This window comes from Periplaneta americana, chromosome 16 (genome assembly GCF_040183065.1).
Source record: "Periplaneta americana isolate PAMFEO1 chromosome 16, P.americana_PAMFEO1_priV1, whole genome shotgun sequence".
Taxonomy (NCBI): Eukaryota; Metazoa; Arthropoda; class Insecta; order Blattodea; family Blattidae; genus Periplaneta; species Periplaneta americana.
The window spans coordinates 110,723,115-110,795,203 of record NC_091132.1 but is presented as its reverse complement, the minus strand read 5'-3'; positions in this window follow the sequence as shown (position 1 = coordinate 110,795,203).

The following is a 72,089-nucleotide window of genomic DNA, read 5'->3' as shown; positions in this document are numbered from 1 at the left end:
CACTGGGATAGTCGGAAATGAGAGAGCCGATGAATTGGCAAAGATGGCAGCCAACTCTGATGTGCCACTGTCGTACAATTTATGTCCGATATCCTATATAAAAAAAGTAGTCAAAAACATTATATGCAAGAATGGAACGAAAGATGGGTCAATAGTGATAAGGGAATTCTTACAAAAGAGCTGTATTTTCCAACGGTCTATGATCGTAACAAATGTAAAGTAATAACGCCAAATTTCGCACTGACACAGTTTTTGACTGGGCATGGGAAATTCGGGGAATACTTAAATAGATTCCATATTAAAGACGATGCAACTTGCATTTGTGGGGAGGAATCTCAAGATGTCAAACATGTATTATATGATTGTCCAGTCTTTTGCTGTGAAAGATACGAGTTTGAGTTGTTACTGAACGCTTTAAATTATACGTTTACCAAACCGTTAACCAATATACTTACCAACTCTAAATCATATAATTATTTCATGTCCTTCTTGAATAGAATATTCGTGAAACTGTAAAATGTTAAATTATTCTCGGAAAAAATCGTATTAGTTCTAATCAAGTATTATGAAACTGTAAGTCTTCAATTTCGCATACTATAATTGTACTATTGGTTTTAATTTTTTATTTTAATTGGGTATTTGATTTATAATTTTGAGCCATTTCTTGTAATACCTCCTTATTACCAATTGTTGTTACTAAATAATGTATTTAATTCGTAAATTTTAAGTCATCTCTTAGTATAGCTATTTATTGCTTCTAAAATAATATGTTTAATAGCTATATATATATATATATATATATATATATATATATATATATATATATATTTCTTCCTATGACCATTACAAGTTGCCTTTCACAAAGAGTACCTTGATACAATACATATAGAGAAATGCCTTGAGGCTTTATGAAACATATTTTGTTGTCACAGTGAAAAATAACAAATTGAAATAGATTGAAACACAAAATAATATACAAAGTAACGTCAAGAAGATGTGAATTAAAGACATGATCCATGTATATAATGCCTGAAAATAGCCATTGATCCTTTGCGTGTTTGTTTTTAAAACAATGTGTTTAATCTGTAACTACAGTCAGTGTATTGTTATTAGTATCTCTTTGTTGTTACCTATTGCCTTAAAAAGAATGTGTTTAACTTGTAATTTTAAGTCAATTTTCTACTATTCCTTTACTGTTTACATTTGTTTTTAAATCTTTTGTATTGCCACTACTAATATATATATTGCCCTTCAAGAATTTCGTTATTCGTTAGTTGCAAGTCATTACTTGTCTTATTATTTTAATTATTGTATTTGTTCCTGAATCACGTATGTAACTTGTAACCGTAAATCATTGCTTGTAATATCCTTTTATTACTCCTAACTGTTCCATTGTTCATGAATTAAGTATTAATTTGAAAGTGAAAGTCAAACTTTGTTATATTAATCTACTATTGATTATCTTTTTAGATCGTGTATTTACTCTGAAACGGTTAGACATTCTGGTATATCTTTTGCATTGATTATTCCTCAAACATCTCATTAATCTTTAACAGGATCCATTCTTTCATTAAGGTGCATTCTTCTACATAATTCATGTGAATTGTAACCGTGACCACTATTTTATATTATAACTTTACTATTGTTTAATGGTTATAAAATATGTATTTTGATGCCAACTATAACCCTAATATACCTCAGGGTGAAGTAGGGTTTATTAAATTGGGTAATAATAAAAAAATCGTAATCATGTATAGAGAATACAATTACAAATACCAGCGCCTTTGCGATTACACTCCGCTGTTCACGGCCTTGTATTTATCAGCGAGAACTTTGGCGCGTGTTGCGTTGCCTGGTCGCTGGCGCCACGTCTCGGCGCATCTCCGAATGCTTGCAGTGCTCAGGTCTCCTGCAGCAGATGCGCAGCATCGCGGGGTCCCAGCCACTGCTACTGCTGCTTGCAGTGCCCCCCCACCACCACCCCTACGAACGCTGTAGTCACCAAGATGGCGGACAATGTTCGGAAGAAGAGTCTCCCCCGGTCCAGCAACGTCTGAGGATTGAGCAGTGCTAGGAATATATCGCATTTTAAACCAAATCCCCACTCTGTGGCCTTGTCGAAGAAGAGTGTTTTGAATTTTAAAATAATAATCATTATAAAGTGTTTGAAAGTTCTTTATCGGGTAAAAACGCGGCGCACCTAAAAAAATCTCCGATGACGACGACGACGATGATGATGATGATGATGTTCTTGATGATAATGCCGAAGTGTGCGTGTGGTGGCGCGGCGGCGAGTTCCTTTTCTGGTGGAAATGTCCGACGCGGCTCCGTGGCGACCTCGTCCAGTGATCCCGAATGTGTGTGATGTTATAGAATATTTTTATATATAATTCAATATTCAGGGCGTGTGGCGTGCGTAGCTTGGCGCGAGAAGGTCCGATATAAGAGGGAAAAGTGCGTCTACATGCCCTTTCTAGGGCCAGCATGAGAACGCCTTGCGATCGTCGGCAGTCACCGAAACAAGAAGAACGGTCCTCTTCTGGCACTCAGGCTCTGGTCAGCGGCGGCGACCGGCCCTCGGCGGAGGAAGGGGCAGCGACGACCATCCGGCGGCTCCTTAGTGCTCGTCCTCGCGGCGGTGGTGGTGGCGGTGGCGGCGGCTGTAGCTCCTCGCGGCGCTTCGTAGCCGCGGTCCTAGTTTCGATTCTTCGCGTCCTCCCTTTGTTACTTTGGTCTGCTGCTGCTGCCTCGAGGGCCGCCAGAACGGTCCAAGCAGACGCTCGGCGGACAAGAGTAGCAGCACCGTCATCGTCATCATCATCATCATCGTCATCGTCATCGTCTTCATCGCGAGCGTGCTGCCGGGGTTCCGATGGAGTGACCGATACCGCGATCCTGGGCACGTCGTCATCGCCGGAAAGAGAAGGTGGTGAACCTCTCCTGCGTCTAGAGGCATCGAATGTCAGTGGACACCTGGTGCTCAGCCAGGTCGGTCCTTGCCGGAGGAGATCGGGAGCCAGAGGAAGCAGTAACAGGCCTGCAGTCCTGCAGACGCGATGCCCTTCACACGGCGTAGACGACGCCAACTCTTAGCTCCTCTTTCTGTTGACTCTCTTATCATCATAATAATAACATTAATACTCATCAGCAGCAGCAACAACATCATCATTGTTATCATCGTGCTTTTACCACGGACCGCGGTGCCATCTGCTACAGCAGCTGCAGTCGTCGGACAATGCCCGTGGCCTGCCCGACAAGGCCCGTCACTAACAGCAACACTACTGTCGGCACAAGTGAAAGTGAACCAGCACCACCTCCACCACCACCACCACCACCACCACCACAACAACAACGTATTCTGCTACTGCTGCTCGTCCTGATATTCCCCATGTCCGCGGGCGGTTCATCATCGGACTGGAACCGCAACGCTTCGGCCGTTCCTCCGCTCCAGCTGCTGAACCCCTGGTTGTCGGCGTGCGACCTCGTCGACCCCCCCAACGCGCCCGACCTGCAAGGCGTGTGCTTGGCTACGTCAACCATGGTGCTGCTCTCCGCACCCACCACTGATAATAACCACAACAGTAATAATAATATTAATAATAATGAAAATGTTAATAATAATAATGTTAATACTAATAATAATAAACATAATAACGTGACGAAACGGAACTGTAGGGTAAATGGCGATATCTCGGAAGGGCCAGGCCCTCCAGTGTGTCCGTGTGCTTGTGAGGGTAGTGATCACTACAGCAGCCCCCAACACTTCTCTGACTCAACATCAACAACTACTCCTCATCAAACTACTAATCAGTGCCTTGATTATTTGAATGAATCGCACAAAAAATCGGTGTGTGGGAGTAGCTTGCCGACGAGCGCGAGGGTCAGGGCCCTGGCCAACCTCCGGTTCGGACATTGCTGCGAGCACAAGGTGCTGACGTCCTTGAGCGCCGAGGCGCGCCAAAAGGTCTTCGCCGGCAACGACAGGCAGGCTTGTGAGATGTATCTGGGCGCGCTGCAGAAGCTGGACGCCCTGGCCGAGAGCATCACGTGCAAGTTTTCAGAGATCTTGAGGCGCTACGACTGCAGCCAGCCCTACTCCGTCAACTTCAACTGTGCACACTGCAAGGTAGGTCCCCGCCCAGGGCTCCAGCACTCAGTTTTTCACTCTTGACGTTTTGTGGAATAACCAGAAACTGAACACTGGTACCCTGCTTATAACCCTACCATCTGATTACTCAACTACTTCAACGTTGATGAAAATCGGCAATTTATTACTTAGAAGGATAATAATAAGCATAACTACTCTCTCTAGAAATTTCATTGTGGTATTCTTTATGAATTTTCTCGCTCTGGCAAATATATGTAGAAACTGAAACAGCATTCATACAAACCAGCAATTGATGTTATATTTATACTGTAGGCTATACTAAATACAACTACGTTACTAGAAATTTAGATTTAGTTTTAGATTTATTTAATAATAACATATACATCAAAACGTTACATAAAGTACCCCGAAAGAGCAAAGCTCATGTTCGGGGACAGTTCCGTTACATAGATATACATACTTTGTAGACAAAATACTCAAGAAAAAAGGTTACATAAAGATGATAATAAATTTAGTAATAATACGAGTAATAACTGAGTGAAAAAAGAGACGATGTTGAGATTGGTGGATTAATATTAAATTATTATTAGTAGTATAATTAGTACAGGTCATGTTCATATAGTAACCAAGATAAGATAGAAAAAATATACTTAGGATAGAAATAAACTTGTTTTACAATACTTGGTACATAATATAATACAGGGAAGTCTGTCATATAATTTTTTAATTCTGGATCTCACAATTTCATTCCTTAAAGTAGTCAATTCTGGATGAAATTTTATTATCGAATTATATAGACGTGGACCATAATTTGTACTGTGTAGTAAAGCAGCAGATGTGAAACATTTAGGTTCAACTAATTTAAGAATTTCATTTCGTCTTGTATTATGATCATGTGGCTGAGCTACAAATTTCATTCTATTTTTATGATAGAATTTCATTAAAGAGTATTTATAAATTTGGTCAATTCTAAAAACATTCAATTCGGAATGGATCAAATTTGTTGGATAATCCAGTCGCCTTTTCAAGCAAATTTTGATTATACGTTTTTGCAACATAATTAGAGGAAGAAGAGCAGTTTTTGTAATGCCTCCCCATCCAGTTATACCTATTGGATAACAGATTCAACTATAGCCAAATAAACCAAACGTAATACATGAGTAGGCAAGTAATGGCGAAGGTTTACAAATTTGTAAATTGTTTTACGGGCCCTGTTACATAAAAAGGTGATTTGTCTATCTCATTTCAAGTGCTGATCAACAATAATTCCCAGGTATTTCACATCTACAGATTCTTTCAGGCAAGGGCATTTACAGGTTGTAGAGAGTGGATTATTAATTTTAAATGAGAAAGTGATTTCAATTTGTTCAATCCAAAGACTGTTAAAGAAAATGGCACCAAAGTAGTTTTAGTTATATTTAGAGATAGCAAATTTACATCAAGCCAGTTTTTGATCAAATTTATATCTACATTGGCATGTTTATAAGTGTCCTCCCAAGTTAAACCACTGAAAATCACCACCGTATCATCAGCGTAAGAATAACAGGAGCCATTATGTACTTTCAAATCAATGTTTAATAAATCATTAATATATATTAAAAATAGAATAGGACCTAAAATTTAAATGGTAATGAACTTTAAATATTTACTAAAATTGAGTAGGTAACTCAATTGTATAGTTTGTTACTGAAAACACAGTAGTTATCTTTAAAAATGGCGATATTAACTTTAGAAATTCCATTAAGCTTTATTTTTCCTACTGACACCTTCTTGCAATCGTAAATGTGCAATATGTATATACTGTAAAAGCTTTCGTGAAATAGTAAGAAGTTGCAAAATCGACCGTAGAGTAATTGGAAATAAATACCTGACTTCCTATTGATATTCAGATTGAGTTTTTTCAAAGTTACTAATAAATTTGAAGAGTTTTACTACATAATCAATTTATTAATTTTAATACCGGGGCACACTTCAAAACTCGTGTGATGATTCTTTCTTCCTTTCCAATATAATTATGTTTTATTCCAGTTTTAAATCTGTATATAAACTGGAAAAATGATCCGTTAAGTAAATTTAAAATGGAAAATCACTTTATATTTATGTTACATAAATATTTATTATAAGCCTAATTTACTAAACTCGATGAATGTAACGTTTATTCTCTAAAGTTAAATTATATATTATATTGTGTCCTATCATGTTTCTGTATACATAACCCATACCTATTTGTGTATTGAAATTTGGAGGGTAGTGAATTTCGTGATATGTTTATTTTATAAAATGAAAATATAAACTGGGGCATAATCCCCTGACTGTTTATAAAATAATTTAAAGCAATATATTTACTGAAATATATAATTTATTGGCACAGAAAGATACAACATTTTATGGAGTTTAAGTTATCTCTAAATTATGTTTGGAAAAAATGTCCATGGATTGTCCACCCTGATTTTGCAAACACTGTTCCATTCTAGTAGGAATGCATTACTCGCTGTAAGATATTCTGTGGGTTATGTATGGCCATTTGAATCGTGGACAAACTGAATTTGTAAAGAATGGTGAAAATCCCACGTGGTTTTTAGAGTTTGTCAAGTACCATGGAATGGCGTCGACCTAATCTTCATGAAATTCGCATGACAGTGGCCAGGAAGCTGTGAATATCGCACTGAATGTTCTTCACGCAATTTATTACCCACGGTAGTAGTGATCTTCAAAGATGCGTTTTTTGTCTGATCCGAAACTTCCACTGTGTAGATGAGTTCATTCTAATAGACATTTCTATGCAGCAGCATGCCTAGGTCTACGCACTGTTCGATAATACATCAGTGCTATCCAGCGGTAATGTAAATAACTGCAATTCGCAAACCGTAAGATATGTATGTTCATTTCTATCAGATGTGAAACTTGAAAAAAAATCATGTTTTGAATAGGTACTCCTATCATTGAAAAGTTAATATTGGCATACCATGAGCCTTCTTACCAGAGAGTAAGAGCTGTACTTCGATGTGGGTTCGAATCCCGGTTGGACTGATTACTTGGTTGGTCTATTCGAGGTTTTCCCCAATTGTAAGAAGAATGATATCATGGCGAATCCTTAGTCTTATCTTGCTAAAGAAATTCACAGCTTGTACAGTGTTGCTAGGATACGACATATTGTTTATGCACAGCCTTTTAACCTAGACTAATGAACAGACTTTGTTCGCATTGAATATTCACGAGTCAATTCACCATATATACTGTATGCTACAACTGTTTTCACTAAAGATGAATCAATTTGTAAAAAAATAAATAGAAATAACGGTTTACTTTATATAACTTAAGGTGCAGTGGCTTCCTTCACAATTTAAATTATGAACCGAAAATATTTTTAAATAAAATGTTAGAGAAAAACTAGATTTACATAGATATTTTTGACAAATAGACGGAATTCATTTGCAGGTCACAAAATATAATTTTGCAAAAAAATATGATGACGATTATGCTGACGATGATGATGATGATGATGAATTAAAAAAATAAAAGCAATTTAGCCATTCAGAAGACAGAACAATAAGTAAGATAATCACGAAATTAGCAATTTGGTAGATAAAGCAACAAGTGATATAAATGCTCACCAAATAGGCTACACTCCGCCATATTACTGAACGTAACTCACAAATTTAACTGTGTCTTGCTGCTATTGTCTGTCGACAATAATTTTCGTGGGAAGTAAAAATCGCAATTTATTTACTTCTATGTTAATATCATAGGTACCTATCGAGAATAACAAGAAAGACAATTTCTTCTTTCCACTTCATTGTTTGTTGGTTCGTGCAGTAGGAAATTGAGCTGAGACGAGTTGCTCTTTTTCTGGGATGGTTCACCTGAAACGCCGGGTTCCAAAACAATTAGGAAATAAAAATTAAACAGATTTAGTGTGAGCTGGAGCAGTTGTTTGGGAAATTGCTGTAGCGACTGTAGGATGTAACACATTATTGGGAACGAACTGAACATAACGAAATTAACTGTTGACACATACCTGACTCCGGAGTGGCTCTACTGATTTCCTAGTACTGCAAGGTCAGTTTGAAATAGAAAATATACTAGTGGCTTGTACAGCAAATGCTGCAAAGTAAGTTCATTAGATTTTCAAATAAAAATTTTGCATATTTATTTTCAACGAAGAATACCAGACATTTTGAAAGTTATTTGCTTCAATAATAATGAAACATACTCCCTCTGAATGTTTTTTTAATACCAAATACTTTTTCTTGAACTTATCCACCTTCAGTTTTTGAGTTTCAACGCGAAAACGTAAGTAACAATGATAGGACTCAGTGGGTTTTTCATGTGGGAGTAAAGCAGTAGCTATTTCAGGTCATTGTGGATTGTAGGTGAAAGTTAAAAAAAAAGTCAAGTTTACTATGCTTTCGAACAATAGACATAGCATCTTGGTATAGCTGCTGCATGTAGAGCTTGAAATGTAGAAGATAAAATCATTTTATCCTGCTAAGAGATCTTGCTGAAATGATCAGGAGATTACAAAATTTTGTAGGCCTCTTATTTTATCAGTAAGTAATACCTTTTGGTCTTTCCTTAGGAACTGAAATTTTTGCGCTCTCTCGACCCAATACTGAAGAGAATGACGCATATAAATATTTACACCACACCGCCATTAAGTAGGCCTATATAAAAAAGACCCAACCCCACTTGATTAATAATTATAAAAATATTTGAATTTTAATAACAATATTATTATCTTACGTAAGTTTTTAGTTACATATACTATACAGCCGCCACTCAATAAATTATAGAAATGAAGATCTAATTTAAGATATTCTCTACATCTACTTATATAACCCCAAAACGTTTCACTTTCATATCACCAATATAGCATTAATATGTATAATTAATGAAAAATAGTCACATCATGGCATGAACTATAATAATATTTAATTTCTAATGGTAATAATGTCATCAAACCACCTCAAGTTTTGTAGATTTTAATATCTAATGCACAGCTGTACTCAGAAAATTACAAACCGTAGAATCAGACCTGTGAATTATTTTTAGTAAGTCTTAAAAGTTTTTAATAACCAATTGAATTTTAGCTCTAAATATGTCGGCAATCCTGCAGGTCATGGCCTTCGTGTAATAGCGTATTGATTATTGTAGTGTGTGTTTTGTTTTTTTCTGAAATGCAATTAGTTCTCAAACTGACGAAAGATGGATTTTGTAAAATAGGAAAATTATGTAGGAAAATTAACATTTCACTGAAAACTACTATTTTTCTGAAAAACTTTGGGTTTCAAGCTTGAAAATGAGGGGTCATTTATTAAAATCCGTTCAGCCGTTTACCCGTAATTTCCATTACCAGTTCAAATTATATATATATATATGTATATATATATATATATATATATATATATATATATATATATATATATATAGATTATTTAAACACAAAATGTCAAGCTTGAGTCCCAGAAAATGTAAGTGGTTTCTTGAACTGAACAATACTTCAATTGGAAACGGAATGAAATAAAATGTGGCTAATGATGTGAATTAAATATTTCATTTCTAAAATATTCGTCAATTCTTAGGCAGAGCCAAAAACACTTGAACCGGAGCCTTATCGCAACTGTGTTCGAAGTGGAGTTTCGCTTCTGTGCCGGTTACAACTGTTACTTCGGGCAGGATATTCACTACATTATCTTTTCCGTAACTGATCCAGTTATTTTTTCACTAACACTGTTAGATGTAAGCTCATACTATTGTTCCAGAAGGAGTATATAGCCTACTAAAATGTACGATAATTTCATTATTTCGATCATGGTAAAGTCTTTGTAATTGCATTTCTATACATACATCTTGATTACACAACTTTCAAATTATATGGAAGTCTAATCGCACTTTATTATTTTTATCCATGACCATAACGAAAAACATGCCTTTACTAAATACTTTTGCGTTTGTAAAGTAGGCTTTTATTCAACATTACTTTATTTCACTGGTGAGATAAAGACTTTACCTCACAGTTCATTAGTATTTTCCTAGTACCCGGGTACACACGTATACTTTTCCATTCAACTATTACTCAAGAAGTTAAGAGAGATAATTTGTAGAAACAAAAGCCGCCCTAAATAAGGGTTCGATAGATCGGCCTACTAATCAATTCATAAAGAATAATAAGTAAACAAAACAATTTTGTGACACTTGGAAAGAAAAAGAAAAAACATTAAGATAAGATAGTTACTAGATGTCACCTCTATTTCTTTATTACCATTTCTTAAATATACATAAACTCAAACTCCTTTTCTTTTCTCTATCTACTACGTCGCCATTTGTGCATTGCATCCATATCTAATATGTATTTTTTTTTTATCTTGTAATAACTTATCTTTTGAGATGCGAGGAGACTTGAACCTGCGAAGTTGGGTTTATAAGATTTTAAAACAACACGCGTTAGTCAACTGAGCTAAACAGACACGATGATAAATTACGTTTTAATATTCCTCTTAAGTTTACAGAAGTAAAATGAGAAATTATTTTAATCACATTATTCCCGTGAACACTTCTAAATAATCCCTGAAACTTCAAAAAGACGAAAATACACGTTTAAAATGAAAAAAATATATATATTAAAATTATATAATTAATTATAATTTGTTATTTATCCAACGCCTTAGATACCATTCTTCACAAAGACCCACACCTGCAGAGTAACGGTCAGCGCGTCTGGCCGCGAAACCAGGTGGCCCGGGTTCGAATCCTGGTCGAGGCAAGTTACCTGGTTGAGGTTTTTTCCGAGGTTTTCGCTCAACCCAATACGAGCAAATGCTGGGTAACTTTCGGTGCTGGACCCCGGACTCATTTCACCGGCATTATCACCTTCATTTCATTCAGACGCTAAATAACCTAGATGTTGATACAGCGTCGTAAAATAACCCAATAAAATAAAAAAAAAATAAAATAAAAAACCATTCTTCACTAATCATTGCCTCCTACATCATAATCTACATAGTACACGTATCGATTCTAAAATCCATGCCATATGTGATTATATGAGGACTTATTTTCAACATATTTTCTTTTATAAAACATAATTTTTCGTTATGGTCATGGATAAAATTACATATGGTACTTGTGAGCGTGATCTTTATCTCGCTCGGCTGACGCCTCGTGCTTAAATCTTTCCACTCGCGCAATAAAGATTCACTTACCTCACAAGTACCATAAATAACTATTATTAAAAATACCCTCATTTATCCACGAAATGTATATTATTATACAGTACTTTCCACAACTATTCTATATAAATTTTATTGTTATATCTGATTATACAGATCGAAAATCGACAGCCGAAAGTATAATCTGCAAGGGAAGGAAATTAAATGTATTTTAGAAATGAATTAGCACACAATAATATTCTCCTTCAAGCTTTTCGAGAATTTAAGATGTCTATAACGAAACAGATCCTGAACAGATATACGAAGTAATAGTAGGCCTAATATTTAAACCGTTAAAACGGGCGTTTTGAAGCACAAAACTCTATTTTTAGCATAAACAATTTACACTGGACTGTAGACCAATATACAGCATATAACGCATATAACATATTTTTATAGAGCTCTGACGGTCAAAAAACAGGTTGCTTTCACTGGTAGACAAACGGACTGAATATAAAAATGTGGATTATTAATTTGATGTACGAGTAGCATACGTTTTTATTGCTGTGCTAATTGTAGGATGAAGTATGTAGCATTTGTATGTCACTGTTCGTTTAATTTTGTGATTCTCCGCACATAAATATTACGAGACACTTTCTTACCATGGCTGAAATAAAATTACCGGTCATACTACATTCAGCCATTACTGTGCGCTCTTGAAGCTGTGTAGAAATCAGGCGGAAAAGTATGCGAATATAAGCTGAAGACAGAACTCCGTTTGATGTGTAAGAGATTCCCAGTAGATCAGGTGTTATTATTTAAAGTTTCTTGCTGTTCTTTATGAATTCACGAAACGATAGCTAATAGCTAATTCTGATGAAGTGTGGAATTTCAAACATGTTCCATTGTATTATTGTATAGAGCATATCTAGGTCAGAAAGCATGGGTAGACTTAACGGCTCGGTTAGAAAAGCCAACGTACTATGGTAGGAACGATCATGATTTTAAACAAATGTAGGAAACAGAAAAACGGATGTAGGTAAATTCTCACTTTTAAATAGAACTATAAATGATTGGAATGACCTACCTGCAGCGGTCTTTGAGGGGTGTCCTTCCTTAAGGAGATTCAAGAATAACTTAAAAAGTTGTTTATAAAGTGCAAATTAAAATTGAGGTGACATGTAACATTTAATTTTTTTAAGGTGACATGTATTTATTGAGCCTGACGAGTTACTCGCTTGAGTTTGAATTGTAAATTATTTAAAAATAGCGTGTAAGAGGGTCTTAGACTAGAAATGTTTAGTTTAAATGTAGTTCTGTTTATAAGTATGCATAAGAATGCAATTATTTGACTTATTTGAACTGTTGTATCAGTGAAGCGAGGTGAGTCAGTGAAGTTATGGTTTTACAGTGCAGTGAACAGTTCCGATCAGTCATAATTTATAGCGTCAATGAAATATTTTCTATAGTGTCAGTGAAATGTGTTATAGAGTGTCAGTGAAATGTGTCCTAAAGTGTCAGTGAAATGCGTCATAGTGCCACTACAGTGAGTGAGATGAGAGTAGTGAAAGACTATTGAAACTTATGTAGGGCCTATACATATGTAGGTTGTATTGTAAAATTAGGTTATTTTATGTTTTATTATTAATTGTAATTATTGTGTTAAATTGTATTGTGTATATAATTGAATTGTGTATTGTATTGTAATGTTATTGTGTATTGTATTGTAATTTTATTGTGTATTGTTTATATTGTGTATACCACTGCCACCGGGTGCTTTCCCACTTGCAGTGTAAATACATACATACATACATACATACATACATACATACATACATACATACATACATACATACATACATACATACATACATACATACATACATACATACATACATACATACATACATACATTATTAGGTCGACACTCAAGATCCGGAAGGATGCGATAATGTTTTTTATTCGTTATACCTGACTAGACCAATCAACTGTATCCAGCACAGTAAATTACCCTTTCGAGATCCCGACTAATATCACACATATGGGGGAATCTGTAATTATTACGAAACTTCGGAAATATTAAAATCTCAACACTTCAAATTATCCTCCACAACTGAAACTCCGTTGAAATCTAAAATATCAATTCCATACAATCCGAGTCTTTTCTGCAGATATTTCATAAAAGTTTCTCTTTTTAAGTTGAAAACAATATTTGTATTGTATTGCACTAGCAATAAAATAAGTAAATAAAATAAATAATGTCATCAAACCACCTCAAATCGTGTAGATTTTGTCCAATGCACAGCTGTACTCGGAAAATTACACATCGCAGAATGAGACCTGTGAATTATTTTAGTAAGTCTTGAAGATTTTAATAACCAATTGAATTTGAGCTCTAAATATGTCAGCAATCCTGCAGGTCATGGCCTTCGTGTAATATACTATTGTTTATTGTAGTGTGTTTGTGTTTTGTTTTATTCTGAAAAGCCATATTTCTCAAAACTGACGACAGATGGATTTTGGAAAATAGGAAAATGATGTAGTAAAATTGATGTTTCACTGAAAACTGCTATTTTTCTAAACAACTTTGGGTTCCAAGCTTCAACATGAGGGGTCATTTATTAAAATCCGTTCAGCCGTTTTCCCGTAATTTCCATTACCAGTTCAAATTATATATATAGATTTTCTATAGTATAGTGACTGCGTACCTTCCGCCAATTTATATAAATCGCTAAATAATTAAGGGAGCAGTTAAGGCTGTCTTCCATTGTGCCACACCTGATGACCCACGCGTCGGCGCAAAGCCACTGGCACAGTGAAGTCGGTCTCACGAGGAAATGAACAATTCACTGGTTTCCCATTGCTATGACGAGGATGATTGTGAATTATGAACGAACAGTGGAATGACGGCTGGGAAATGGAATTGCCTTGAGGAAGTATGTTCCAACATAGGCCTACTCTTCGAATCTCAATCGGCTCGCAGATATTTTAACCTTTTCTCATCGTCATATAAATTATTCATGCCGTGTGTTATGCTGATGGGTTAGATATAGGTATAGGAATCTTTTCAGTGTTTGCACTGCACTATCGTAGCTGTGGAGCTACTATTGGATTCGTTACCAAGGAATACAGGGAAAGAAGATCCGTTGCCAAAAGCTACATGAGCGTCAGTAGATATACAGGATGTTTCAGAATAAATATTCCTAATTTTCGGATGTGGTAGAGGGCACGTAATAAAACATTTTTTCATAATAAGTTAGTGTTCGGAAATGCTTGTATATCGAGGTACAACGATATGAAATAAATGAGTTTTTCAAAGAATCTCAACGTGAAAAGTAATTGGCCATTATCTCGAAGACGCTAATCTAGGCTTGAAAATATTTATGGCAGAGAATTAACGCTAAGGATGTTTCCCACCATAAATTCGCCGTTGTATTGTATTGTATTTATTAACATTCCATGGTATTCATATATTGCTTACAGCTAGAATATGGAACAAGTCAAAAAACTTAATACTATTATAAAGTCTTAATTTATAGTCACAGTCTAGATTAAATATATACAGACGAGATTTACAATATAGTCTACTAGTACAACACAAAGTTTTACTATCAATTTCATGTGTCATTGAATGTCATGGATTCACCTACAGAATAGAAGGCGTGAGAAATTAGGTACTTCTTCAATTTGGCCCTAAATAATTTTATGTTTTGAGTTTCATTTTTTATATCGATAGGGAGGCTATTAAAATTTTTTACTACCATATAACGCACTCCTTTTTGATAGTGCGATAGACTAGCTGATGGAGTATGAAAGTCATTTTTTGACGTGAATTTATGTTATGAACTGTTGATTAGTTACAAAGTTTTCACGATTACATACGAGGAAGATTATTAATGAAAAGATATACTGACAAGCCATGGACAATATTTTTTGTTTTTTCAAAATAGCCCTACACAATTCCCTAGATTTGGCACCTACTATTATTCTAATTATTCTTTTTTGTAATAGAAATATACTGTTACTATCTGTGGAATTTCCCCAGAATATTATTCCAAAACTCATTACCGAGTGGAAGTATGCAAAGTATATTGTTTTTAAGGTATTGATATTTACTATCTTTTGCATACTTAGATGTAATAGCAAAACATGCTGAATTTAGTTTGGGATAATTTCTTTAATATGATTTTTCCAATTTAACACATTATCGATTTTTAAGCGAAGAAATTTCGTTGTTGTTGTTTCTAATAGGGATCTATTGTTAATTATTGCGCTAGAAATTTGCGACGTTGAATTTAGACAGGATTTAAATTGAATTATATTAGTTTTGTTACAATTTAATACCAATTTATTGCCTGAGAACCAGTCACATATTTTGAAGAGAATTTCCTCTGTTGAAGGTTGGAATGTGTTCCTCATTAGCGCTGTCGCAAGCTGCTCCATATCCATATGCATGTCTGCTAATTCAGCGTTAATTGTCAATCGATACATTAAGATTGGAAATTTATAAACTGATCTGATAGATGTTATTTTATGACATACATAAAAAACAAATCAACTTCGAATGTTTCCATGGTAACGGGAACAGCTTAAACACAATAATAAAGACGGCCATGGACGATAATAAGGCTCATGAAGAATTTGTCCTTTTACCATAGACTATTACGTCGGTAGGAGGCATTTTGGACTCTACCTTATTAAGAAAAAATATTTAATTATACGTCCTCTTATCACATCTGGAAATAGAAATAGATATTATGAAATACCTCATATACATATGTATACTGTACGTAAGAAATGTTGAAATATACTACTACGAAACTTGTTTGGATACAGCTGCACTACGTTTGTTCCGATACCAATGTCAAACTTTTCATAATTTTTCTCTTGCTTCAAAAAGTAGCTCTGCAGCTCACCTCTGGAACTCTCTACCACAACATGTCATAGACTGTCGGACATTGTCTAGCTTCAAAAATAAATTAAAATTGCACTTTTTCAATTCAGATTCCTTTCAGTTATAAGCCCTTTCACTGCGATAGGCTATATATTCTTTTCCTTCCTTTCCCCTTTTTGTTCTCTTTATCAGCTGATGAATTTATTATCGTAGCCTTTTTATTCTGAATTTTATTTAATATTCGTATTTCTTTTCTTTTTTATTATTATTTTATTACATTCCATTTTGTTATATTCTACCTTACGTTTTCCATATTAACCATTTGTACTAAATGAGTTGCTTTTACTATATTCCAATGTATTTTACTTTCTTTTTTCTATTATTGTATTATTTTCATGTTGTTTAGTGTCGATTTTATTACGCTATTATTATTATTATTATTATTATTATTATTATTATTATTATTAATATTGTTATTATTGTAATATATTAGTATTCTGTTCTTTAACTTTTTGTTAAATTTTAACTGCTTGTAAACTTTGTGATCTAGTAGAGTATAAGAGAAGCCCCTATGGCCTTAACTCTGCTAGTATAAATAAATAATTATTACTATTATTATTATTATTATTATTATTATTATTATTATTTAAGTAAAAATCATGAAACAGATCGACAATACCGATATATATTGTTCAGCAGGATTACTGTTGTGTCCTGAACAACAATAAGTGTTCCATGATTTTTTAATTGGTTAATTTACGACGCTTTTTCAACTGCTATGGTTATATATATATATATATATATATATATATATAGGTCTGAATGAAATGAAAGTGATAATGCCAGCGAAATGAGTTCAGGATCCAGCGCCGAAAGTTACCCAGCATTTGCTCTTAATGGATTGAGGGAAAGCCTCGGGGAAAAAAAAAACCTCAAACAGGTAACTTGTCCAAACCAGGATTCGAACCCGGGTCAGCTCGTTTCACGGCCAGGAATCCTAATCGTTACTCTATGGTATGGTGTTATATGATCTTTAACTCATAAAATAAACTATAAAATGAAAGCTGACTTACCAAAATTGAATTATAAATTGCGATTGTTACATCTCAAGTGGAGAACTTTTAATTTTAGTTTTAATCATTTTGTTTGGATTTTGGATTTTGTATCACCTGCTAACAGTAAAGTGTGAAAGTAATTGAGAAAACAGACCCAAATTTTGCAACCTGCATTACATGTTTACAAAATATTAAGATAGGTACAAAAATCGTCTTCTAGAAAAACGCATTAGCAAACCTTCTTTTTAAGTAAACGTAATGAAGGTTGCATTTGGCAATGCTTTTTAATGTCAATACATTTCTAAAATGTGATTATTTTATTTAATCTGGCGTAAATGTGTTATTTTGTGAAACATTATAACCATTTTTCATAAGATGATAATGATTTAAAATTTGATGAACACTTTCAATATTTAAACTGGAATGTCTATCGATCAGTGTTAGTTGGGAGGCCGGAGGGAAAAAGACTTTTGGGGAGGCCGAGACGTAGATGGGAAGATAATATTAAAATGGATTGAGGGAGGTGAGATATGATGATAGAGACTGGATTGGTCTTGCTCAGGATAGGGACCAATGGCGGGCTTATGTGAGGGCGGCAATGAACCTACGGGTTCCTTAAAAGCCAGTAAGTAAGTAACTATGTATGTCTATCGATGTTATTCTTCCCGTACGTACTTCTATTGCATTACTATCATATTAATTTTATTAACACATAATTGCCAGAGTATGGTGAAGAATAATGAACATTATATTTTAAATAATTCGAGAGAAAATTTAGCAATATGCAAAGAGCAATAATTCAATTTAACAGAAATTAGATTTCTATATGAATATATGTAAAAAAAAAACAAAGAGTTTTATATTTTAATCATTCTGAAAAGCACCACTTGCATATTCAAGAACATTTTCTTGTTCATATGACAATGAGATCTATTTATGAAATAAAGTTACGGCGACAAAATAAACAAAACAAATCTCTACGCGAAATGGTTTTAAAAATTCGTTTAACGAAGTAGCAAATAGAAGCAGGTAACAGAAATTCATTATACATCTTGATTACACAACTTTTAACACTGTATCACTTCGGAATATGTATGATAAGAACTTTGTGTTAAATTTTAACGTACCTTGTTAACATGTTTCGACCTAATTTGGGTCGTTGTTGGTCTTGGCGCCTCTTGTTTCCTGTGAGGGTGCGTTCGTAGTGTAGAGTCAAAGAGTGTATGTGTTTTGAACACTCAACTCAATTTCAAAACATATACATTATTTGACTCTACACTACGAACGCACCCTCACAGGAAACTAGAGGCGCCCAGATCAACAACGACCAGTTCTGAAGATGACCCAAAATAGGTCGAAACATGTAAACGCAGTACGTTAAAATTTAACATAAAGTTCTTATCATACATATTCCGAAGAAATTCATTATTATATTCCATATCTTTAAATTACATAGCGCCTATAAAAATCGCTCAGAAAAACTGTAAATAATTTACAAATATAAAATATAAAAATACCATTTTGTGCCCTTCGCGAAGGGTGACTTCTCTTAACTGTATTTGTCCAACATAGAACTGAGTTATGTTACGTGTTTATTCAGAAAATAAATTAACAAAGAAAACTAATTTCATGCTAAAAAAAAAGAAAAGAAATCTGCGAAAAGCCAATCTTCTTGTACTTCAGTGAGTATGTACAGTCATTCTCATGGGTACCTCGCAGAACAAGGGACGCAGCAAGCTGAAATTATATGTTTCTGATTGAAATAATCTTATTTATCAGTTATTTATTCAGTGTTATACTTTACGTGATAGTTTCGAAGACCTAGATTCTGTACTTTTTTTTTTAATACGGGGTGGGCAAAATAAAACTGGCCCAAGGAAAATATATATAAAATATATGAATTTATTTATTTATTTTTATTGCTAGTAAGTTTGAAATGAATACAAATTAATAAATACAATGAAAGATAAACTAGCCCACTCCTGAATGAGTAAGACTCGTGCTCATGAGGGGATTCCAATACAGACAAAAATAAAATTAAAATTGAGAGTGAATACATATTAAATAGTGTTTAATATGTTTAAGCCCATACTATAAATCCGATACATTTTTTTTATTTTTTTTTATTAATTTGGAGAGGATTCGTGGTTGAAATATTATTGGAATAAAATTTGTTTAACAATCTGGGACCTTGACTCATGCTATGATAAAAAGCTGCATTGGGTTTACTTTTTGGTTCAGACAAACGCAGAGAATTCATATTTTTGGTTTTATATTTATGTATATACCTTTCAATGTTATTAAAATTTCTATGAAAATATTTTAATAAAATAAAATAATACAATATTGTTTAATGTTGAAAACTTTGAAATGTTTAAACAACAATTTAGTTGAGTAATCTTTCTGCTTTTTTAAACAAAATTTTAATACTTTTTTTCTGTAGTAAAATTAACGGATAAAGGTTGGATTTATAAGTTCCACCCCAACCTATGATACCATACATAAATATGGACTGAAATAATGCTAAATAAATTACATGTAAACAGTTAATTGACAAAATATTTCTTAGAATAACAAAGTAACAATGTTTTACGTAATTTATTACAAATATAATGAATATGATTATTCCATTTTAAATGATTATCAATAATTATACCTAAGTATTTAACCTCATTAACTTCATTAATAACTGAACAATTGCAATTTATATCGGAACAATCAGAATCATGCATTTTAATTTTTAGTATAGATGAAATTGGTTTATTACCTTTATTAGTTAAAGAAAATGGGATAGCTAATGTTTTATCTTTATTAATTACAAGTAAATTTAAATCGAACCATTTTTTTTATTAATTTTAAGCCGCAATTTACATTATAATAAGCATCAGTCCAAGTTTTTCCACTAAAAAGTAAAACAGTATCACCAACATACGAATATAAATCACCTTAATATATTCTTCAAAGAATATTCATTGTTGCAGACCCATAATACATGTAAATATTACAGATTTTCCGGGCCAGTTTTATTTTACCCACTCTGTACAATGTAATTTAGCACTCTGACCTCCATATTTTTTTCTTTCCTACTTGGATACATTTATCTATTTCTCGCTTTAGTTATTTCTTTTTTCCCTTTTTTCTTTCTCTTTATTTACTAAGACCTGGCTTAAAAATATTAAACTCAAAATTATGTATATTAAGTTTTTACTGTGTATAGTAATAATAATTATTTATTTATTTATTTACTTATTTATTTATTTATTGATTCATTTATTTATTTATTTATTTATTTATTTATTTATTTATTTATCTATTTATTTATTTATTTATTTATTTATTTATTTAGAATATTGACGTGAAAAACAACAGCACAAGGCCTATTACAGTTTCGCACAAGATACAAAAAACAATACAAAAGAGAACAAATTATGATGAGAATGAATGACAGAAAATGGCAGTGAAATGAAATACAATCAATATAATAGTCAACATTAATCATGCAACAAAATAAATAGCAATATCTAACAAATAATAAATGATATTAAATAAGAAGTAAGGATACGAGCATATCATGCATAAGTAAAATCAAATCAGATCTTACAAATTGGCACTTTTAATACACCTGGCTACTGGAGAAAGAGATTTAAGTAATTTAGTGAAGAAAATTATTTGACCACGAAAACCTTTCACGGGAATTCTAAGATAGGTGTTACGTATAAAAGAATCGCAATCAATGACACCATTAATAGCATTACTAAAGAAAGTGTAATCAATATCCTGACGTCTCGAATACAGACTGGTACAGTTAAAATATTTACTAGGTAGTTCATAATTTAAAGAAGAGGAGTTGGGTACGAATCTGAACGCACAAAGAGAAATGAATTTTCTTTGGATATTTTCTAGTTTAGCCGAATAAGTAGAAGTAATAGAGTTGCACGCAACAGATGCATATTCTAATTTAGACCTTACTAAAGCATAATATAATGTAAGTAGTGTATCAGGAGAGGAAAAGGAATAAGTAATAGACCTAATGAGACCAAGCATTCTTAGTGAATGGTTAAATGAATGATCAACATGGTCATGATAATAATAATAATAATAATAATAATAATAATAATAATAATAATAATAATAATAATAATGTTCATTCGTCTGAAAAATTTAATCAATGTTGACTTACCACAGAATAAGACAATATTATTATAGTGCAATAAAAGATAAAAGATCAACAAAACTAAATGACGTAAGTAATAAGTGTTGGTGCTTGTGGTACTTTTATCTTCTTCCTTTATCATTCTCCGCCATATTTTCATGTTTTCTTTTTCTTACGTTTCAAGCGTATATTAAACCAATCTCTTGCCTCGTACACAGTTCGCCCATGTTGTTAGCATTCATTTTCCATGGCATTCCAGCTAAAGATATTGTGTAATCACAAATTCTTCCGTTATATTGAAATCATTCTGCTCTCGTCCGTCCTAGTACACATACTGTATTGTACTTTTCGGAACTTGAATATATTATTGTTCCTATGTTAGTATTGTTCCTCTTTATTTAAAATTCACTTGCAGATGAATTCCAATAGTCCGTTTCTGCTGATATATTTTTCTTGTATTTAATGTTTATTCCCATACAGGCTACCATTAAAACCGTAATGTTGTAACTTTATTTCCAGTATTTATGAAAGAATTGAATAAATTAATCACAGGTTGTCCAATATTCTTTCGAGAAGATTAACTCCATACGTAGATGAAATTATTGGGAATCATCAGTGTGGTTTTAGGCGTAATAAATCAACGATTGATCAGATTTATTGTATTCGATAGATATTGGAGAAAAAATGGGAGTATAAGGGTACAGTACACCAGTTATTCATAGATTTCAAAAAGGCATATGACTCGGACAGGAGAGAAGTATTATATGATATTCTTATTGAATTTGTTGTTCCCAAGAAACTAGTTCGATTAATTAAAATGTGTCTCAGTCAAACGTACAGCAGAGTCCGTATAGGCCAGTTTCTATCTGATGCTTTTCCAATTCACTGTGGGCTAAAGCAAGGAGATGCACTATCACCTTTACTTTTTAACTTTGCTCCAGAGTATACCATTAGGAAAGTCCAGGATAACACAGAGGGTTTGGAATTGAACGGGTTACATCAGCTGCTTGTCTATGAGGATGACGTGAATATGTTAGGAGAAAATCCACAAACGATTAGGGAAAACACGGGAATTTTACTTGAAGCAAGTAAAGAGATAGGTTTGGAAGTAAATCCCGAAAAGACAAAGTGTATGATTATGTCTCGTGACGAGAATATTGTACGAAATGGAAATATAAAAATTAGAGATTTATCCTTCGAAGAGGTAGAAAAATTCAAATATCTTGGAGTAACAATAACAAATATAAATGACACTCGGGAGGAAATTAAACGCAGAATAAATATGGGAAATGCCTGTTATTATCCGGTTGAGAAGATTTTGTCATCTAGTCTGCTGTCAAAAAATCTGAAAATTAGAATTTATAAAACATTTATATTACCGGTTGTTCTGTATGGTTGTGAAACTTGGACTCTTACTTTGAGAGAGAAACAGAGATTAAGGGTGTTTGAGAATAAGGTTCTTTGAAAAATATTTGGGGCTAAGTGGGATGAAGTTACAGGAGAATGGAGAAAGTTACACAACGCAGAACTGCACGCATTGTATTCTTCACCTGACATAATTAGGAACATAAAATCCAGGCGTTTGAGATGGGCAGGGCATGTAGCATGTATGGGCGAATCCAGAAATGCATATAGAGTGTTAGTTGGGAGGCCTGAGAGAAAAAGTCCTTTGGGGATGCAGAGACGTAGATGGGAGGATAATATTTAAATGGATTTGAGGGAGATGGGATATGATGATAGAGAGTGGATTAATCTTGCACAGGATAGGGACCGATGGCGGGCTTATGTGAGGGCGGCAATGAACTTTCGAGTTCCTTAAAAGCCATTTGTAAGTAAGGAGATACATTAGAAATTAAGATTTTGATAAAATGTATACTGAAAATGTGTAATATTTTAATTTGGTTTTGAAAATTATCTACAATTCTACTGACTAAGAAAGCCTAACCAGATTAGAGAAATAATCACGAAATCTCACTTTATTTCTTCTATTTTCTTTTTTTACACACAGGAAGATACTAATATTGCTAATTAAAACATAATTTCCAACTTTTATTTTAACACTACACGAAATTCAGAACTAATAGTCTGCGTTTTTAACTAATATTTTCTGCTTTCGCACTACTTTTTCCTTTTAATATTTAAAATTACATTTAGGCCTACTTTTATTACTTATGCTCTGTAGTTCTGTGTGATAAATATCTTCCCTACTACGAAGTCATGTACTCCTAGTATTGCGATCTCTTGTATCATAATTAAGCTGCGGATTTATGCCTATTTTAATCTTTAACCTGAAGGCGGAAGATTTTAGGTTATATATCCATTTTAAGACAATCTGAGTATTATATGCGAATTCTACAGTGCCTATAATTGTCTATTTCAATAGTAAATGCCTATTGGTTATAAATGCCTAAAAGTTGCCTACATTTTACTTGAATTTACTGACCATTCTATCGATATTTTTTGAATCTGTAATTTGTTTCTTTCTTATCTAACAGAGGGAAGTGATATATAACTATCGATAATTCTGTGTGTTACGTTTTACTGCCACCAGAGCGCAGAGAAATCGAGCAATTTAAAATCAACCAATAAGAAAAAATGTATTTCGAAATCTGCATGAATCATTGTGGTAGTTGACTAGGGTAGTTGTTTTTAACTGTGTACCCGTTTTGTGAGTTTATGAATTGAGTATGGAGTTGAGGTTTCTGCTGTAATACGTGAAGTATACCGTGGAAATATGCCAAAGCAAAAGTCATCAGTAACACTGATTGGAAAATACATTGGGAGTACGTTACATGGCTATAAAAATGTTCAATAGTCTTCCTGAAGACATTAAGAATCATAGCCAAAACCCTGCATTATTTAAGGTAAAACTAAAAAATTACTTAATATCTCACACTTTCTATTCTGTAGATGAATTCTTGACATTTCACAGTACTGTGTAAATATTATAATACTATTAAATGGTAAACATATTACATTGTATAAAATATTATTGTTATTAAGGTATTAATTCTGTACATATTTCATATTTGCATTTTATATGTATTGCATTTTATTGTTAAACGGAAGAATTGGACATGTTCTTTATTCTATGCTATAAAGCAAATGTAAGAATATTATGGAACGAGTAAATCCAGCCATCCATCCATCCACCCACCCATCCGTCCATCCATCCATCCATCCATCCATCCATCCATCCATCCATCCATCCATCCATCCATCCATCCATCCATCCATCCATCCATCCATCCATCCATCCATCCATCCATCCATCCATCCATCCATCCATCCATCCATCCATCCATCCATCCATCCATCCATCCATCCATCCATCCATCTATCTATCTATCTATCTATCTATCTATCTATCTATCTATCTATCTATCTATCTATCTATCTATCTATCTATCTATCTATCTATCTATTGACATTACTGCGTTCCCACTGGTTTGGTCCCCAGCTGAGAATGGATCCCTGAAGTATTGCCCCGTCACTTCATATGAATTTAAGAACATTCTTACAGACAATAGACATCAGTTCTCATTACAATATTTGGAGGAATATTTAGTTATTCACTGCCATAATGATATTCCTATAAAAAGTAGTGTATATGGGTAATGCTACGCTATGGTCGTGTTAGCTATTGAGAATTATAAATTTGTTAGTGCCTTTTTAAATGCCTATTTTACAATTTTGAATGTCTATTTTGCCTGCCTATTTCAACACTTTTAGTGCCTAAAAATCCGCAGCTTGATCATAATATAATAATCAGTCAAGCATTTTAATCAATCCAGCAAGTAAATAAATATTTTATTACTGAATTTCATGCTTTCTAAATATGCAGCGTGTCTATATAACAGTGCCACAAAATGAAGTTGAAATATCTTCATATGCATTGAAAATGTTTTAAAATCTGTTTCCTGCATAACATTAAAAGACGTAGAAAGTTTTCAACTAATGTTGATTTATTACAAAGTGCTAGTATGCAGGGGAAGCTTCTTATATCTCATAATTTAGAGGAAGAAGCACAATCCAAATTCAAAAAGCCTTACGAGGGTGCAGAGGAGAAGAAACGCACTTTCCACATGTAACAATAACCTGTGGCATGAATAATATTTATTGTGTTGTATTATTTTATTAACATTCCATGGTATTCAAACATTGCTTTACAGCTAGAATATGGAACAAGTCAAAAAACTTAATACTATTATAAAGTCTTAATTTATAGTCACAGTCTAGATAAAATATATACAGACGAGATTTACAATATAGTCTACTAGTACAACACAAAGTTTTAGTATCAATTTCATGAAGTGTTATTGAATGTCATGAATTCACCTACAGAATAGAAGGCGTGAGAAATTAGGTACTTCTTTAATTTGGCCCTAAATAATTTTATGTTTTGAGTTTAATTTTTTATATCGATAGGGAGGCTATTAAAAATTTTTACTGCCATATAACGCACTCATTTTTGATAGCACGATAGACTTGCCGATGGAGTATGAAAGTCATTTTTTGACGTGTATTTATGCTATGAACTGTTGAATTAGTTACAAAGTTTTCACGATTACATACGAGGAAGATTATTAATGAAAAAATATACTGACAAGCCATGGGCATTATTTGTAGTTTTTTCAAAATAGTCCTACATGATTCCCTAGATTTGGCACCTACTATTATTATAATTACTCTTTTTTGTAATAGGAATATACTGTTACTATCTGTGGAATTTCCCCAGAATATTACTCCAAAACTCATTACCGAGTGGAAGTATGCAAAGTATATTGTTTTTAAAGGTATTAATATTTACTATCTTTGGCATAAATCTAATAGCAAAACAAGCTGAATTTAGTTTGGAGGTAATTTTTAATATGATTTTTCCAATTTAACACATTATCGATTTTTAAGCCAAGAAATTTCGTTGTTGTTGTTCTAATAGGGATCTATTGTTAATTATTGCGCTAGAAATTTGCGACGTTGAATTTAGACAGGATTTAAATTGAATTATGTTAGTTTTGTTACAATTTAATACCAGTTTATTGACTAAGAACCAGTCACATATTTTGAAGAGAATTTCCTCTGTTGAAGATTGGAATGTATTGGAGTTATTGGCTGTAATTACTATACTTGTGTCATCTGCAAATAACATGGGATGACCTACATCTTTTATTAGGGGGGGGGCAAGATCATTTATAAATACTAGAAAAATAGGGGACCTAATATTGATCCTTGAGGAATTCCATTATTAATAGTTCCCCATGTCGATGCAGATTTCATAGTTGTATTGATTTCAACTTTCTATTTCCTATCTATGAGATATGAATAAAACCATTGGTGTGCAACACCTTTAATTCCATAATAATCTAATTTATCTAGCAGCATTTTATGATTTATACAGTCAAATGCTTTGGATAAGTCACAGAAAATCCCTCCCACTTGTAATTTTTTATTAACTGCGTCCAGAATTTTGTCAGTTAAACTAAATGTTGCATTTTCTATGGAAGCGGTGTAGGTACTTGAAGTGCAGGTTGAGGCAATATGAGACGGATGTGTCGTCAATTGTGTATTTGAATATATTAGAACGTTATTCTTTACCTTAGCTTCAGGAAATAGACTGAAATACCCGTTCCAAAAAGTTGTAGCTCTTAATGTGTGATAAAGGATCGGTCTATATGATAGTTCAATCGTCTGACCGCAGAGGTCTTCAGATCTCACCCCATATACCTCCGTTCTCGTCTGGAGCCAATGTACAAAAAACATGGTTTATAGAAGGCCTTTTATGACTCTCCGGAAACTGTGTCCACAGGATTACAAGTGCCATAACCAAATCAAGCAAGTTATGCTGAAATGTACGTGGGTCGAAATTGATTAACTAGAAGAGGGGCACATACACAAATTCTGAATATTCCGCAGGAATGAGAACAAACATATGTTTAATAGTTTACAAGTTACTATGGTTTACCTTTGTAACATTATTCTGTATCTGAACCCAGTCATGGCTTAGCCGGTTAGATGACTGCATTTCATCGAGGAGATCGGGATTCGATCACCAGCAGTCTTAGTAAAATTTGTGGTGAACAAAAATGGGACAGTTTATGTTTAACAATCCCTTATTCGGTAACTATTGCGAGTAGGATCGTGATTTTTGTCCATATTGATAGGAAAACTAATAAAAAATAATTTATCCCTCTGGCGTATTTCAATAGTGTGGACGGTTTTCGTGTAAATTTAATTTAAAAAAACTCTAAATTCAAGCCGCTGTACATTATTGCTGTGAACATTATAAAAAGGACTTGACGTCTTGTTTCCAGAGAACAGACCACCGAGTTCGTTGACCTCTTACATCTGTATCACGAGAAGAGTGTGTTAGCGGCGATGTTGCCGGACTGCTGAAACTTCAAACTTAATTTTCTAACTTTATTAACCGTGCATTTAATGACAAAACGTAATATAGGTTTTCTACTCATTTCGGAGTAACCTATCATCCCTTTGAATCAAGGCTATTTCATTCCCGCTGTGTATAATCGCTCTCAGAGACGTGCTATCTGCCCTAACGAATTATCTACTTTCGTGCATAGAAGGATTTTCATATCTGGTTGATTTCAAGTGTCCAGTAAGAAGGCGTAATGTGAAATATCGCGATGCAGTATTACGAACACAGAAGCAGTAGCGCCACGGCTCCGGGCTGCAGGACTGCACTGGCCTTGGTCGAGTAATACCTCTCCCCCAAAACTTCATGAACTTATTCTAACTGTTGCGAATAAAGATCCGCACGACTGGACGTCCATTTGGAACAAACTGCAAGTGAATCACACCTTTAAAATGTCACCAGAACATAACATTACTTTAGGGCCAAACCGATTTGGCAGAGTGACTGAGATCGAGCCACTCTTCGAGGTGTTAGACTTGCGGTAATAAACTTATGTTATAATCTATCATCTATGAACTTAGCGATAAGCTGACAACAGATATCCACTCTACGTTGAGCCTGTTCAGGTGTCAATTATAGGTGTACAGAGCGGGAGAGCTGTGTTTACCGCTCGCCGAAATGGAGAGGAAGATACGTCAGAATGACATAGACTTGCTGTAGGTAGAGGAAAGGGAAACGACAACTCCGTTATCTAGTGGAGTGCTGTGTGTAGGCCTATTCTCAGTAACTGTTTCATGTTGCTTACCTACTGCTACAGTACGGTATGGAGGAATCTAAAAGACGGAACGTAACATTTAACATTTAACGATTTACAGCTCGAACTTATTGATCTTCAATGTGACCTGAGGGCTAAAGATCGTTTGAATAATACTATTAGCCTGGTTGAGTTTTACAAGACTAAACATTAGCAATAATATCCACGACTACACAGGCTGGCTGTGAAAATGATCGCTATGTTTGGCTCAACATTTATATTTGTGAGCAACTGTTTTCTACAGTCAACTTTAATAAAGGCAAGTATCGAACATCTGTAACTGATGTTTCATTATGATCAGTAGGCTACTGTTCCTTTCAGCTGCCAACAGCATAAAACCTCGTTTTGATGTACTGATAAATAAAAATATAACAAAATGACATTGTACATTTAAGTAGCTATAGAATTTCTATTATTTCTGTAAAATAAATATTTCTTTATTAATTAGTAATAGTCCAAGGTAGTTTTCCAAATACTGAACCGGAATTCATTTCATATACACTCGTACTAGTACTTTTGTACGAGATCACCCCTTCTTCCAGTCCACCCTTATACAGAGCGCAGCTAATATCTGCATTCGGCTCATGAGCTGTGAGCCGGTTCGGAGAGCTCAAAACTTGTGCAGGCCTAATATACAACTTCTGTATGATTTTGTAAGGCAGTGTATTCTATCTTTTGAATCATCGAGTTCTTGTGTCGACATATGAGTAGGCCTACTTTTTTGTGAATTTTCTTCCAAAATTCTGCGTGTGTTCTCAGTATTCCCTACTTCAAGTTTTCTAGGACGTAGTAAATCTTGTCCATTGAAATTCTAGGACCATCGTTATGCTACAGTACTACACGCTCACTAACGACACCTTCACCCTAGTCTTCATATATTCTAGCCGTAGCAGTAGGTTTATAGCATTTTAGTAGTGATTTTTAAGAACTTTAATCTCAAACTTTATCACTTCCATTTTTGATATCCTTTGTATTAAAAATTCACGACTGTCGCATCCTCAAAATTCGTAATAATACTATAACGTTCTGTAAATTGCATTGCCCAACGAAAGAAAATCATTAAAGTCTTACGAAACACCAAATATAAAAACTGACTTACTTATGAAACGATCAGATAATAGATCCTACTTATTGATGACTGCAGTTAAAAGTTAAAATACTCGTATACAACCAAACTTCATTTTTGGTTTACTGAAGCTTCTTATCTTAGTGTACTTGTAAAGTCAGAAATATCAAATAATGACAATATTTCCAATAATTTTAATAAAGTGAAGAAAAATTCTATATTAGCAAACTATTTGTATTATGTGTGATCCATTAGAACCACTCTAGGCCTCATACTTGTGTCAGATTCGAAATGTGTCAGATGATCCGTGAAGTAAATACCAGATATTCTGTAACAAAAGTGTTTAATAATGTAACTTCATTAGTAACAATAACAAGAAATGAATCGTGTGACAATTATAATACTATCAACACAAAGAGACATTTGTCCTTAGTAACAGAAACTTCCATCAACTCTACAGTCACTTCTTTTGATTCAAAAGAACAAGTTCATCAGGTTGATCAGGAGAAGAGGGCCATTTATGAACCTTGTATTCCCTACCTTAGTGCCAAGTACAACATCCCTCTCTTCAATTGGTCAGTGACAGGTTTATTTTTTGCTGCTCGGAGTTCTTTACCAAAATTTACATATAATTTTTTAAAACAATTATCAATATCACCTTTTGAAATTCAAAAAATTATCTCGCAAATCCTTAAAGATTCCCTGCAGAGTATACAGTTTCATTTATACCACTCAGAAGGCCTTAATTAAGGATACGCTAATTTTAGATAAAATCTTTTATTTATAAGTATAATTTTATAGTCATCTTCTAAGATTTTATTTTATAATCGATAATCAATGGCGCTTAATTATTACATTTTATTTCTATAACAATATTCATATTTAATTAATTATATTTTTATTTGCTATTAATTTCCGGATCCTCGTGGTCATCCTTAATTAAGGCCGGACTAGTTATTTCTCTCTCTCTAAACCTGTGAAATTGTACATAAAACAAACTTCCGTTTCTATGTACCGCAACATTATGTTAGCTAAATTGGTTGGGGAAAATAAAATTGTACAACGTAGTGTACACACAATTCACAATTTCTTGGCATTTCAAGATGATGATGAATATTATTATTATTATTATTATTATTATTATTATTATTATTATTATTATTATTATTACCGGTATTATTATTATATTACTATTACTACCACTACTATACTAGCTACAAACCATTTGTTCATATTTTTCTGTTGAACTTTGACTAGTGAAATTATTAGTGCTACACATTCACATGTAGAGGTATTTCTAGCCTACCTCTTTAAATTGTGGAAAGTCATGGCTTAAGAAAATACAAGAAAGCAATGCAAAAGAACATTGTACATAAAGAACTACTTATTGTAGGAGAAAATAATAGTTATCTGCCTCCTGCGACCTGGAAGACAGTACTTCAGCCATAGCTCATTACTATTCCTGCCTTATTTTTCACGGTTTTGCCACTTTCTTTGGCGAGTCCGTGTGTAAAGACATTTACATTTTGAACCTGAGTATGAGGTATCCTGCTAATGAGTAATGCTATATGTCTGATGAAAATTATTAATAATAATAATAATAATAATAATAATAATAATAATAATAATAATAATAAAAATAATAATAATACTGTTATTATATATATATATATATATATATATATATATATATATATATAGTCATAATATGATAATATATACTTATAGATTTCAAAAAGGCATATGACTCGGTTAAGAAAGAACTTTTATATGATATTTTTATTGAATTTGGTACTCCCAAGAAACTAGTTCGATTAATTAAAATGTGTCTCAGTGAAACGTACAGCAGAGTTCGTATAGGTCAGTTTCTGTCAGATGCATTTCCAATTCACTGTGGGCTAAAGCAAGGAGATGCATTATCACCTTTACTTTTTAACTTTGCTCTAGACTATGCCATTAGGAAAGTCCAGGATAACACAGAGGGTTTGGAATTGAACGGGTTACATCAGCTGCTTGTCTCTGCGGATGACGTGAATATGTTAGGAGAAAATCCACAAACGATTAGGGAAAACACGGAAATTTTACTGGAAGCAACTAAAGAGATAGGTTTGGAAGTAAATCCCGAAAAGACAAAGTATATGATTATGACTCGTGACGGGAATATTGTACGAAATGAAAATATAAAAATTGGAAATTTATCTTTTGAAGAGGTGGAGAAGTTCAAATATCTTGGAGCAACATTAACAAATATAAATGATACTCGGGAGATGATTAAACACAGAATAAATATGAGAAATGCCTGTTATTATTCGCTTGAGAAGCTGCAATCTGCTGTCAAAAATCTGAAAGTTAGAATTTATAAAACAGTTATATTACCGGTTGTTCTTTATGGTTGTGAAACTTGGACTCTCACTTTGAGAGAGAAACATAGGTTAAGGTGTTTGAGAATAATGTGCTTAGGAAAATATTTGGGGCTAAGAGGGATGAAGTTACAGGAGAATGGAGAAAGTTACACAACACAGAACTGCACGCATTGTATTCTTCACCTGACATAATTAGGAACATTAAATTCAGACGTTTGAGATGGGCAGGGCATGTAGCACGTATGAGCGAATCCAGAAATGCATATCGAGTGTTAGTTGGGAGGCCGGAGAGAAAAAGATCTTTAGGGAGGCCGAGACGTAGATGGGAAGATAATGTTAAAATGGATTTGATGGAGGTGGGATATGATGATAGAGAATGGATTAATCTTGCTCAGGATAGGGACCGATGGAGGGCTTATGTGAGGGCGGCAATGAACCTCCGGGTTCCTTAAAAGCCAATAAGTAAGTACTGTTATACTTTATAAGCCATTGAGGTTAAAATCCTTAACCTAACTTCCTAGTCACGAAATAATCAAAATAGAGTGCCGGGAATCGAACAAAAATCCGCTGGATTGGTAGCTGGAAACACTATTTGAAATGTAAAGGAGAACTACTGTATATTAGAGGTGTGCTAAGCTAACATAGTTTATTTCCAGCTTGCATTTTTTCCCGAAGGATAAGAAGTCCGTCTGCAGGTCTTTTCCCGTTATACGAGTATATAGCAGATAGTCGACGTTTATTAAACTCGACAGTGATGTCATGCCCTTGAAGATTAACTCGGCGTCATATTTTATAATCCTTCAATACAAACTATTCTAATATGACGCACGTCAGAGAGCCTAAGGGGAAAGAGGGATTCCAATATATATAAAGTGTGTTCTGAAATTGAGAGACATTAAAGTATAAATATAGATATTCATGTACATGGTAATATAATGAAAATAATTCATTCAAACTCGTTATGCATTTAGTTACTACTGCTGGTGCATTTTTCATTATGACGACGATGACGAAGTTAAAAAGAACAGATTTTGAATTATGTGAAGTAATTCAAAGCATTAGAAAGATAAGAAACGGAGAAGAAGAAATGAATAGAATTTTATAACAATGTGTGAACACTTACACAGTAGTAGACTGAGAATTGATTTATTAAATAGCAAACGTCAATAAAATTAATGTCAGCCTACATAAAAATACTTACATTTGTTTAAGATTAAGAAATACGATAAGATAAACCATAAGAAGTGTATATTACCGTCATCTTTCGTATTTGACAAGATATTTAATCACAAACACAAGTGAACAGAAGGATTGAAAAGAATGAGCATTGACCGAAAAATATGGAATTGGTAACCCGCGGGCGAAGAAAGACTGGAGAATGAAGGAATGAAGTGAAGAGTGACTAAACAAATTAATAGTGGGTTAATAAGTGTGATGGACAGGGAGAAAGAAAGAAAGAAAGAAAGAAAGAAAGAAAGAAAGAAAGAAAGAAAGAAAAAATACATGAATGGATGAAAAGATGAGTGAATGAATGAGTAGATGGGCGGAGGAATAAACAAGTCACTGAATCAATGAATAGTTATAGCACAGTCTACTATATACAGTCACGAAGCTTGGGATGATTTTTTGCAATTCTCGCGGTAGTTGCTAGCCGCTTGGAGCGCTGTGAGTACTAGGAACAATAGACTGTTCCACAGTCATCGTGATATAATACAGGCCGTAAGGCAGACCATGTAACTCGCATAACCCGATCACGAAGGGCGGCGTTTCAACCATATAAATTAGTTGGAATGCATAAAGAGTAACATATGTTTCTATAAAATGCAGTGTAATTCCATTAATAAAATTTAAAACAATGATTATGAGACACTTCGGGAAATTCACTTGCGAGTTAAGGTGCAATATTATTTATGGTGTGAAAATTACGTTGTTCATATGTGTAATACCTGCCTTTATTTCGAATAAAATATTGCGAAATTCTTATACATTCATTTATGCACGATTCAATAATTTTCAGTTGCACCGTACGGATATTTAGATATGTTGAAATTATAGGTTATGTTTACTGTACCAGTTGCCCCTTTCTGTCTAAATTAAGTGATCTCCAATACCTAGCCATTCATATGAAAATTATAGGTTATGTTTACTATATTTAACTTATATTCCTAAATTCGCAATCATACATTATAATTAAGCATAATGTCATGTATGACACTCCGGACATTCAATTTGTCTGTATTTTAATACTACAATTGAGTACTGAATTATTGTATTTATCTATACTTAAGAGACGAAGTAACACAATTGTACGTACACTAATTTCTTAAGAGTGATATAGTAAATGTTTTGTCTAAAATTAAGGAAGGTAGATGTGCTAAATTGAAATCACAATATAAATTCTTTTTTATTAAACCTCAAAATAGCTTCCATTCTAATCTTAAAATGTTGACGCGAACAGATTATGTTAAAATGTAAAATTCTCTTCACATTAAAATAACACAGTTTTGTAATTATTTCTGCAACATATTACGCAACAAGAAGTAAACGGAACTTATGGACACATTACACTAAATAAAGCTTAGCAATGATACGCAATAAAGTTATAATATTTCACAGAGTTGGGTTTTACTTTTTTTTTTAATTTATTTAGTCTTTACTTTTTTATTTAAGTCCGATTTTTGTTTCAGTATTTGTTTAATGAGCATACACTGAAATAGAAAACTCGAACATATGGTACATTACGGTTTGGATCGAAAAGGCATTGACTGTGCCGTATTTTGCATTGTTGTGAAAACTTGTGTAAACTGTGAAATGTTTGTTATCGGTTGTAATAACTTTAAATGGCTAAAATACAATAATTTGAATAATAATATGGAACAAGGAGACGTTTGTAACACTATAAATTGTAAGAAGAAGAGATCAGGGTTATCCTTCTTCCAAAAGATCCAGGAAGGTGAGTTTATAGAATATAATATATATTTTATGAAAATAATATATAAACCTTATGTATTTCATATTTCAATAGTGGAAGAAAGGTGTTAATTTTTTCAAAAGAACACGATATCGAAAGTACAATACATTTTATCGTCTGCTAGGGAAAGAGTCTGTGATGAGGCGATAGTAGCGATCCTGGTGGTGAGCAACTATCTATATTTCCATATTTAGTAAGTATTGAACTTCGTGACTATATAATATATTAGACTGTGGTTATAGTTAATGTTTATTTAAGACGCCATTAAATACAATATTACAATAGGCTTAGTCAAAATTAAAACTATATTTTACATACAAATTAATGAAGTTAGCATTCCAGATGTTCCTGCACTATACAGCATAGCTATTAATTTAGTTTTGAAAAGTCTAATATTATTAATATTTCTAATTTTGAGTGGAATTTTATTAAACAGTTTCACACCCTCAACGAAATGGCTACTACAAGTCTTGACTATTTGATAACAGTCAGATTAGGGTTTTTTCGAGTCTCATGGGAATGTGCAGATTACTAGAAACATATACATATATACGAACATTACGGTATATTAAAGAAGACATACAATGAAGAAACTTAATACGAAATTCATTAAATAAGGACTTACAATATTCTTTTGGGCCATAATGGCCCTTACCAATATGCATAGGCCGATCTTTTTTATGAAGAAGTAAAACATTCTTTGCAGTAACATTCCATAATTCAAACGATATTGGAAATGATAGGCTTTCAACAAGGCTTGGCAGGAACTAATTGTTTTAATCTGCTTAATAATAAATTACTTTTAACAATTTAACACATAACTCTTATTGCACCAGAACAATGGAAGGAGTCCATAATCGTACCTATCTTTAAGAAGGGGGACAAGACTAACTGTAGTAACTTTAGAGAAATATCACTTTTGTTGACGTACAAAATTTTGTCCAATATTCTTTTGACAAGATTAAGGGGACACTCAACTATATTTTGGAACTTTTTTCCTATTTGACCAATCTTTTTCAAATTTGGAGAAAAAGTTTAATATACACATGGAAAGTAACATACAAAATCTCAGCTCATTAGATCCAATATTTTTCAAAATAAAAAATATTTCAATTTTTAATCAATCATTAATTGAAATATCACTTTTAATTATCATTTTTTTATTTTTTGGCTTTGTGCATTTGACTGTGACTTCTCAATGAATAGGGGAAGAATTCTGCATATTGATTTAGTTCTGTCACGTAAATTAGTGTAGAAATTTAATTTTTCATTTCTATGACACTTTTTCTCCAATTTTTAAGTTGAGTGTCCCCGTAACTCCATATGTAGATGAAATTATTGGGGATCATCAGTGTGGTTTTAGGCGTAATAGATAAACTATTGATCAGATATTTTGTATTCGACAGATAATGGAGAAAAAATAGGAGTATAAGGGTATTCATAGATTTCAAAAAGGCATATGACTCGGTTAAGAGAGAAGTTTTATATGATTCCTTACTGAATTTGGTAATCCCAAGAAACTAGTTAGATTAATTAAAATGTGTCTCAGTGAAACATATAGCAGAGTTTGTACAGGTCAGTTTCTGTCAGATGGGTTTCCAATTCACTGTGGGCTAAAGCAAGGAGATGCACTATCACCTTTACTTTTTAACTTTGCTCTAGCGTATGCCATTAGGGAAGTCCAGGATAACACAGAGGGTTTGGAATTGAACGGGTTACATCAGCTGCTTGTCTATGCGGATGACGTGAATATGTTAGGAGAAAATCGACAAATGATTAGGGAAAATACGGGAATTTTACTTGAAGCAAGTAGAGAGATAGGTTTGGAAGTAAATCCCGAAAAGACAAAGTATACGATTATGTCTCGTGACAAGAATATTGTACGAAATGCAAATATAAAAATTGGAAATTTATCCTTTGAAAAGTTGGAAGAATTCAAATACCTGGGAGCAACAGTAACAAATATAAATGATACTCAGGAGATGATTAAACACAGAATAAATATGGGAAATACCTGTTATTATTCGGTTGAGAAGCTTTTATCATCCAGTCTGTTGTCAACAAATCTGAAAGTTAGAATTTAAAAACAGTTATATTACCGGTTGCTCTTCATGGTTGTGAAATTTGGACTCTCACTTTGAGAGACGAACATAGGTTAAGGGTGTTTGAGAATAAGGTGCTTAGAAAAATATTTGGGGCTAAGTGGGATGAAGTTAGAGGAGAATGGAGAAAGTTACACAAAACAGAACTGCACGCATTGTATTCTTCACCTGACATAATTAGGAACATTAAATCTAAACATTTGAAATGGACAGGGCATGTAGCACGTATGGGCGAACCCAGAAATGCATATAGAGAGTTAGTTGGGAGGCCGGAGGGAAAAAGACCTTTGGGGAGGCCGAGACGTAGATGGGAAGATAATATTAAAATGGATTTGAGGGAGGTAGGATATGATGATAGAGACTGGATTAATCTTGCTCAGGATAGGGACCAATGGCGGGCTTATGTGAGGGCGGCAATGAACCTCCGGGTTCCTTAAAAGCTAGTAAGTAAGTAAGTAAGTAAGTAAGTAAGTAAGTAAGTAAGTAAGTAAGTAAGTAAGTAAGTAAGTAAGTAAGTAAGTAAGTAAATAAGTAAGTAAGTAAGTAATTAAGTAAGTAAGTAAGTAACACATAACTCTTGAGTATGTTCCTTCCAGATAAGTTTGCTATCGAGTTACCGAGTAAAAGCCTAAATGTTTAGCATAATTTTCACTGTCGACATTATTATGAAGATTAAATGAACACATTGAGTTTGACTCAAATGGAGAGATGGGACCGATTTCACCAAACCTATTTAACTCTAATTGTTACCTAAATTATTTTTAATTGACACTTAGAGGGCCAATACATTTCACTAACACAAATTTGGTTTTAAACTGTCATTAAACTACATTTAAGTTAATTGGTCAATACTTGGTCAGTTAAATAATTAATCCTGCATTAACGTCAATAATTTTCATCAGGGCAAGGAGAATGATGAACTTAATATTTGAAAATGGTGATTTATTACCAAGACGGGCGAGGGTAATTTCCGAAAGAGATTATTTTAATACACTGGACGACAAAGATTTGCAAATGCGGTTTAGGCTAAGCAAAACATAGACTAAGTATTGTTTATTTTGAATAATAAAGAAGGTGATTTAGAATTTCCAACTCATAGTTAAGTACTTCATAATATTATTTAAATGATACATTTATAACGGGAACTAAAGTAATAGGAATAACAAATTTATCATGTAAGTCCAATATTACATTTGAAGGCATTGGAATAGCGCAAATCCATGAGGTTTTTTCCATTTTGCTTGTTGCATGATATTTCCTTGTTCCCGTTTTGTCTTCAACATTGCTGAATACATTAGGATGAAGTTTCTTTTGCATTGAAATCTTTTTCTACTTATTTCCAACACTTCTTTTCTTTTAAATTCTGCCCATCCAATGACTTTAATATGTTTTGAGGTTACCTCTGTTTATGATGTCGTAATATAACAAATGAACTCACTGTAAAGGTCTTTGCTTACATTAACAAGGCACATGGCCTTCGGAATTACGATTGTACTATGATTCCGAAGGCCGTGGTGACTTAATTGGGAATTAAATTAATTGAGTTTATTTTAAATGCGTATTAGTTTGGTGAAATGCAAACGAATTAAACATAATTTAACTTCCGAATTAATTACTTAGTTAATTGTGGATTAGTAACATGTTGGTGGAATCGGTTCTTAGACCATTAGCACTAAACCATTTAGATAAATGTTGAAGTCTGCGTGCCATTTTTATAGCTATGCATGGATGGGTGGATGGAATATGAAAGAATGTGGTAGAATGAGTGGGTGGATGGACGGACGGATGGATGGATAATTAAGTAATGTGATAAAACATATGGTTGAATAGGTGGATAGAAGACGGATTGATGGAAGAACGGATGGGTGGATGGATAGAAGGATGGATGGATAAAGTGGTTTGTAGGACTGACAGACGTATGATATATGAAAGAATATATTAGAATGGATGAATGGATTAATTATGAAAGAATGATAGTTAAATCAATGATAATGGACGGATGGATGGATGATAGGATATAATACTACGAACTAATAAAAGAAAAGGCCTAATATGATTAAAGAGTGAAGAGATAGGTTATGGATAGCTGGATAAAAAATAGAGGTGACGTAATGCAATGTTGTAAGTATGTATTTACTCATTATATCCTACCACAAGACATTTTTATATTCTTCATCTTATACAGTTTCAGTTGCTAGAAATTGGAACTCGCTACCGAGTGATGTAAGGGGTTGTTGGATAATAACTTCATTTAGGTCAAAATTACATAAATTCTTACTTAACAAATTAATTGCTGATTAATATTTATTACACATAATGAAACTAACATCTGTCCTTTCTTATTATTATCATTAATTTCTCTAAATAGATTTACAAAACCTCTAATGGCAATTACATTAATATTCTCAATATAGAAATATATTTTAGATTTATATATATATATATATATATATATATATATATATATATATATTTTCTCTCCCTGTAACATAGTCTAGTAAGCTTATATTAAATTAATTTTCATAATTTTACTAGCTATCTCAAATCGCAAATTAATTATAATTGCTTGAATTAAATTAGCTCATGAATTAAGTTACTACTTTACCTTACAGGTTTATCTAAATTTAAATAAATATGTAGTCTACTAGTCGTTAAAACTTAACTGAAGAATAGCCTATTGCTGGAGAACCTTTTAAGTGTAGTGTAAATATTCGTAATTTAAATATGTATTGTATTGATTAAGGCTGGTTGGGTGGAAGAAAAGGCCTTATGGCCTTAACTCTGCCAGCGAAAATAGAACATTATTATTATTATTATTATTATTATTATTATTATTATTTATGTATATATGTTATATGTATGTATGTATGTATGTATGTATGTGTATGTATGTATGTATGTATGTATGTATGTATGTGTATGTATGTATGTATGTATGTATGTATGCATTTATCAACACTACAATTGGGTATACACCTGGTGGCAGTGATATATAATATACAATAATACCATATAATAAAAAAGAACAAACCTAAATTTATTTCTAACTATAAATAAATAGATGCACTAAACCTAGGACTATAAATAAAAACTATTCTATAATAACAATAAGCAAAAGTAAACCTAACTCATAAGTAAAAGAATGATTGGTATAAATTAATTAATCTAATTAATGTATCAACGACACTGATCGCAATATGATTTATTAAATATTAAAAGCAGCTCTCTCAATAAGTTACGACAGAAACTAGTTTCTGAGATACAAAAATGTACTTTGCAACAAACTGAATGTAATTTACTTACGAATAAATGCGAACAAAGGGTAGGAACAATGCACAACACAAAACGCGATTCAAACATGTCATATTTCGACTAAACTCGGCATCTATAGCCCAAAATATACATGTAATGGGTCAACATCTGTGGAGTAACGGTCAGCGCGTCTGGTTGACCCGGGTTCGAATCCCGGTCGGGGCAAGTTACCTGGTTGAGGTTTTTTCCGGGATTTTCCCTCAACCCAATACGAGCAAATGATGGGTAACTTTCGGTGCTGGATCCCGGACTCATTTCACCGGCATTATCATCTTCATATCATTCAGACGCTACATAACCTAGATGTTGATACAGCGTCGTAAAATAACCCAATAAAATAATTACACGTAATGATAATCCCATCTAATTCAACGATGTAAACTAAACAATGAAATTCAGTCAGATTTTACTCCATAATCTCTCTAAAACCTGCCGAAATTTTTGGTTGCAACAGTTGGGCATGCTAGCTCGAGATAAAGAATTTCATTGTACAGGAAGAAGAGACATCATCAGTTCTCAAGATACTTTACAATGCAGGATTCCATCTGTGTGTATAAATATAGATGGTTTAATGGAAGAACTAGGTTTTCAGCACATCCCTAAGGAGTGGATGCTATTCATAGACTCTTCTAAACTAAATTTGAAGGCAGTGTTACAGCACAATAGAAACACTAAACGATCAATTCGAGTTATACATTCAGTGAACATAAAGGAAACTGATGACAATATGTCACTGCAACTATACGTAATCCACTACAAAGTGTAAAACCGATCATTTTTTAACCTTTTAAAATCGTATATTTATAGCTCACATTTACAAAATTTACAAAATATTGTTTTTTTATTTCTTTGCGAGACAGTAATAGTAGTAATAATAATAACAATAATAATAATAATAATAATAATAATAATAATAATAATAATAATTCTTCACTTATACTGGCAGAGTTAAGGCCATAGGGCCTTCTCTTACATTCTACCAGGTCACAAAAATACAAGCAGTTAAAATTTAACAAAAAGTTAAAGAACAGAATAGTAACATATTACAAAAAATAATGATAATAGCACAATAAATCGACACTAAACAACATGAAAATAATACCATAATAGAAAAAAAAAGAAAGTAAAATACATTGAAGTATAGTAAAAGCAACTCATTTAGTACAAATGATTAATATGAAAAACGTAAGGAAAAATATAACAAAATGGAATGTAATAAAATAATAATAAAAAAAGAAAAGAAATACGAAAATTAAATAAAATTCACAATGAAAAGGGTATGATAATAAATTCATCTGGTGATCAAGAGAACAAAAAGGGAAAAGGAAGAAAAAATATATTTATATATTTTTACAAAACTATCGCAGAGAAAAGGGCTTATAACAGAAAGGAATCAGAATTGAAAAAGTGCAATTTTAGTTTATTTTTGAAACTAGACAATGTCCGACAGTCTCTTACATGTTGTGATAGAAAGTTCCATAGATGAGCTGCAGAGACGGTAAAAGATGAAGAGTAGAAGAATGTTCTGTGTTTAGGAATGGAGAGTGTACAGGAACTGATAAACACTAGGCCCGGCCCTGAGAGAGCTACATGCCAGGGGGACTTAATATTAATTGTGATCCTTGGGTGAATCCAAACAATGTTCTGATCTCCAATTTACGCAGGTTGGCCTTAAGTAGAACACTTCTAACATTATGAATAACAATGATAAAGGTTTCTATGGAGAGTGAACCGTAAGCAATGTCATTAATTTCAGAGAGTTGTTCTTTGAAATATTTCAAACCAAAAGGTTTAATATAATTTCCCTCGTTCTTGCTTCCTTTTCCAGATAAAAATTGTTTTATATGAAACATTTCACAGTTTGTTTTCGGAAAGCCATTGATTTAATTCCAAATAAGGTCATCCATTTTAAGAGAGCAGTGTATTATGATAATAAATTATTGAAAGAATTTTAGTTTTATTCTTTAAATATGCAGAAATTTGATTCAAACAAATGTAACTTTTCGTTCTGAAATGGAATTTCAAAATGTTACATTCCTTCGGAAGTAAGCAAGACTAAGGATTTCATTAAGACAATTGCAAAACGAAACAATGACCTGGAAGGAGAAGGAATCCTAGCGTTTGAGACAAATACAGTGTGCTTTTGCTCAGAGAAGATGACAAAATTTAAGAGTAACAAAATAAATGTAATCGAATTTTTTTTACCAGATTATGTACGAAGTACAGTATAGGGTCCCTAAGTTATTAAAATTAATCTCCTTTCACTTTAATTCATAAACTATTAATTTACCCCTGATTCAACAGGATTTTAATGAACTTCTAGATATATTATTACACAAAATGAGATAAGTTACTATTTCTTCTTTCCATAATTGTTTCTTACAATCTATTATCATTCTTATTTGTACAATTATTATTATTATTATTATTATTATTATTATTATTATTATTATTATTATTATTGTGGGTCCCATCACCACGGTATAGCGCGTCCTCAGGTTGCGGATAGAGGAGACAGCCACCAGATATGGAGGGTAGCTGCGAATATATTGAATAAGCAGTCGTGGACAGACGATAAAGGGTGGTCCTCCAGCTTGGGGGTTGGGCGAAGGGCTAACAACCCATCACCGTAAAAAACAGCTTGTTACGAAAACTAAAAGTAAGCCTCGGAATGGGACTGATTCTCCGGTGCGACCACAGGAAATCTTGCTCAGGATAGGGACCAATGGCGGGCTTATGTGAGGGGGCAATGAATCTCCGGATTCCTTAAAAGTAAGTAAGTAAGTAAGTAAGTAAGTAAGTAAGTAAGTAAGTAAGTAAGTAAGTAAGTAAGTAAGAAAGTAAGAAAGTAAGTAAGTATTATTACTATTATTATTTGTACAATTATTATTGTTATTATTATTATCATTATTATTATTACTATCATTATTACTAGTAATAATAACAACAGTAGTAATAATATACCGAGGGGATTGGCTCAGACGGTAGAGGTAGTGTTTGAGATTCGAATTCGGAAGATTCTGGGTTCAAACCCCATGGCTGGCCAATCTGACTTTGGTTTTTCATCATGTCCCTCAAGGAAAATTCCGTATTGGAAATTAACATAACATGATTCATCACCGCCTCAATCACCAATATGATAAACATTAATTAATCTAACAAAAACATTTACATGAACGCAAGATACAACAAACAAGAGAAACAGGAATTCAACAATACTAACAACGGCCAACTGGTATACCTCCAGATCCTGAACACGCGATATGACCACAGATAATAAAGCGTGTATAGGTAACTTATAATAATAATAATAATAATAATAATAATAATAATAATAATAATAATAGAAATGAAGATATAAGGAAGGAGTTAAAAATGGAAAGTTTAATCGAGACAATTAACAATTATAGAACCAACTGGATACAACATGTAGACCGAATGCCTGAAACACGCAAAACAAAAGCTGCTCTACGGTATATGCCTAGAGGAAGAAGATCGCTGGGAAGACCTAGAAAGAGATGGCGAGATCAATTGTGAGGAGAGTAACAGGCCGTTCGAGAGGCCTAATGCTTGTTGAAGATGATGATGATGAATAATAATAACACTCGGTGAAGAAAGAAGTTTTATGATATTCTAATTGAATTTGGTATTCCCAAGAAACTAGCTCGATTAATTAAAATGTGTCTCAGCGAAACATATTACAGAGTCTGTATAGGTGAGCTTTTGTCGCATGCGTTTCCAATTCACTGTGGGCTAAAGCAAGGAGATACACTATCACCTTTACTTTTTAATTTGCCCTAGAGTATTCCATTACAAAAGTCCAGGACAATAGAGACGGTTTGGAATTGAACGGGTTACATCAGCTGCTTGTCTTTGCGGATGACGTGAACATGTTAGAAGAAAATCCACAAACGATTAGGGAAAACACGGGAATTTTACTTGAAGCAATTCAAGAGATGCGTTTGGAAGTAAATCCCGAAAAGACAAAGTATATGATTATGTTTCGTGATCAGAATATTATACGAAATAGAAATATAAAAATTGGAAATTTATCTTTTGAGGAAGTGGAAAAATTCAAATATGTTGGAGTAACAGTAACAAATATAAATGACACCCGGGAGGAAATTAAAGACAGAACAAATATGAGAAATGCCTGCTATTATTCGGTTGAGAAGCTTTTATCATCCAGCCTGCTGTCAAAGAATCTGAAAGTTAGAATTTATAAAACAGTTATATTACCGGTTGGCTGTGAAACTTGGACTCTCACTTTGAGAGAGGAACATAGGTTAAGGGTGATTGAGAATAAGGTGCTTAGGAAAATATTTGGGGCTAAGAGGGATGAAGTTACAGGAGAATGGAGAAAGTTACACAACGCAGAACTGCACGCATTGTATTCTTCACCTGACATAATTAGGAACATTAAATCCAGACGTTTGAGATGGACAGAGCATGTAGCACGTGTGGGCGAATCCAGAAATGCTCAATAGTGTGTTAGTTGGGAGGGCGAAGGAAAAAAGACCTTTGGGGAGGCCGAGACGTAGATGGGAGGATAATATTACAATGGATTTGAGGGAGGTGGGATATGATTGTACAGACTGGATTAATCTTGCTCAGGATAGGGACCGATGACGGTCTTATGTGAGGGCAGCAATGAACCTCCGGGTTTCTTAAAAGCCATTAGTAATAAGTAAATAGTAATAATAATAATAATAATAATAATAGTAATAATAATAATAATAATAATAATAATAGCAATACTCATAATTATAATATTAATTGTAATAGGCATAATAATAAAACATTATTCGATTTAAAATTTCCCAGATCGAGAGTTTAATTCCTATCAATACTGTAGTTATACGTATTTTGGAATCACTTACGAGGCAACTAGGCCAGGAGGTAATGGGGTAGGGTGGCTATTTCCTTTCTCCCTCCATTGAGCACGTCACCGATTAGCTACATATTACACTAATCAGACAATTGTTCTTTCTCTGACACATATCGTCAAGTGAGATGTACTACCTGGTAAATACGAGCAGATGTACATATCACCAGAACCTCAATCAGAGGTATTGGGAAGTGTAATAACGTTATTTGTTGATGAAAACCATCCTCATTTTGTTATTCAAGACTATTGATTTTATAAATTTTTGTCTGTCACTTCCGCTCTCAGAGGACTGATTTAGTAAAGATCGCTCAATTTATGCCCACGTAGCGGACAAGAAGCAAAGACCGGTGTTATTTCTGACTGACGAGCACCTACGCGAAATTGAGTTGCAAGATGAAACGTGGCGAGTTTAATAGAGCATACAAATAAAATTTTGTGTACATTACATTCGTAGGGTCATAGTCAGAGCTGTGCTGTCAGCACATGGAGTGGTTTGAAATGTTATCGTGAATTCTTTCAAACATAGGGCTACAAAAAATTTGTGGAATTTGTTAAACATTTATCCATTTCTGTTCATGACATCTGCATTTCGAACCTTCAGTTAATATTTCTCCATTCTTTTACCCAATTTCAATTCAGTGCTCCTCGCTTTCCAATTTTGAAAAAAAAAAAAATGTCTTCTTTAGAAGTCGATTATAGACTACAGTTATGCCTCATTTTTCAATTGAATCACAGAAGTCTTTCAGGCAGATCATTATACCAATGTCAACTTACCCATATGTAAGCATTGTGGAAAGTACTTCTAATACAATCACCATACTTAAACTTATCAGGATTTTCTGACATCATTGTTACTTACTTCCTTACTTACTTACTGGCTTTTAAGGAACCGGAGGTTCATTGCCGCCCTCACGTAAGCCCGCCATTGGTCCCTATCCTGAGCAAGATTAATCCATTCTCTATCATCATATCCCACCTCCCTCAAATCCATTTTAATATTATCTTCCCATCTACGTCTCGGCCTCCCTAAAGGTCTTCTTCCCTCCGGCCACCCAACTAACACTCTATATGCATTTCTGGATTCGCCCATACGTACTACATGCCCTGCCCATCTCAAACGTCTGGATTTAATGTTCCTAATTATGTCAGGTGAAGAATACAATGCGTGCAGTTCTGTGTTGTGTAACTTTCTCCATTCTCCTGTAACTTCACCTCTTTTAGACCCAAATATTTTCCTAAGCACTTTACTCTCAAACACCCTTAACCTATGTTCCTCTCTCAAAGTGAGAGTCCAAGTTTCACAACCATAAAGAACAACCGGTAATATAACTGTTTTGTAAATTCCAACTTTCAGTTTTTTTGACAGCAGACTGCATGACAAAAGCTTCTCAACCGAATAATAACAGGGATTTCCCATATTTATTCTGTGTTTAATTTCCTCCCGAGTATCATTTATATTTGTTACTGTTACTCAAAGATATTTGAACTTCTCCACCTCTTCAAAAGATAAATTTTAAATTTTTATATTTCCATTTCGTACAATATTCTCGTCACGAGACATGACATTATTATTATTATTATTATTATTATTATTATTATTATTATTATTATTATTATTATTATAACGAAAAAGAAGGTTGATTTTACTCGGGCATGTTTTGCACTGCGGCATAACATAGATTACATTTATATCCTATTTATTATTTGAATCATAGAAGACTTTGAGGTAGATCAGTATACCAATGTCCACTAACCTATATGTAAGCATTGTGTAAAGTACTTCTAATTGTCAATCCTTTATTTATACACTTCCATACAACTATAAAAGTGACATATGTACCAACATATTTCCTGTTAACTTAACATTAAAATGAAAGTAATATAATTGTATATGAAATTTCCTTTTTTGGAATTTCTTATTGGATGACAAAATACTTTTATTCATGACTGGTATTTAATGTGGTCTTCATTTTACCGTCCTTGCAACTTAAACAATGCCTTTACTAACAGTAGATAATTAATAGTACATTATGCAAAGAGCCTATAATGGCAGTAATTAAGACGCGAGTGTGTTTGTTTATGAAACGAGCGCAAGCGAGTTTCATCATTTTCATACGAGCGTCTTAATTACCATTATAGGCAAGTTTCATACGACTTTTTATGCTCGACCATATTTCTAACTTGAAATTATTCATAAGTATTCATGTTATTCTTATCTGACTGGGAAGCGGAACTGACCCCGTGCAATATCTCGAAAATTGTGAGATGTGCGCAGACGCCAAAGTATTGATTTTTTCCTAGAAACAAATGTCATTGACCTTGATATAATCTAGAGAGCAAAATATAGATTAATCTTGATATAACCTTGAAATTGATTTAGACATTGAAAAACGAGATGAAAAATTGAATTTATTTGAATATTATTTAAAATTAACGCTAATTATTATAGTAACAGAACATAACCTTCTGCGACAGTATTGGATTTCCAGCATCCGTGACGTTTCGCTAGTTGTCTTTCGATTGCATATCCGAGAATAATAAATACTTGCTCTTTCATATTGCTACAATGATGTTTTCTGATTGGTGGAACACCTGAACTTTAATGAATAGGTGTACTTTAATGAAGTCCATTAAAGGGCTGCTACCAGGTGTATAATTACTACATTTCGGCATGGTCGAGCATAAAAGTTTTTTAAATCACAGTCTCCATGGAAACCAAGAAATTAGCAACAATAAAATCCATATATTCATTCATTTTTTAACTTCTTCACAAACAGCACATTACAAAGAAAACCCCTAAATTTAAAATTAAATTTAGATATCAGTAATTGATAAATATATTGTACAGCACAAGAAAGTAAACAGATTTCACGCACTCAGCCTCGGCTCTGCGTCGGGTGCCAAACTTTCCACGCACGATAAAATCCAGTTTTACTCTCTCATATTATAAAAGGGGGAAAGGAACTGGTCACCCAACTTCATTATCTCGTGGCCTAGTTGCCTCATAAGTGGTATCTTCTTGGTATTACTTGTGAGGTTCAGACCTGTCTTTAGACAGTTGACTGAACAACAACAACAACAACAACAACAACGACTAAACATACTTTAAATATACTGACATATATTGTGGGTCCTATCACCAGCATGGCGTATCCTCAGGTTGCGGATAGAGGAGACAGACTCCAGATATGGAGGGTAGCTGCAGATAAGGGATGGTCCTCCAGCTTGGGCGAAGGGCTAACAACCCATCATCATAAAAAAGAGCTTGTCACGAAACCCCAACATAAAAGCTGAAAGAATTTATAAAACAGTAAATTACCGGTTGTTCTGTATGGTTGTAAAACTTAGATTATCAATTTGAGACAATAAACAGAAGTTAAGGGTGTTTGAGAATAAGATGCTTATAAAAATATTAGGGGCTAAGAGGGATGAAGTTACAGGAGAATGAAGAAAGTTACACAACACAGAACTGCACGCATTGTATTCTTCACTTGACATAATTAGGAACTTTAAATCCAGACGTTTCAGATTATGTGCAGGGCATGTAGCACGTATGAGTGAATCCACAAATGCATATAGAGAGTGTCAGTTGGAAGACCTGAAGGGAAAAGAGGAGACGTAGATGGGAGGATAATATTAAAATGGATTTGAGGGAGGTGGAATTTGATGCTAGGGACTGGATTAATCTTGCTCAGGATAGGGACCGATGGCGGGCTTCTGTAAGGGCGACAATGAACTTCCGGGTTCCTTAAAAGCCAATGTAAGAAGGAATTAAGTAAATATACTATAAATTACTACTAGAATCCAATAAACAAGTGCTCTTAAGCTTCGTGTTTTTATGCACTATGAGATCTACCACATTTCACTGTGCAGCTATATTTAGACCTTTGCGTAGGCTTCATGTGAACAGATCCGGAACAAAATGAACTAGTCTTTCTAGGAAACAAAATATTGATAAAATTCCATTCCACCCATACTTCACAATCAAAGATATTGTAGGATTTATAATCTTAATTATATTATTAACAAATTATCACTAAAAGAACCATATATTTTAGGAGATCCAGACAATTTCACCTCAGCAAATCCTTCAGTAACTCCAGTCCATATTCAGCCACAATGATATTTTTTATTCACATATGCCATTTTACGATCAATTATCCAGTAAATAGTTTCAAAACGTTGACAGTTCCCTAACTCAGAAAACAGTTGAAACAATTAAAGGATACTTTACAAGATAGCGGCTGTGGAAACGTCAGTTTTCATTTATTTTATACCATGTACATAAAATAAGCTGGTTTATTAGTCGACCTCAGTTGTCTCTTGATTCGATGTACAGCTACGTAATACCTGGACGGTTCCCTTGTAAGTGAGATTCATCTGCAAGGTTTAGATCTTCATCAAAGAATCGCTTAAATCAGTTTGATGTCATCCCACTGCCAACTATCACCCATTTCGCGGATTAAACGTTTCACGAAATTATAGGAATGCGATTAATACTCTGTCACTTTCTTTTTTAAAGGCCATCAAAATCATTATTGTTCCTTTCTGGGAAAGAAAGTAAATTCTCACCAAACGTTTACGTTAAAAACTCTGACCCTGAGTGTGAGCAATTCTCTAGAAATTCAGAGGTCCTTCTAATGCACATAAAAATTGAACTCTGCAAGGAATTAATTCACATTTCTATATTTCCCGCATCATAAATTAAATTCGCATCGTTATTACAGTAGATGAAGAAAAATAAAGAAGGTAAACGTGCGAATTCAAAATGAGGCAGCAGAAAAAGTAGACAGTTTGAAATACTTCGAGTGTACTATAAACAGTAACATGAGCTGCTGACAGGAAGATAATAGGAGAATAGCAATGGCAAAGGAAGCTTTTAATAGAAAAAAGTGCATCTTCTGCAGGAAACACAGACGTTAGATCCCTTTTATATTGTCCACAATTTTAATGTCAATTTTATTATGTCCATTACATTAAAGTCCATTACATTATTTCCATAAATATATGTCCAATGAAGTATATGTCCACTTTATTTTAGTCCAATTGCACACATTTTATGTCCACATTTTTACGTCCACTACATGACTGTACAATACATTATGTTCACCTTCAAATTGACTTCAATTCCTTACTCAATCTCTTCTGCCTGTTCATCTTCACACAGCTTCAGATGATAACTGATAGCTTTGAGGTAAGTTCTAATGTGTCCTTCTTCGTTGTAGTGGTTGTAATTCCGAACAATCCCTTCTACTCGACTTAAATTTTGTAGGTGCGATCTTTCAATAGGGTGTCGCACATTCAAATGTCTGCCAAGCAATTGGATTATTATAATTTCATTATTCCTTTGGTTTTTCTTGATAAATTCCATGAATTTCCAGACCGACGCGTGATGTGTGACGATGTGTTTCTGAAAGCGGTTGTGCCAGCCTTCGACTACGTTAGTTGTTCGATGTTGTCCTGCCAGAATCTGGTTATAAGTGTTCCATATTTCAAGTGCGAATCTAGGTGGCATTTGCTCTTCTTCTTTCTCGAGCAGGTGTTCCTCGGATGTAAGTTCTTTCCGTGTACAATGCTAAATCCAGGGTTGCAGTCCCAAACTTTACAGTGCCGGAGCTCTATATGTTTTTTAACCTATGGGGGAAGGTTTGGATGCAAAAAAATAAGAAAAAGAAAGAAATGCCATAAAGTAAGACTGTCAGGAGAATGCAAGGCAACACCAATCAATACCTACTCCATTTAGCTTCTGAAGCTCTAGTAAACTGAAATGGTCACTGTAAGGGTGATCATTCTGCGCAATGTAATAAGCTGATATAAATTCCGCTTTTGTTCTTCACGGTGGGCTGCACTCGTTTATTCGCAAACATTTTCAATTGATTGCTTTTCAGACGTATCAATAATTTTTTGTGCTATATTATGAGCACTAGATTTCTTGTGTTTAATGATTTTTTTTCGTAGTGGCTTAAGCTGATCTGATCTGATCTGTTCGATCCATAGTAATTTACTGAAAATGAGCACCATTCATTAGGTACAGAAATAAACTCTTTTTTTTAATGAACCTAATGTAGTTACTTCATGACACAATTTACAGCCTAGCTTACATTGCTTAAAATCAATCCACGGATAAGCTTCTTTTTTTCTTGACCACATATTTTTTTCATTCCATACATTCGGCCACTCTCTTTGCAGACTGACTTTTTGGCTTTTATTATTTTGAACATCATAACTTTGAATATTCTTCGCAGTCATACTGGAACTGTCTGTATCTTTTATAACAGTATCTCTGATTGAATTACTAGGTTCATCAAATAGAAGTGATGGGCTTGAGACATCAAGAATATCAGGAGAGGAAGCTTTTGTAACTCCACTAGTAACAGCAATGGCAAGAGAAAAGAAAGAAATTAATGTATTTTGTCTATGTTTATTTTGTTCCATATTTACTGAAGGGCAATAGATAAAAACAAAAGTTCCAAGCAGTCTTTTAGTAACGTTATAGGCAGTAAATCAACTGTTTACAATTCACTTCGTAAAATAACTGGGAAACAAATACAACACATTTCAGTAAGTAACACCATAGACAACCTCTTGTATCGTACAAAGACACGAAAACTAACGAAATACGATATGAAACAAAAGTGAATTAGGAATGTGATCATTTCACGCAGGCGCACTAAAGTTTAGTTTGGTGGTTGTTCTGCCACTGATTCTTCCCCCATTTCTCACCACATATCCCATCTACGCTCCTAGTGGTCTTGCGACTCTCTACTTCTACCGATTTTCTAAAGGAAGCACAGAAAATATAATCACTAAATATTCTGACATTAACTAAGATATCGTTAGCTGGGAAAGTATTGTGATGTCAAAACAGATTTTAAAATTCCAAATCAGTTCCGGAGCTCCGCTCCACCTTCGAACACAGTGCCGCTCCACCTCCACTACATCTCTGGCTAAATCCATTACGTCAGGCTCAATATTATCTATAAGGCTATAAAAGTAGCCTGAACATCTTCCAGTGGTACAAAAGGAATTGACATGAAAGTGGACTTAAATAAGTGGACATAATTGAAAGTAGACTTAAATAAATGTAGACATAACAGTGATGGACGCAAAAAATGGACGCACATAAAATGTGGGAATAAATGATAGTGAACAAAAATATTAGAGGACATAAGTCATATGGACATGGTTTCAATGGGCTTAACGTCTTCGAAGCCATCTGCAGACCTCTGAAAAAAAAAACTAAGAAAGAGAAACGGCTGGAAGCATTTTGAAATGTGGATATGGAGAAGAATAGAACATGTGAAATGGACAGAGGAAAATAAATTAGGTGAGTCACTGGTTGAGTCTGAAGGATGACCTGGAAGGAATGGTGAATGGGAAAAAAGCTCGGGTCAGAAGAAGATATGAGATAATGGACAGCAGTAAGATATATGAATCATATGCGGAGACGAAGAGAGGGAAGATTGGAGAATGCTGGGTTTACAGTGAAGGATCTACCCTTGGACAGAAAACTACGAACGAACGATTGAATGAACTGCAGTAGAGTATGGGTATTTGGAAGTTTACAATATCAACGACGTTGGTAGTAACAGCAATAGTGATAGGGATTAGTAATAATAATTATTTTATTTATTTATTTTATTTAGAATATTAACGTGCAAAACAACAGCACAAGGCCAATTACAGCTTAGCACAAGATACAAAACAAAACAAAACAGAAGAAATGATGATGAGAATGAATGATAGAAATGGCAGTGAGATGGAATACAATCAATATAATAGTCATCATTAATCTTTGACCAAATGCAATAAAATAAATAGCAATATCTGACAATAATAACAAATAAGGATATATCATGATAAACTCAAAAGCTGTATACTACACATTAAATGGATCCAAGCTTAATCCATGCAAATTAGCATATTTTATACATCTGCAGACCGGAGAGAGAGATTTTGAATTTCTATTATCAAAAATGTTATGGAATCTTAAACTCTTAGCAGGAATACGAAGACTGATATTGCTTATGAATGATTCACAATCAATATCACCCTTAATGACTTTACAAAAAATAAATAATCAAGATCTTGATGTCTGGCAAAAAAACTGCAGCAGTTAAAATATTTACAGTTAATCCCATATTTATAGTCATCGGAATTTGGTAAAAATCTATAAGAACACAAGGAAATAAATTTTCTCTGAATATTCTCCAATTTAGCCGAGTCAGTGGAAGTAATGGAGTTTCATACAACAAATGCATATTCAAGCTTGGATCTAACCAATGTATAGTATAAAATTAATAGACACATAGTAGTAGAAACAGAATAAGTTATAGATTTAATTAGACCAAGTATTCTTAATGAATGGGTATAAATATATTGCACATGATCATGGAAATATAATTTTGAATCAAGTAAGACACCAAGATCTCTAATACTATTTTTTTTAGTAATTATAACATTACTAAGAGAATAATTAAATTTTAGGGAAGTAGTTTTCCGTGAGAAGGAAATAACAAAACTTTTGGATAGATAATAATAATAATAATAATAATAATAATAATAATAATAATAATAATAACTTAATAATAAGCGGGAGCAGTACTTGCACAATAGCTAATATGCGCAAGTTAACGTTACATAGAAGTCGTAGTAATGTATTCGAACCCCGTGCAGCATATTGATTAAGATTAGTGCCCATTGTTAATGTTATGATTTGTCCCTACAGGGCCTATAGTATAGGCTATTATCTTAGAGATGAAGACTCTCGGTATACTGCAGAACCTACACTACTGGAGTCTAATCACTTGTCTCTGACGTAAGAGAAAATAATCAAGTAATAGAATAGGGATAAAACCCCAACTAGTACGGCACATTAATAATAATAATATTTAGTTCAAATAATATAGCGACTGCTACTATAAAAGAGATACATAAAGAACAAAGACATTTGGGTTGGTGTCGTAAAACACACTTCTTATCTTTGGAATAGAAAGTGTATTTTATTTCGTTTATGCTTCAAACTGTTCATGCAATATTGAAGCATACTGTCAATGTTAGTCTTGGTTTTGTACAGGAATTTATCGGGTCAAACTTCGGTTACTATTGGAATTGTTTTCGTGGTATTCCAAGTATGAAGGTTACGCCTGTAGCACGGATCATCACAAAACGCTTACTGGCCCAACACGACCAACACTCTGCACTCAGTTTTTCAGAAACGATTATATACCCAGAGCTATTCAAAAGGAATATACCAATCTTAATATATAAAATTGAAATAATTATTTCTTTCTGCATGGGATCATCAGTGTGGGTTTAGGCGTAATAAATCAACTAGTGATAAGATATTTTGTATTCGACAGATAATGGAGAAAAAATGGGAGTATAAGGGTACAGTGCATCAGTTATTCATAGATTTCAAAAACGCATATGACTCGGTTAAGAGAGAAGTTTTATATGATATTCTTATTTAATTTGGTATTCCCAAGAGACTAGTTCGATTAATTAAAATGTGTCTTAGTGAAACTTACAGCAGAGTCCGTATAGGTCAGTTTCTGTCGGATGCTTTTCCAATTCATTGTGGGCTAAAGCAGGGAGATGCACAATCATCTTTACTTTTTAACTTTGCTCTAGAGTATACCATTAGGAAAGACCAGGATAACAGGGAGGGTTTGGAATTGAACGGGTTACATCAGCTGCTTGTCTCTGCGGAAGACGTGAATATGTTAGGAGAAAATCCACAAACGATTAGGGAAAACACGGGAATTTTACTTGAAGCAAGTGAAGACATTGGTTTGGAAGTAAATCCCGACAAGACAAAGTATATGATTATGTCTCGTGACGAGAATATTGTACGAAATGGAAATATAAAGATAGGAAATTTATCCTTTGAAGAGGTGAAAAAATTCAAATACCTGGGAGCAACAGTAACAAATATAAATGATACTCGGGAGGAAATTAAACACAGAATAAATACGGGAAATGCCTGTTATTATTCGGTTGAGAAGCTTTTATCATCTAGTCTGCTGTCAAAAAATCTGAAAGTTAGAATTTATAAAATAGTTATATTACCGGTTGTTCTATATGGTTGTGAAACTTGGACTCTCACTTTGAGAGAGGAACATAGGTTAAGGGTGTTTGAGAATAAGGTGCTTAGGAAAATATTTGGGGCTAAGAGGGATGACGGTACAGGAGAATGGAGAAAGTTATACAACATAGAACTGCATGCATTGTATTCTTCACCTGACATAATTAGGAACATTAAACCAGACGTTTGAGATGGGCAGGGCATGTAGCACGTATAAGCGTATCCAGAAATGTTTGGAGTTGGGAGGCCGGAGGAAAAAGACCTTTGGGGAGGCCGAGACGTAGATGGGAGGATAATATTAAAAGGGATTTGAGGGAGGTTGGATATGATGATAGCGACTGGATTAATCTTGCACAGGATAGGGACCTATGGTGGGCTTATGTGAGGGTGGCAATGAACCTGCGGGTTCCTTAAAAGCCAGTAAGTAAGTAAGTAATTAAGTAAGTAAGTATAGATACCGTTATGTGATTTTCAGCAGTTGATAGGCAAATTCTTATATTTTCGCATGTCATGTATAATTTACTTTTCAAAAATTTTTAGTACCTAGGTTAGGCAACAGAAATGGAAAACAATGATCCTCGTTCCGCCTAGTTTTCTCAGAAGAAGCAACATTCCACTTAAACAGAACAGTTAATCGCCACAATGTGCATATCAGGGTCACATGAAAACCACAACTAATCTTAGAGCACGAACGGGATTTACTAAAGGTTCGAATTTTCTGCGCTATTTCTCAGCGAAAGGACTGTATACCCTTTGACACGAAAATTAATCGCTGTTCAGAAGCAAAGTCCCACCTCGGAATAGCTCGGGAATCATCGTGCACGCTGTGTTTACACGCGTGCGTTTTACATAGAGAGAGATTCGAAGTCCGGTCTTTGTAACGAAAAGAAAGAGCTCTATCGCTAAGTCATAAAGGCTTCGTAGGGATTATGCAGATACGTCGCTATTAGTAGTTATTTCATCCACGGACCTCGATGTTAATATTTCCTCGTGTGAATCTCGTGTTAAGCCGAACGACAGACAAATCTTCGCTTCAGGAGAACGATCATTTTCTGTGTCAAAGGGTGTATCTTTCTCCTTTAGAAACATACGATAACTGGGCTCCTCTACCTTGACATGTTACAGAACTTGTTAATCCCACAGCTAGATGATTTCAATGACTCCATCTTTCGCCGAGTCGGTGTCTCATCCCATTTTCATAGAAAGCCCGTAAGTTTTCTTAATGGAAATCTCTTCACATCGCTGGATTGGACACATCAGAATCAATGATATTGCTTTGCACAGATGGGTAACTCAATCTCCGGATCTTAAAGTCGTGCGATTTTTTTGTGTGGGACTATATGAAAGACAACGTACACTTAGCGGCAAAAAGAATGGGCCGACTCTTGGTCGCTAGAAATGCTAAGTTCTATCGCGCGGTTCACTCGTGTAAACGTAACCCAGTGCAAGGCATTGCTGTGGTGTCTCTTCATAAAAAGTCCTGCGTCTATAATGTGGTAAAACTTACGAGCATTGTGTGGCCCAGTGGTAAGAAGTCTGACTTGCGTATTAGAGGTTGTGAGTTCGCCTCCCGGTACGGTAAAATTATTATTTTTTTTATTTTAACTTTTACTTAATTTATTAGTTTAAATGTGAACTGGCATTTGTTAACAAACTTCGTTATGCCTGCCTTCTAAAAATATTATTGACCATCACCTGTGGGCTATTAATAGGTGAGACCTGGCCTGTATAAACAAAAATACTTGTTTCACATCCTAAAAAACCAGACACATATCAAATTCAAATAAATAATTAAATTAACAAAAACAAACAATTTGTTAATATATTAACAAAACAAGGCCTGTGGTGGGGACTAGTATCTCGTTCACAAACCACCTGCGTCAACAACTGCCCTCATTCTGCGCGGCATGGAGTCCACAAGATTATGGAACAGGTCTAAATTCTAGGCCATCTCCTCCCACGCATCTAGAACTCTGTCCCACAATTCCTCAGGTGCCCGAACGGGTGGTTGTTCTGCATAATTAGAGCGTAGGATCCTTTTGACTGCAGCCCACACATTTTGAATCGGATTCACATCTGGTGAATTTGGAGGCCAGTCGACATCACGCCTCCTCGTAAACCATCTTTGAATCCGGTTGGCGGTGTGTATCGGATGATTATCCTGCTGGAAGAAAAGTGTTCCTTCTGGATATCGTTTTCGGGCGGAAGGGAACATTACACTTGCCAAAATGTGTTTGTAGACTTCTGCCGTAAACCGCCCGTGGATGCGTTCCAGAAGTCCTGCCCCATCGTATGACATCTACCCCAACACGCAACCCGACTTCTTAATTAGTCTCACGAAGCGTTCATCGTATCGGTGGCCATTCATACAGTAAACTAGGGCAGTACTATCGTTGCTACTGGAGACAATTACCTCGTCGGAGAAAATGACATTTCTCCAATCAAAGTCCTGTCGGAGAGTAGCATACGCAGAATAACCTATGCGAATCAGGGCAATGAGTTATTGTTTCTTTGCCATCTTCAAGCGTAATGACGAGACAGAACGTTGTATTAACAGATAGCAGTATTGCAGTATTATTTATTAGAGTTTGGGCGTATTCTAAGAGATATCGCCACATAATTATAGCTTTGCGAGACACATATGATGGCAAATTAAAAATAAAAATAAAAGAAGAAGATTGGGGGAGATACGAACATTGAGCTACTACTCCTAACTTGTTCAATAGACCAATGCCGTAACGACTTACGCTACTGTGACTGTTAATATCAGTTCGGCGTAATACGTGGTTTTCCTGTTCATATTCGCTCCGGTTGATTTTGTATTTATCAATTTTATTATTATTTCACTCTTCAGAGGCCCTGATGTATCTATACTTAACCCGCCATTCGATTTTATTACATATCTTAGACTCTTAAACAAAATACAGCAAATTTAAACGGTTTAATTATGTTTTATCTAGTGAACTACGGCTTTGACGAGACGAGCATGCGCAATGTTATGTCTCTGGAACTTAAAAATTGTCGGCCTGCCCATTCTTTTTGCCGTTAAGTGTACAGTATATGTGCCAGTTCTATCCACGGACTCCAAGAACTAAAGAACAGCGTTGTAGCAGCTGTGGAAGAAATAATAGGGGATACAATGTGAATTGAGTGACGCGTAGTTGTGACCAAAGGCACTTGGAAGTTCTGTGTGATGAAATTTCAAGTGATTGTACAACTGGTACCTCTTGTTAGTACCGTTTGGAGCGGGTATTGTTTTTGAATAGCCCTGTATTGCATACATAATATACAGACATGGACAAATTATTAGACTAAAACGTTTTTCTTGGAAACATAATATAATTTGTTTTTTTATTTTTTATGTTAGTAGGTTATTTTACGACGCTTTATAAACATCTTAGGTTATTTAGCGTCTGAATGAGATGAAGGTGATAATGCCGTTGAAATTAGTCAGGGGTCCAGCACCGAAAGTTACCCAGCATTTGCTCATATTGGGTTGAGGGGAAAACCCCGGAAAAAACCTCAACCAAGTAACTTGTCCCCACCGGGAATCGAACCCGGGCCACCTGGTTTCGCGGCTAGACGCGCTAACCGTTACTCCACAGGTGTGGACAATATAATTCGTCATATCAACTATCAGTATAATTCACTAAGTCTCTGTTGTTGTAAATATAATTGTTTACATCTTCTAGTATATTTTTCCAATGGTTAAGTATATTTTTTCTGGCTATGTTGGTACTACTGGTGTTTTAATTATATACTGCAGAAAGTCTTTTCTCCCATGGCCTGCAAGAAGACCGGACATGAACGAAATTGATAATCTGTGATCTACAATGAAGAAGAAAGTGAACAAAAATAGGTTTACAACAAAATATGAACTAATTTAAGCACTGTCTGATATCTGGCTAAATGATGCTAATTTTCAAAGAAAGTGTCAAACTTTGGTTTCCAGCATCCCTGACAAAATTAACATGTTAATAAAGAATAAGGGAATGTTCACAAAATATTAGTAACCTCCAGACTCAATTTTCTGTTCATTATATTTGTGCAAAATACATTTTCGTTCATTATTTCAACCGATAAATATAGCTTCGTTGCACATATAATTAATTTAGTCCAATAATTTGTTCACGTCTGTAGTTGTCTCTCTAGCATCTCTTACCTAATGGATAAGTGGGTATTTTTAATTTGAAGTATCATTTCTATTATAGAAACTATCATTGTGGGCTGCAGTCAAACTATTATCAACAGTAATATCAAAAGTGCTCATGGATTTCCGACAATTAAATTGAGTTTAACGAATTTCTTTTGTGATGACTATTACACTTTTACTAGGTCACACTACTTTTGACCAATAAAACGGTACGAAAGGACGTCTTTCAACCAATCATGGCTGCTTATTGCACAATTTTATAGCGTCCCTAGCATTTGATTAATTTTATCGCGTCCCTAGCATTTGTTTATTTTTATCACTATCCTAGCATTTGCTTCTCTGTTTGCAAACATTTCAAACTGCACTGGTCTGGACGTCAAAAAACAGAAAATTACAAACCACTCCAGTCGATGCACAGAACTTTCAAATATGACTCGCATTGGAATTCAAGAACAAGAATTCATAAAGATCACTGGTCATATATGAAGAGCACCATTCAGAAATCCTGAATAAGTTGAGGGATACACCATGTACCTACATCAACGAGTTCACTTCTTTTACGCACACGTCCAATATAATATCAACTGAACCACCAACCACTAAAACATTCAAATTTGAAAATTGTATTTTTCAATAATTGTTTCTTTTAAAATTATTCATGTTTATTTTTTATTTCATCATCGTTAATTAAAAAGTTTCTTGTTTATTTCATCATCCCTAATTAAAACTTTTCTAATACTCGTTTATATTATTTAGGTTATGTTACAGCTTCTGCTAAATGATATTATGGATAGTCACGTATCAGAGATTGTTTAATACTAAGATTTATTGAAAATCATCTGTCAAGTGATATTGATTACTGGGATCGATATAATTGAAGTGGAATGCAACTGTTTTAATAAAAATGAAACTGAATCAACAAAGTCTTCTTGACCAGTAACCTTCCACAGAGTTCAATGAAGATTCCATAATTGGCAAAACTGATACCAAGAAAACAGCTAATAATAACGCACTACTGCCATCTACTAGCGTAATATTTATAATGTTGAGATAGTAGAATAATACATTTGAAGACAGTTTTGTATTTTCGTAAGACAATTAATATTTTATTGTATTGAAGTACTTCGTTACTTCTAATCTTTATATACTTTCTTCTAATCGTGTAATAGTCAATTAAATCCCACTCGAGTTTGGTTTTCTCTAGATAAATGAAAACCTCTAGTGAGATTACTGTTGATAAATACTGCGAGACATAACAAGAAATATGAGTTTCATAGCGAAATAAAATTACCGATGAAAATTATTTTGCATGTGTGAAATTCGTCAGACAATCCTTACGCTATCAACAGGATCCTACTGCATCACTGCAGCGATATAATTTCTCATGTGAAATCAGAGATTGTAAATGAATACCAGCCTCCTACAAATATTAAATTCATGGGTAAACATTTGAGATTATATCATAACACTTCATTTTGAAATAGGTTTTACTTATTTTTATACTTCAAAATATATTTTATTGCATCATCAATAGAAGTAATCGAATCAAAACCAGAGATTAAAGGACTAAAAAGCTCCTCGAATGAAACAAATGAACTTAGGATAAAATACTACGAACTATTGCACGATCGGTTTTTTTTTTTGCAACTATTGTTGTTAGGTCTTGAAAGTTAGATTTCCCACATAGAAACTTGTTGTTAGGGAAACCATTCTTCATAACATACGAGTAAAACTGTACTGAAATGCACTTATTGTTACTTAGGTACCATTACAGTGCGGTTTTACGAAGGCTATGCAATAATATTGTTCTAAATTTTCAATCCAAAATATATTGTATCTGTAATTTTAAGAATATGATCTGCAAAAAATGTTGTACAATGCACGTTTGTGAAGTGAATTACAAAATCTCTGAAACTGAAAAACTCGCTCTCCTTGGTTTTCAAACATTTCGATTTTGTGTAAAGTATTTCCCAATCTTGTATCATAATGTAGGCCTACTATTTCAGCCCCATGCTTTTTGACTATCAGTGTAGTACGATTCTCATTGGTCAGTTGAGTACCAATAAGCTTGTTCATTAGGTGAGGGATGTTCGAGTGGAATTATCTGTAGCATTAGGACTATTTCGTGAATAAAATAAAAATGTAAATAATATATTCCTAAAATTCAATTATAAAATGTTCATAATTGTATATTAACGAATACTTAACCTATTCAGACATTGTGAAGTTGAAATTCTCGTAGATGAATATCGAGTATTACAATAAAGAAATTCGATGTTATTATTCAGTAATGCCAATTGCGAAGAGCGAAATACAGGTTTAACAATGTTAATTACATGTACTGCACTTTTCTCTTATTATTATAACGTAAATACATTTTCATTATCTGCTGAAATCATAATTTAATTTGACAGTAACAGTGGGGACAGCTATATACCATTGTTTATGTATTCACAGCTAGACATGTTGCTACACAGTGAAGCCATCTCTGTATAGATAGACCTAATTAAAACACGAATTTTATTATGCCATACTGAAGGCAGTTTGATCAAAAACCTTATTATTACTATGCAAGGTCTTTGTGTTTGATATGCGATGATGTTACATGAATTTGAACATCTGACTTTCTATTAATTGTTTCATTTCATTCACAGAATACAATTATAGGTTAAGTTACCTGTGGGAGCAGGACAAATGTCAGCTGTACGTTATTTCGACCGTTACTTACAATCGGTGCTACACGAAAGCATTTTTTATAGCACGACAAACGCATTCTCGCTGTAGTGTGCAACGGAACTAAAGCTGCATCTACACAGTTCAATATTCCAATCGCGGATGCGTGCAATATGGGAAGAATATTAAAATAATCAAGTTTAAAAGGCACGTTCAATTAAGATGCATGAAGATTTTGTGTCTACATGGTGCGCCGTTTTGAACGTCGCCTTCACTGCGTAAATATGTATATTAATTAATATTAAATATCAATCTTACATTCATTGCTTTAAAGTTGAAAGAACAGTTTAACCGTATAGTTGCATCTTAATGTATTCATGATAATCAATTTACGGGGAAACGGGGCGACAACGACAAAACAAAAGAACGACCATGCAATAAATTGATAGCGATAAATCTAGCTGCACAAATTATCGCAAAGTGTGACTACGATAGGTTGGAATTCAAAATTTCATTACACTTCATTGGTCGAAAATGAAACGACGTCATATAAACGAAATAGTCACAGTAAAGCAATCGTGGAATTATAATGATAGGTAAAACGAAAGTATTCGGAAGAAATCTATCCAACAGCGGCATTTGATAATCACAAATAAGAAAGGGCTTATCAGCTTATCTCCATTTCTTTGTAAGAAACCTTCTGCTGAGTAAGATACAGAGGGTTCAGAGAACCAGAAATTTGATTACGATTAGTTTAAACTACGGAGGATATTCTGAGTGGGTGGGATAATATTTAATGCTTGTAAAGAAGCAATCATGGCATGAGAAGCGAAGTACTGGATGAAAACTTTCTGTACGAATATCATAGAATCGAGCTCCACCTACCAACCCATATAATGGCTCGCTGCAGAAAAGAAGAAGAACTACATTTTAAATTGCAGAGATTAATTAGGGCCAATGAAATGATATTATGGTGTAGGAGGTTCAATGGAGACACGAGAAGGTATTTGGGATGTGTTACTCACAGACAATGGTAGTTAGCATTGGAGTTAAATCGCTCGCTTGAACTCGGTCGAGTGTCGCATCCTCGAGTGAGATACGATCGGTCGTCATACACTCGTAATAAATAGAATCACAGTACAAGGTCATCTTACCGATATATCTTATCTTGTATGAAAGGCGACAGATAAGATACACATATATTTTGCTCACACGGTAAAAATAAGGCTTTATTTTCTACGTTTATGACAAACGTTTAATGGAACAGTCAATGGAACGTACCAAAACAGGAACATGAAGTTGTAAATAAAATAGTATGAAGAACTTAGATATACAGTTATTATTGCTAATTAATAATTATTCAATATTTGATTTACCACATATATAATATGATAGGTCCATACATAGTGTTCCGCCTATATACTGCGACAATGTAGAAACGTTTTACAAAATATTATTGATATAGGAGTAGATTAATAACAATATTAGTGCAGAGATAACGTCACAGAAAATATAATAAAACGAATAATCATGCTGCACAACTGTTACAGAAGCAAAGATTGAAACACTAATTACTTACTTAATGGCTTTTAAGGAACCCGGAGGTTCATTGCCGCCCTCACATAAGCCCGCCATTGGTCCCTATCCTGAGCAAGATTAATCCAGTCTCTACCATCATATCCTACCTTCCTCAAATCCATTTTAATATTATCTTCCCATCTACGTCTCGGCCTCCCCAAAGGTCTTTTGCCCTCCGGCCTCCCAACTAACACTCTATATGCATTTCTGGATTCGCCCATACGGATACACTAATTATTAGAGATTATTATTATTATTATTATTATTATTATTATTATTATTATTATTATTATTATTATTACTAGAAAACTTGATACAGTTCTTGAATTATCGTGATTGTGTTTTCCGTTTATAATAATTACATTTACATCCAATAACATCTATCAGATGTGGCAAAAACAAAATCACTCCTGTGTGGGGAAAAAAAAACATTTACCTACAACATATATATTAACATTTTAAAGCAAGTTTTGCAGTTGTACTATGGAGAGGTTAGTTAAACACTGCAAAGTTTTGAAATGATAAACATCTATGATGTTACTACACAGTTCATCACTGTAACAAGAACGAATGTCTAACGCTCGGCTTATACCGTTCGAGGATTTATCGCTCGTGACAATTTTACACATCATGCATGTGCGCCACCTATCGGATTATGCTATGAACTACTTGGCGCTCGAGCGAAAACGTCCGATGCAGACCTCTGCTAGTTAGTCTATGTTCGTTATTGGCTGAAGAAATAATAAATACGTCGTATTTGAGGGCAATCCAATACTATTAAACAAAGAGTAAATGTTAGTGGAAGGCCTACAAATCGGACCCTTATTAAATTTCCAAACACTTCATGTCAATAATAGCGGTTTGCTAATGTCTACTTGTGGATGATTGATGATGCTTCCAGCCAGACTCTCGCACGCATGCAACACGGGACACTGAAATGCTTGTGAGATCCTAAGAATAGAGATGCAAGCCGTGCAAGAAGGTCGGACACTGATGTACGTACATGCCGGAAAGAACTGCAATTACTATAGAAACTCCACTTAAAACGCGCCGGAATATGAATTCGACTGCATTTTCAGCAAATAATTCTCAACGACTTGCTGTAAAGTACGAAATTAGTCACTTTTATTCATAGTATTTAATTTAATTTCTAGTTCACGTTGTTTGAAACCTAGTGAGACAATTCATAGACAGACTGATTTTTCGTTATCAAACAAAGTATGACAGTGCAAATGAAACATTAGAAAACAGGTGTTACAGGACAGTAGTTTTATTAGTATGTGCAATATGATACATGATAGGGTATGATATAATATAATGATAGGATACGACAGTATGGTATATATTACATTACATTATATTGTATAGGCTACATTTGATTTCAGTATACCATTTTATATTATAAACCAAAGCACAACTGACCAAAATCTCAGCCAAATAACAAAATCGAACTTCTAAATAAACCAACCAAACAAGTCAGTAGCCTATGCCAATCAACGAACTAACTACACAATCAACCAAACCAATTAACCAACTAACAACCAAGTAATCAACAACCAAATAACCAACCGCCAACCAACCAACCAACCAACTAATCAACAAACCAATTAACCCATTACTGCATAAAGTTATTAATGACTTGAAAAATGCGTTTCTGAGTTTAAGTTTGCTAGTTGATGACTTAAGAATGCTTTCTTACCATTTTTAACTTCACCACTGGCCAGTGGTGTTGACCATCAAATCTTATATCTCCTGATGGAATGGGAACAATTTTTCCTTAGTGGGAACTCACCCCATGTCTTTTCAGTACTGTAAAAGCTAGGAGACGGCAAAAGTTGAGGAGCGGTTCTGAAGAGTTTTGAGGCTTCAGTTTTCTGTACAGAAACCAAGCATTTACCACCGCAACATCAAGAAAATAAGCAAAGATGGACCACCACTCTGTTGTTGCCGCTGTTGCTAACATTGGTACTGCCAACGATGGTGCTGCTGTTTCTGTGCTAGCGCTGGTACTGGTTTTGCTACTAGCGCTGGTGATGATGGTGGTGATTGAAAAAAATCCGTAGCGCTACAGCCCATGTGCCAAGACCGTCCAGGCTGCTGCTGGTCTCACGTCCACATGCCGAAACAGAGTTGGACAATCATCCAACCAGAATGGCGATATCGTGTGGTTAGCACGATGATTCCCCCCAGAAACCGTATTTTCGCTACCTATCGTATCTCCACAAGTGCATGATGATTCTGGGTGGGCACCGGTCCCATACACTGGCCGAAATTTCATGAGAAAATTTCTTCCCCCATGAGGACTCGAACCAGCGCGCATTCCGTAACGCGAGTCCTAGGCAGGATGCCTTAGACCACGATGCCACGGCGTGGTACGTTGGTGGTTGTAGTAGTAATAAGAGCTAGTTTCCGAAACCGGATTTTCGCTAACTATCGTAGCTCCACAAGTGCATGATGATGCTGGGTGGGCACCGGTCCCATACACTGGCCGAAATTTCATGAGAAAATTTCTTCCTCCATGAGGACTCGAATCAGCGCGCATTCCGTAACGCGAGTCCGAGGCAGGATGCCTTAGACCACGATGCCACGGCGCGGTACGTTGGTGGTTGTAGTAGTAATAATAATAGTACTTGTAGTTGTAGTAGTACGATGGCCTTCTAGCCTGGAATTACCTTCCCTGTCTTGGAAATTTTCATACATTAGCTTCCTTCTTTTCGGACGGCAATAACTTGTGCGAGAAACCTCAGCTTCATTTTTGTCTAATGTACTTTCAAAATCATATGTTGCAACTTTTATGTTAGACGAATCTGGCATACTTTCATCAACATTGTCATCTTAATTATCATCATTACACATTTGTTTTGTAATTCCTCTTTCCTACTAAATAGCATTTTACTGCTTTTTTATTCAAATTAGCCTCATGCTCGTCGTCCGATTTATCACTGTCTTTATCTGTATCATGGGAAACTTCTGGATGAGTCACATATATTAGACTCTCATTATTATTATTATTATTTTGAATTTACATTAACCCCAGAATTTCACTCACGGTTAGACTCGAAATAAAACTGTGTAATGGACACCATATACATATTATAAAGAATACTACAGAAGTGCACACTGCATGGCGTCCTATTTTTAGGACGGCACTTTATTTCACCTAGTACCTAGCAACATATAAGAAAATTTTTTTGTTGTTATATACCACATGAAAACTGAAGTATTCAACTCATTATGTGAAAATAAAAATCAGATTTCTGTATCATCATTACAGAGTAACTAAGAATGAACTTATCAGCGGTGCGTCACAAAATACTGTTATCCTGCCATTTTGTAAAAAATTAGCTGGTATGAACAAATGTTCGCGCGGAATTCAAACACTGCAACACCATAATACAATGTAATAATTTATCTTTTAAACATGCCCCCAACTATACTAAACAAGAAAAAGTTCTATAGAAATCAGTATTTTACGCACGTCCTATTTTTAGGACGCTATGCAGTAATGGGTTAACAATCAATTAATACACCGACGTAATTGAATCATACGAAATTGACCAGACAAAACTAACGAATCAATCAACAAACTAACCGAGAAAATGAAACGAATGAAATCAACTGGAACAAAACAAGCAAACGAATTGGTAATGGGACTAGACAAATAAATTAATACTTTTTTAGTGGGTTATTACCGAGTGTATATGACAGAATACGATACGATAGTATGTTATATATTGCATTACATTATATTGTATACGCCTGCGTTTGATATCAGTATACCATTTTATATTATACATTAACCAAAGCACAACTAACCAAAATCTCAGCCAAATAACCAAATAGAACATCCAAATAAATCAACCAAACGAATCATTATACACCAACCAACCAACCAACCAACCAACCAACCAACCAACCAACCAACCAACCAACCAACCAACCAACCAACCAACCAACCAACCAACCAACCAACCAACCAACCAACCAACCAACCAACCAACCAACCAACCAACCAACCAACCAACCAACCAACCAACCAACCAACCAACCAACCAACCAACCAACCAACCAACCAACCAACCAACCAACCAACCAACCAACCAACCAACCAACCAACCAACCAACCAACCAACCAACCAACCAACCAACCAACCAACCAACCAACCAACCAACCAACCAACCAACCAACCAACCAACCAACCAACCAACCAACCAACCAACCACCTAATCAAAAACTAACCAACAAACCAATTAATACATCGAAGCAATTGAACCATACCAAATCGACCAGACAAAACTAACGAATCAATCAACAAACTAACCGAGAAAATAAAACGAATCGATTGGAACAAAACAAGAGAACGAATTGGTAATGGGACCAGGCAAGTAAATTAATACTTCTTTAGTGGATTATTTTAGGACGCTGTATTAACATCTCAGGTTATTTAGCGTCTGAATGAAATGAAGGTGATAAAGCCGGTGAAATAAGTTCGTGGTCCAGCACCAATAGTTATCCAGCATTTGCTCATATTGAGTTGAGGGAAAACCCCGGAGAAAACCTCAACCAGATAACGTCCCGAACGGAATTTGAACCCAGGCCACTTGGTTTCATGGTCCGACGCGGTAACTGTTACTCCAAAGGTGTGGACAAATTAATACTAAACCGATCAATCAAAAACACAAGCCAGTTGACACCATACAAAAGTAACCAAATATGTTAGCAAACCATAATCAACCCATCACTAGATCAAATAAATGTATAAAATGAACAGATAAATCAAGAAAATTAAACCGATTAACTAAAAATGCAGATAAAAAAATAAATAGAACTACAAAACCAGCCAACCAGCTACCCAAAAGAATCTCTCGAACATCGAACCGCTGTTCACTTAGAGACAGAGTCAGTGAGACTACAAACAAGACTGTTTCAGTGTTAGCTTACTGCCGAAATAAAGAAGCTGCAGAGTTAGACTTCTGGGGCACGTCACACAGTAGCACTGAAATAATGTGATTGCAGTTTTGAGTAAGACAATAAATTTTAAATCCTGCAGAATGAAGCGGCGTAATGATGAAGACTGTGATGCTAAGCAAGAGCAGTGACGGGAAGGGAATTTAAAATAACCTCGAGAAATGCTGACTGACAGCGCAAGAATCTGAGGAAAGTCTTCTCAAACAGAAAGCAGACGAAAGAAATGAAACAAGCAAACCAGAAAGCTTGTACTCCTCTGCATATTTTTGCACGGAGATTAACAGTGATTCTGGGAATCTCTTTAATAATTCCTTTTCCTGAAAGATTACGTAATAGGTTTAAAGTGTCCATATGCCCGGAAGTTTAGAAACATTCGTCAAAATTGGATGTCCTCACTTGTGACTCAAGATGTAGCGTATCCCAATACGAATCCGGCGACTTGGTTTGGATTTCCGGCAAGAAAATGGAGATTTATCTTTCTCCAACAAGTGGGTGGTAGTAGTAGTAGTAGTAGTAGTAGTAGTAGTAGTAGTAGTAGTACTAGTAGTAGTAGTAGTAGTAGTTGTAGTAGTAGTAGTAGTTGTAGTAGTAGTTGTAGTAGTAGTAGGCCTAGTAGTAGTGATGTTGGTAGAAGTATTTTATTTAACTACGCTATCTACTACAGAGGTTATTCACCACCAAAATTCAACATGGACGAGATATAGTCGACGAATTTTGCCTGGAATCCTCTATCATGGACAGGGTTTTTTTACGTACTGTAAATCTAGAACACAAAACCGAAGCTTTACTTCCCTCCCGAAGGGAGCCATGTTTTAAGGCAGTCCTGTCAACTGATGCCCATAGGAGCAAGCGCGCGCTTTAGATTCCAGGAGAGCCTGAGCGCTTTACAGCGGAAAGGAAAGAGACAGACGAAAGAGGTGGTATATGCCGCTTGGTCGAGCTATATACAGAGATGACCAGCACTGATTCAATAGATAGAGGGAAGAGAATTTATTAAAACTATATCCATGTTAATTTTTGGATGTGTCTGAGAAGTATAAGTGCATTATAAGAATGTAAGTTTTAATTTTAATGTTCATTTTTCACAAATTTGCTTTTTTATTCAAAAGGAATATTTTCTCAACTTTTTTCATAGAAAAGTGAAATTTTCAGATATGTTTGTTTAGTAGCCTTACAAGTACTAAAACAATGTTTTCGTAAATGTAATATATCGTTAATACGTATTACTGAAGATAGTGTATTAAAATGTTTGAAAATATTCGCATATATGAAGTTAAAAATCAAAATTATTCCAATTATAAGAAATGCAGACTCACAGAGTAGCGAGAGGTGAGGTTCCCACCTTTTCTAGATAGTCGGAGTTAGTGACATTAGAGATGCTAGTCCTACATTTTTGCCACTCCCAAAGAAATACACTCGGCATTCATTTCTGTAAGAGACTGACTGAACATCAGGGCCATAGTGCAGCGGAAAAGCTAGATCAATAGAGAAAATCAATGACCCCATTGGACTTCGAACCAGTAACCTTTCGGCTTGCAGCGCAACGCCTTAAGCGCGACACTTGCGGGAGACTTCTGTTTCCTCTTCTTATTGCTATCATTATCATTATCATTATTATTATTATTATTATTATTATTATTATTATTATTATTATTGTATGATATTCTTATTGAATTTGGTTTCTCAAGAAACTAGTTCGATGAATTAAAATGTGTCTCAGTGAAACGTACAGCAGAGTCCGTATAGGTCAGTTTCTGTCAGATGCGTTTCCAATTCACTGTGGGCTAAAGCAAGGAGATGCACTATCACCTTTACTTTTTAACTTTGCTCTAGAGTATGCCATTAGGAAAGTCCAGGATAACAGAGAGGGTTTGGAATTGAACGGGTTACATCAGCTGCTTGTCTATGCGGATGACGTGAATATGTTAGGAGAAAATCTACAAACGATTAGGGAAAACACGGGAATTTTACTTCAAGCAAGTAAAGAAATAGGTTTGGAAGTAAATCCCGGAAAGACAAAGAATATGATTATGTCTCGTGACGAGAGTATTGTACGAAATGGAAATATAAAAATTGCAAATTTATCCTTTGAAGAGGTGGAAAAATTCAAATACCTGGGAGCAACAGTAACAAATATAAATGATAATCGGGAGGAAATTAAACACAGAATAAATATTGGAAATGCCTGTTATTATTCGGATGAGAAACTTTTATCATCCAGTCTGTTGTCAAAAAATCTGAAAGTTAGAATTTATGAAACAGTTATATTACCGGTTGTTCTTTATGGTTGTGAAACTTGGATTCTCACTTTGAGAGAGGAGCATAGGTTAAGGGTGATTGAGAATAAGGTGCTTAGGAAAATATTTGGGGCTAAGAGGGATGAAGTTACAGGAGAATGGAGAAAGTTACACAAAACAGAACTGCACGCATTGTATTCTTCACCTGACATAATTAGGAATATTAAATCCCGATGTCTGAGATGGGCAGGGCATGTAGCACGTATGGGCGAATCCAGAAATGCATATAGAGTGTTAGTTGGGAGGCCGGAGGGAAAAATACCTTTGGGGAGGCCGAGACTTAGATGGGAAGATAATATTAAAATGGATTTGAGGGAGGTGGGATATGTTGATACAGACTGGATTAATCTTGCAGAGGATAGGGACCAATGGAGGGCTTAGGTGAGGGCGGCAATGAACCTCCGGGTTCCTTAAAAGCCAGTAAGTAAGTAAGTAATAATAATAATAATAATAATAATAATAATAATAATAATAATAATATTGGTGTAGAGCAGCATAGATGCAGTTCGCGTGTCAATAACGAAATGAAACTTGAACCAGTGGTAAATGATACTGCTCACAGACGATCGACGTAAGTAATGAAAGGTACACGGAAGACCTGGGAGGCGATCGATATTCAGCTTGCAACTCCTCCGAGAGAACGAAGTTATGACTCCATCATGGTTACGGCCCGGGTGCTGTGGACCAATGTACTGGTAGTCAAATTGTCGTTCTGAAGTTGTCTTCTAGTGATCGTGTTATTTTCATTATTAATTTCTTACTGCCTCGAAATGGTTTCTGATATGGACCACGGTCGTGTAATAATCTAGTAATATCTGAAAGTTGGAGAGCGTGCTATCCATGCCTGATACAGACTTTTGAAAACAGCATTTCGGTACCGAGCTTAGAATGACTTCGGGTACGGCGGTTCTCTTCTAGACGACGCGAAACACTGAAGCGAATACCACATCTAACGCCGACATTTCTCGGCTAAAAGGCATCTCAACAAACCCGAAAGGAGAACAGAATGAAAATGTTCACTGGTGACAGAAACCCTTCCGAATATTGATGGTGAACAGCAGCTGCTCCAGGGTTTTAAAACTTGAGTT